Source organism: Cuculus canorus, chromosome 7 (genome assembly GCF_017976375.1).
Source record: "Cuculus canorus isolate bCucCan1 chromosome 7, bCucCan1.pri, whole genome shotgun sequence".
NCBI classification, from domain to species: domain Eukaryota; kingdom Metazoa; phylum Chordata; class Aves; order Cuculiformes; family Cuculidae; genus Cuculus; species Cuculus canorus.
In genome coordinates this window covers 6,637,147-6,709,235 of record NC_071407.1, presented here as the reverse complement: position 1 = coordinate 6,709,235, position 72,089 = coordinate 6,637,147, and the positions used below count along the sequence as shown (strand labels likewise).

Here is a 72,089-nt window from a genome sequence, read left to right as displayed (position 1 = left end):
CAGAAATATTTGAGGATCTTGGCTAGATGGAGGGTAAATGTTTCGATACTGCCTCTGCTCCTGGGAGCCCTGAGCTGGCCTTTGCATTTTTCTCATCATTGTGCATTGAGATAGATGTCTAAGTGTCACTGTCTTTCCTCCTGCCTCTCTTGTTTGGGATCTCAGCCTGAGCCTTAGTTTCCATTTACTCTGTAAGTCATCTGTGTTAAACTGCTCATCATAAACAGCAGCTTCCAGCATGACTTCTTTCATCTGTGGCTAGTATTTGTGTGCAAGAGGGAGAAAACGGGTCTAATTTCCATCAGAGCAGCTGGCTCCTCTGATCTGCCACCTGGAGACTTGGCTGACGGGGAATGTGTGTCTGCAAATGGTCAGACCTTTGCTTCTACAGCTGTGCCCGTCTCTGCACTTGTCACCCTGCTGGCAGGGAGTGAATGTACCCCTTGACCCAACTCTTTGGGACCTGCTGGACACACTTAGTGAATGTTACGGATTGCAAAGAAAATGCACAAGTCCTAGCAGTGCAGCACCTGCAGTGCAGAGATTCAAGTGTGTTCATAGAAGCAGACTAGGAAAAGGGCTCATGCATGGATAGGATGGGGTGGGTAGTGGGCAGAAAGGACTCAGGGTTGCTTTGGTCCCCTGCCCTACCCTGGGTGTGCTATTTAGTAACTGGGTTATGAACATCCAGCTGGAGATGTTTATATGTACGGTATTGCCCTTTGTCCATGGGAGAAGGGTGATAGTGAACAAACATTTTTACTGAATAACTGTTGTCCTTGGAGAAGCTGTTGCAGAAGAGGTGTTTAGGTCTTCCTATGGATATGTTGTATGCAGAGGAGACCAGATGGAGATGAAGGATTTTTGACAACCAGGCCTCAACCACACAATTTAGACTGGATATTAGGAAGAATTTCTTCACTATGAGAGTGGTGAGACACTGGCACAGGTTGCCCAGGGAGGTTGTGGCTGCCCCATCCCTGGAGATATTCAAGGCCAGGTTGGATGGGGTCTTGGGCAGCCTGATTTAGTGGGATATTCCTGCCCATGGCAGGGGGGTTGGAACTGAATGATCTTTAAGGTCCCTTCTAACTCTAACTATGCTATGCTATGCTAATTAGGAGAGTCCTTGGTAAGAGTTAGTGCCCTGCACTGAAATGCAGCTATGGACTATCTGCCCTTTGAGCAGATGCAGGTAAATGCTTTAAAGTTCTTCCCTTCAGCCTCCTGCTGCTCTTGTGTGTGTGAGATCTATTGCAGGTACACAGGTTACCCTGTCACTGACGTGGTGCAGATAAAATGCTGATGCTGGGGCCAGCCAGGAGTAATTCTCAAACTGTGACAGTTACTGTAATAGAACTCGCTGTACTTCAAGGAGATAATTCAGAGACTATTGGCTTCTATATGATTTTCTTTTTTTTTGGTGGCAAATTGAGGTTTTCTTTGGAGTTGGTTTCAAAAGAGCAAAGGAGAGAGTTTGGAATAAAATGCCATGTATGAATTCTGAAAATCACATTGTAATTGTGGTTGGCAAAGGCAAGATCAGTTAGCATGGCAAGAGCCATGGCTTTGCAGCAGAAGGATTTTCTGAGGGAAGTGTTCACAACAAGGTTGTTGGGTGTCTGTGACACTTTTTCAGGGACAAGAAGAAACCCATCAATGCCAGAGCTGTGATAGGGACAGCAGATACCTGGTGTTCCCGGGGCTGAGTTGCCTTCAGCAAATGTCAGAGCTTATCAGTAAGAAGGGGAGGTTGTTCTCACTGGAACAAATCCCACAAGCTTCTGAGACAAATTTTTCTCAAAAGGTCTCCTGAGAAATACTAAGTGAATTGGGGTCATGAAAGGGTGAAGACAAAGAATCGCCTCGTAGCTCAGGCTGTGGCTCCTGCAGTAAGAGCAGTGACCGCAGCACCTGCGAGAACCCCAGGACAGGGGATGGTGGTCACCAAGAGGGGCCTGATCCCCTGGTCACCCACTGCAGACACCAGCCACAGGGTTACCCTTACCCGCAGCTGAGGTTCTAAATGATCTCGGAAGAGAAAGAGCTAAAATGAAACCAAGAGCTTTGTCTGCTCTGAGCTTCTTTAGAAAGAGGTAAATATGACTCAAAAGAGAGGGCACACGCTCCTGGCACAGCCTGTCTGTAAAGCACAGCACCCCTCGGGGGGGTTTGCTGCCTGCTCTGCTGCCCCATCCCAGCTCTTTTCCTCAGGTAACGCTGTGGGAGGGCATCTCCGTCCTCCAGCCACGCTGAGTGAAGAGATGAGATGTACCAGAGACAGCAGCGGAAGGGAGATTTCATTCCACGCAGGGCCCAGGGAGAGGGTTGCAGCAGCCAGGGCCCGGCAGTGGTAGCAAGTTGGGAAGCACCACATGAGGGAAAATCCATGGCTGAATGGAGTGGTAGGTGGTGGGACTGCCTGTGTGCAGCCAGAGAGCCCTCTTGTGTTGTCTGCCGGGCTGCAGACCAGCCAAAGAGCAGCCTTTTCCTTTCCAAGACCAAGGAGGGGAAAAAATGAGAGGCTCAGAGTTTTTGTTTCCCCCTAGGAGTTTTCTGCTTGTGGATGTTTCTAGAAGGCAAGAATGGGAAGAATGAAATGATCCGAGACCCCCTTGTCTGTGGGAGAAAGATCTGTTCTGCTCAAATTCTAGAGAGCTGTTCCCATGGTGTCACCTATTGTTAATTGGTTGATTTTCCTGACAATATTATGGCTTCTTGCAGAAACCCAAGCCCCAAGAACTTATTGTTTCAGCCAAAAGAAATCTACAAAAAGTAGTTTTTCTTTAAAAATCCTGTTCTTTTTTTTGTTTGTTTGTTTGTTTGTTTGTTTTTGGTTTTTTTCTTTTCCCAAAAGCAAAGGAGAGAAAACACACCCTTTGGCTGAAATGTTAAATCTCTGAAGATTGAAATTTCAGCGTTCCTTCCTTCAGGCAATATGCGTTCCTTCCTTCAGGTGGCTTCAGAGCCACCATGGACTGTTCCACCCCATGTTTTTTAGTCTGACCTGTGTGATCATTGCTACCAAAGGAAAAATGGTTAAAGGAGAAGAAGAAGGGGAATGAAGTATTACCATCAACCTTTTTCTTTAATAAAATAGAGGTTATAGCAACCTTTTTCTTTAATAAAATAGGGGGTACGTGTTTACTCCCTTTTGTGGTGCTCTATGCTTTCCTCCTGCTCTTGCAAAACACTTAAGTCTACCTAAATTTAAGACTGCAAATAACACTCTTCACTGCAATGTCCCTTTTGGGGAAGCCACCTTAAGCACAAGGGCTTTGTGCAGTGGAGGCTGATGGAGTACCAGGGAGCCCTGCTCCGATGGAGTCCCTACGGAGACAATGTTGTCGTCCTCTGGCTGTCATTCACCATTGGACAGGATCCCAGAAACCACAAGCGAATTAAATATTACAGGATTTTTTTTTTTCCTTACAAAGCACAGGTATGCTTAAATTTCTTTTTAGTGGTTTCAAAAAGTGTAAAGGCAGAAAGGACTTTTAGACCATTTTAATTTGCTCGCTGATGGTTTTGTGTAAAGTCTTCTATTAATTAGGTATTAATCTCCAGCCATTGCCACCAGAAAGGAAAAAAGATGCCATCAAAGCTAAGAACGCTTTAAACTACTGTGGGAGATAAAATAGGGTGGAAAATGCTTATGAAAATGTCCCATGCTGGATAAAAAGTTAAATGTTGTCCTTCCTTCTGTCTGCACTAAATTACAATGAATCTCAACAGGGGTGAAATTATTTCCTGCATTCAGTTCCAATGGTCTCCAAGTTTCTGAGAATATACACAAGGGCTGTACAACTCAATTGTCCAAATACAGTGCGATCGTGTCCATAAACAGCAAACAAAGCTGTGTGTCAATCTGTTTTTCCCTATTTATAATCTGCTCAATAGATGCTTCTTGTTTATGTCTAATATGTTCATGAAGTTAGGAGAAGGTTGTGAGAGGTTACAAAGCTGATGAATGTTTTGGAATTTCTTATCCACTGAACTAGTTTTTCCTAATAATTCAAAATGTTGTCATATGAAATAAAATCATTTCCATGATGATGCTATGTATGTGTCAGCTTCTGCTTGAATAATGTATCCTGTATTTTGGCTGCTTAGGATTGCATTTTGATAACAATTTATTTTTCTCTACATTGCTGCCAGGATGATCCTATTTGATGTCAGTGTTGGCAACAGAAATGTAAGAATGAGGACCTGTTTTAGCAATCTCTTTAGTTTATATCAATGTCACTTTTAACCTGAGATGTTGCATAACCACCTTACCAAAATATTTGGATTTGAATGATTTTATTTTTTTTAAAGAGCTCTTCTTCCAATTTTAAGTAAGTTAGTTCGTGAAAATATTTTTACCCATCGCAGATTTGGGAAATACTACATTATTTCAGAGCAAAGCCCCTGGGTCTTGTTCTTCTCCACCTTCAGAAAAGACTGGAGGTATTTGGATTTGAAAAACAATCAAAACAACTTTATGTTACAGTGTGACATTTTGGTGTTGCACGGTTTTGCTAAGAAAAACAAAGTGCTGCCCATAGCATTTCCTGGTATAGCTCTGTTTTTTGGTAGGAAACAGAACCTTAACCTGGCCCATGGTAGGTACGGTTAATATATCATCTGTTTACTGTTCCCCTCTCTTATTGCCTTCTTGCAAAGCCACTCCTCCTACTGACTGTAATTAAATCGTCTGTCTGTACTAGGTTCTTAGATTCACCATATGCTCTCAGCTTAATATTTTTTATTTGAGATTAATGGTAACAACACCAAGAATGAGTGAATGCAAAGCCTATAGGAGCAGTCACAGAGCATCTTATTGTGCTGGATAGCGTTATAGCCATCCTGAAAGCTATCGTGTGTGTGTTACAGACACTTCATATTCTTCACTTTCTGAATTTGAAGAAAATTTAAGGAACTGCTATGACATGACCTCTAAAGCCTTCCTGTCCAGAGAAAGAGAGACCTGTCACTTAAATGGACAGCCAGGGAAAGAAGCTGAAGTACCTACACTATATTTCTCAGATGTAAGGTAAGTCTGTAAAAATGGTAAAGACTTTCAGAATTTATATCTGAACACGAATTATGCTTCTCTGATCCTACTAATCTCTGTCTTGGCAGTGTTTTCATGGATTACTTAAAAAATAGGGTGTTATTTGCAGGCTATCTCTGTCTGTTTCATGTTACCCTTGCCAGAAGGTGTCTCACTTGCATGGTCATTGGAAAATACTGCAGATTTGTTTACTCTCTGTGAGATATCTTTAGGTGCCCTGCATATTACTAGTTTGGTTTAAGACGGTTCATTGCAGGCAATCAGAAACATGATTAAGAGAATATATTAATCCAAACTGGGTAATGTGCGTGCAAGGCTTGAATAAGTACAGCACATCTTACAAATGCTAGTTAGCAGCGGAAATATTTTTTGAAGGTAGATTATGTCGAAATGAGAAAAAGGCAACAAGGAAAAAGGGAAAACAGAAAAGGAGGATGAAAGGAAAAACTGACTAGTAAAGGGGAGACTGTACCCAAGTACTGCAGTGATTGGCAGAGCTGAAGGGGATGGGAGTGTGTGTATCAGACAGAAATGAAGGAATGCAGTCTGGATGGGAGAGGAGATGGTGTAACCTGGAAAAGAGGAGCAAGTGTTTTGGGCTTCTGCTTACAGCTTTGCTTGTGGTCACACTCCTGGGTTTCGCTGGTCCCTTACCCAGATGGATCCTGTCTGTGAAGGTGTTCTCCCAGGACTGACCCTTGACCTGGCAGGACTCTCCCATCGCAAATTAATTAGCTCAATTGAGAAAAGGAGATATGATGGAATGAGGGGGAGAGAGAAAAGCATAGCTAAGAAGTTGCTTTAATGAATTTGGCTTTCCTCAGCGAAGGTTTGAAGACATGAAAGCTGTTTTCAAGGAAGCAGGAAAGCTTGCTTAAGGACTGGATTATTCAGAGCTTAAAAAGTGCTGATTACAAATTGCTCTGTGTATGCTTTAGGTTGTTAAGTGTAAAGAGCTCTTAATAACTAAGCTAATAAACTCCTCAGTGTTTCACCTTGATATTTTTATTTATGTCTTCGTAAGTATTCTAGTTTGCTGCATAAATAGCAAGGCATATTTCATCTTGGAGCAAATAACAAACAGACTCAAAGATTTCCTCATCATAGCAAGAAGGGAGGGTTTTTAAAATTTATTTATTGGCCTTTGGTATCTGTCATGTATCATGTTGTCCACCAGTAAAGTGGACACAAACTTTGCCTGCATGATCTTTGTCGAGTATTGAGCAGATTGAAGTGGCCCATGAAACCTGCAAACCCTGATGGGGGGTAGGCTTCTAAATGTGGATTAATTTTAAATGCTTAAGATTTAGAACTTTTTAGAAAAACCCTGCTTGGTCAAATTGATTCCAAGTGAAATCTCTTGCCATCTTCTGTTTCAAAACCAATTCAGATAGAATGGTAAACATGATAATTTCTTGAGAAGACGAGAATTTAATGTGAGTTCCCTTTCTTTGGTGGGCAGAAAGATCTCTTGAAAAAACTGTTATTCAGCTACTCTTCATGCCTCTGCCCTGAGGCAGGCAAGGCCTATTTTAACTGTACTTATTGATCTGTGTTATGGAAACAATTACAATAGCATTCATGAACCTTAGAAACGTATGCAAAGGTCATATGCGTACTGCACTTAATTCAGTAAGTTTGGTGAGGGGTGTGATATGCCACTTGAAGCATAGGTCAAGGAAATTATCTTGGTTTATGCTGCTTGAGGAGACCCTGATAATGTGTTTAATAATCGCAACAATAAAAATAAGCCTTAGCAAACTACCTGGATTACACAGTGTTGAAAAACCTCTGCTCTCCGCTGTCATGCACATAGGGTTCAGCTGGCCCTGAACCTCCTCTGGCCCTACATCATCAGGAAGAGAGGGAAGAGAGGGAGCAAGTGCCCCCCTGCCCTCCTCCTTCTGTTGAGATGGCAAATACGTCAGGCAGGAACCACCTCTGGCTGGCTCTGCACAGCACCTGCTAGAAAGTAAGGTCTCATTTCAGCTGGGGTTCTCAAACACTATGGAATACAAATAATTTTATGTAATGATTTCATTTTGTTTCCCGTCCTGGGCTTTGTCCAGAGTGTTGCAGTGGAACTATTAAGCATGTCTGGAATTGTTATGAACCGCTTACCCCCAAAATGATTTATCTGACTGAGGGTAATACAGTGTAGTTGTATGCCAGCTTCTGACTATTCGTCTAAGACAGCTCAACTCCTATTTCTCTGAAAACCTTCTCCAGATGAATATAAACTAGACTGCTCTGAAAAGCAGTCCACTACCCCTTCAGGGCATGTGGTTCTAAAATTCCCAAGACACCAGCAGTGGCAAAACTGAACGTATGTATGTTCACCTCCGCATGTTCTGTTTTCCCCAGCTTGAAAGTTTCTCCTGCACTTTGAAAAGGATTTTGAGCCAGAAGTGTGTGGAATCATTTGGGTTTGTATACAAATGTACTGCGCTGAGAGAATTGCATTGGGAAAGCATGGCCAGGTCTCACAGACCGGTGGTGGGTGATGAACAGTCTTTCCAAGACAGTTGACTACCAGGAGAGCTGGCTGTTTCCACTGAATTGCCTTTCTGAGTTGGGAAGGCAATCTCATCAGAGCAACCCCTGCAATGCTGATGGGTTCTGCAATGGATCGAGCTGGCCAAAGAGGTTGCTAGGAGCAGCTCTAGCATGCAGATAGCTCTAACAAGACAGAGAAATGTGATCCAGTAACTTCCAGGGAAAATCATTGTTCTGAACTATTCTGTGTATGAAAAGAGTGGAGGAGATTGGCTTTGCCTTATTGAAGGAAACACACAGGCCTGCAGGAGTCCCCATCCCTGGAGGTATTTAAAAGATGGGTAGATGAGGTGCTCTGGGACATGGTTTAGTGGCAGATAGGAATGATTGGACTCGATGATCTAAGAGGTCTTTCCCAACCTAGTGATTCTATGATTCTATAAATCATTTGAAAGGAGTGGGCTTTGAAAAATACTCTGTGAGCTGAGCTGTGGAAGAAGGTCCTTGGACTATCTTCTTTAAGCTTCTATCTCTGTGTTAAAATGCCATAGCTTTGTTCTGAAAATGGTCCTGTGGAAACACTAAACCTCTTTATCACTGCCCTAACTTGAACCACCAAACATAGCCTATTTTCTGCTATTCAAGTGGCCTACCCACAGGAGAGGATGGAGCCATCTCTGCTAGGACTTGGTCCAACTGCTCTTCTCACCTGGAGCTATCACCACTGTTGCACCAGTCTGCAGCCAAGCCCACACTGGGAATGGCCACTGAATGTCACATCGCTGGTTTATGTGGCAAAGTGCTGGATTTTGGGATGCATAGCTTTGTGTCCTGTCTCCTGGGCTTGCTGCCTGCCTGAACCTCAGAAGCGTAAAGCAGAAACATGTTGTCATCCTTGAGGCCTTGTAGGTTCCACATCCCAACTGCTGATAGAAAAAGTGAGGTAATTTTAGGCACTGAGAATGAGTAATTGCAAATTTTTAGTCTCTGTGTGTGTACTGCGAACACAAAACGGTTATTCAGGAGTACCTGTCTCCAGCCAGAAACAGTGAAGACAAGCATAAAAATGATCAGAAATGTATTTGCGGACATAAGCCCAGTCACCAGATGAACTCCCTCTGTAACTAGAGGTCTTGAAATGCTGTAGCATCAGTGAATTTTAAATCAGGCCTTTTCAGGGCATGCTCAAAATAACAGCCTTTGGTGTGAAAGGCTGTCATTTGCTGTAATACCCGGTGCTTGGCGTATGACAGCCTCAGCAATCCAGAAGTCTCTCTCCTTGATGTGCAGCAGAAGTACCTTTCTGCATTATGTGCCCATCAATGTAGCCTGATGGTGCAGTCAAGACCCATGTTTTTGTCCTGCCAGAACATATGAATACACACGATAAAAATGAACATTTGTGGGTGCCTCAAAAGTGCATGAAGAATAGTAATTTTTGCTGTCTCCACCATCACTGAGAGGTAGAGGCTGGTTGGTGCAGGAGCATGTGGATAAGGACAAGAAAGACACTGTGAAGAATGTCTCCAAAAGGACATTCATATTGCAAATGCAGCCGTACACTGAATTAATTTAATGCCTTGCAAAATACCCTAGTAGATGCTGAGTTTTATTTCACACAAGCAACGGACACTGAGTTGGTCTCACAGTTGTGCTGGCAATACCATGCTATCTCCTTTTTTTCCCCCCCTTCTCCTCATCCAACTTCCTGGCTTTTTGTTTGTTTTTTGTTTTTTTTGCGTGTTCCTCTCACCACCATTTTCTTGTCATAGGAGATTTATTATATTTAGGACATAGATTTCTGGGACCACAAAACACAGAAGAAAACTTTACAAATGTGATTGGAGGCTCAAAATTCAAAATCTTAAGCTTGGTCAAGGAAGGAAATCTGGGCAATTAGTGAGTGCCAGTGATCCACTCTTTTGAAATTGAGAACAAGCTTAGTGGAACAGCTCTGCTTTAAAGCAGGTAAAATGTACAGCTTCAGAAACACCTCACACTGACAGGCATGAGCTCCAAGCAGATTGGTAAAATCTGTCCATGTTTTCCCTGGTGTTTTTATTGAGTGGAGCATTTGTTCTGGTTTTTCTTTAATTAGTCCCTCCTAGTGCCACTCTGACAGACTAAATTAGGTGTCAGTAATAGTATACTTTGTAAATGCAAACATTTTTTTCTGTACAGAATTTCTCCATGCTCAGGCTGGGATTGTTTTCCATTTCTATTCCCTGCATGTAATTATATAATAATCTAGAAACTAGCATGCAATAGTGGCTAGATCTTAAACTGCCGTTTCTTAGTTGTTAGTCACAGGGTGAGACTGGCCAGCTCCTCGGTCAAGGGATGGAAATGTTTAATATGGGGGATGAGGAGTAGCAATCAGCAATACAGTCTGCTTAGAGCTGAGCTGTTTATTTAGCAGAGCTGATCATAAAGTGCAGGCACTGAGATTTTTGGCAAATGTTTTCCTTCCAGTTGGCTTCTTAAGCTATAATCTTCAACACAACACCTGAATCCTCTGTCCTGTCTGTGTACACCAGTTAGAGGGCAAATCCAGTTCAAGCTGACTCCTTTCATCTGTTTGTGTGAGCTTAGCGTGAGATACTTGGCATGTTTCAGATTAGAGTCGTCATGCAAATCAAAGGTTTAGGGCTTGAGCTTGAGCCTGAGTTCAAGGTGCAAGCCGGCACAGTGGGTAAGTGAGATTTTAAGTTCAAAATGAACCTTTAAGATCTTTATAACACTGACCACAAAATCTCTTCTGACTGCCCCTGTTTGGATTCCAGCAGACCATTTCTTCATCAATGCAGGGCTTCTAGATCTGTTACTTTCTCAATGAGAATACCATAGGAGACAGGGACCACATCCATTTCCTTTATTGATGGTTCTTTTTGCAGGTGACCTTACTGTTAAATAATTGTTTGTATTTTCCTGATGAGACATATTTGTAGCTTGTAAGAAGCCCCACCTTGCCTTTTTTACTGAGGAAAAGATATTGTTTCCTAATTCAGCAGATGTTTTGTAGGAAGATAAGGAAAAAAACCCCTTGTTTTTAATGAAAATCTACTTTCTGCTTAGATTTTTCTTGTAGCTGACAATGCAAAATGTGGAAGTGGCCGCCGTGTGCTGAGACTTCGCTGTCCCATTTCAGAGATGTACAATGGAAGAAGAAGAGGAACACATGCTTTTCATCAAGAAGTTTCATGGGAAAGCATTCTCTCTTTCTCTTCATACTTCATGCACTTTGAATTTAGAAAATTCTGGGTAGATATCAAGTCAAAACATAAGTTCTTATCTGATTTTGGTTTCTTTTTAATCCTTGTGAAAAGCAGAGCTAACTATTTTCTGTGTTTATGGTGATGATTTCTTGCTTTAAATCCAAATTGAACACTGCAGTGTAGTAGGACAAGAGTTACATTTTCTTCTCATATTTTGTAATGTCTTGTTCTAAAATTTGCTGCTTATGAAACCATTTGAAAATACACCATATGAATGGGAACTATGCAGAAATAACTGACTTCAATTTTTTAGTGGGCTGTTGCCTGAAGAGAGAGAAAGTCTTATTGTGGCTTCTCAGTGGTGCCTGCATTATCAATAATGAAACACGAAGAACAATTTTCTTACCTTGCATTTATACACACTCTAACAGCAGAAAAATGAGAAACTTAAGAAAACTTCCCAAACAAAACTGCTAACCATTCTTCAAGCCTCGCAGGCATCAAAAGGCTTTGCAGATCACTGCCATTATTATATGAATGAGAGGACTTTAGAAAGCCATCAGATATAGAGGGGGGTCCATGGAATCATATGGGAAATGAGCATCCCTTATCCCTGTGTGACTACCTATGCTTCTCAAAGGGGGTAGTACAAGAGTTGTTTGGGATTCAGCATTTATGATAGAATCTGTAACAAAACTCAGCATGGGAACTGTAAGAAGGTATTTAAGTAGTTTGAGGGAGAGTCAGAAACTGGTTTAAAAAGCATTTCCTGAAGGTACAATCACTTCTGGCACCAAAGTAGAAACACTTATGCATATTTCTGCACCCTGGGGCAGTTTTCAAGAATGTAGCTAATGTTAAATCTGAACTCAAAGGGCTTTAATTTTTCTGTTTGATGGGGTGCACTCATTATGCAAATAAGATAGCCTTTGGGCAGCTGTCTATTTTCCAAAGTTTTTTTGCTTTTTTTGGAAGTACACTAGTTTAAAATGGAAATTTCCACACTGAAGTTACCTATTTAGTCACAGCTTTTTAAGTGTGCCCAGAAAACGCCAAGTAAAGCACAATCAGATACAAGCATAATTGGTAGAGCCCCATCCCGGCACGAAAGGAGCCTTGTTTCAGTCCAGAACTGTTAGTGTTGTACCTCCTCTTAAACAGGGAAATTGCAGCAAGCTCCACTTGTCCTTGACACCATGACACAGGTAAAAACTCCATGATTATCTTCACAGCTGGATGCTGATGGCCAGCTAAATCCTGTCATTCTTCCTGACCTGCCTCCACGCTAGGTTTATAGGGCAGAGACAGTCTGGGTGAGAGCATCCTCGGTGTTAGTTGGGTAGCTAATCTCTATGCTCTGCTCTACTTTCACTGTCCTCATGGCATTTGATGTTTTACGAGGGACATTAATCCAGTCTTCTTGACCATCATTTCTTGTGTGGCTGTGCTACAGGGAGCGGCGGGAGAAATGGCCACGTGAGTGGTAAGTAGGCATTTTGGCCTTTGCTGTCCTATGGTTTTCCCATCTGGTTGATCCCATGGCTTTCCTGAATGTGGGCATGCATCCAGGCAGGGTTCATCTCTGTGATTATATTATGTAAGAGCGCAGTGTTTGATAAGCAAAGGCCTTATTCATCACCAGCAAAATCGAAGAAGTAATCACAAGAAAATCTAAGGGCATATCCTGTGTTTGTATAAAACTCACATGCCGTGACCAAAGCCAATGGAGTGAGAATATTTTATACCTTCACCTATTTTTTGCTTCTGCCGATACCTTTTTTCTTCCAGCACTTCAGCCCAAAAAATCTTAAGGAAGATTTAGGAGTTTTGACCCCCATTAGCATCTTGAGGTCTAGCGACATTTAAGAACCAGGCTTTAAGCTCTGGGGGGAAACACAAACCATAAGGACTACAAAAAAAATTGAAAAAAACCCAAGAAAAGTCCTTTTAGTAACTAAATTTAACTTATTTCCTATAGACTGTCTCAGAAGCACTTCACAAGAGATATACCACTTTGGGGCACGAGGTAGATCTCATGTGGCTACAAACACATGGAAGCAAGAACCTGGACACTCATCTCCAGGAGCTCAGTGAGGGTCTGGAGCAAGCTTTTCCTGGTAGAAATGGTGGAAAAGAACCAACCTCCCTTTCACAGTGCTTCTTGTTTGATGAAATAGTAAATGATCTGACTTGGTACTTATGTTACACAGAGATATTTCCTCCGCAGTCTGAGTTTCCTTACCGATAGCTCTCTTTTCTCGTGCTGGGCTGGTAGTAGAACATCTGCTTTCCAACATCCAAAAGGGATTTGTTGCACAGTGTTAAGGAGAGGTTTCCCTGCTGAGTTTGGCTTCTTTAATTAAGTAACAGCTTGTGAAATTATTTGGACCCATCTGGAGGGAAGATCCTCCTGAAATGGAGCTCATTATTCTAACAATGCAAACTGGCCTGGGTGAGCAAGGGCTGGGGGACCAAACCTTGTCTATAAGGAAGATGCATAACAGAGGATGGACAACTTGCTGAGAGGGAAGCAGGTGGCTTTTCTAGGTTGAGTGGGAGCTCTGCTCTCCTGGGGAGTGGAGCAACAGCAGTGTAAGTGCTGAGACTGACAGGAAAAGTTAGTGGAAGTGCTTTCCTATGCTGCTGGGCACAGCTGCAGCACAGTGCTTTGCCATGCTTGAAGACTTAGTGTTGCTGAGCTTGCAGCTGGAGAGCTGCACAGCCAGGCGGGGAAAGTAGTACACAGTGAACTTCGCTTTTCATCCATCTCTGTAAAACGACTAAGGAATGTGGTATCAAGACTCCAGACTTTCAGAAGTCGGGGTGAGATAAAACAACCCTAGGATGTTTTCAGATGAAGAGTGCACGATTAGTTGCTGAGCAGCCTGGTTCAGGGAGGTGGCATGATCTCCCTCGTTCCCAAGCACTCTGCTTGTCTCGTGCTGCTTGTGGCTGTGTGTAAAGGTGGTAAAACCATTAACTCCCACTTGCCTCTCTTCAGTCATGGTGCAGAGGAACATCAGAGCTCTCAGAAGTGTGCCAGGCAGCTCCCAGGGCAATGGTTCACAATGCACCCTTGTGGCTGCTTTCTGCTCCAGGTAAGCATTACTCTACTGTGTCCCTTTCTGATTAAAGGTTCCTGCTACCTGTTTTTAATGCCAGGAACAGCCTGAGCACAGTTGTCAGCTGTGTTGTCAAGCATATCTTGGGAGCAAAAAGCGCTGTTATCTTGTCAGCAAATCATTTCCCACAGGCATTTTAATCATCTGCTGCAGAGGACCAGGTGAGCTATGGGGAAAGCTGCTGAGGCTGCCGCTGAAGCTGAACGCTTCATACAGTGGATATTTTCTTCTCTCTGGCATCTGGATCATGTTTGGTGCAGTTGTAGGACCCTTTGAAGCCCAGTGTTTTATTTTTCTAACACTTGGAAAAACCAGACCCTGAAGGACAGACAACAAGCAAACTAAATCAAAACATGTTTTCCCCAAATACACATAAACTTCCCTTTCCAGTAAAAAAAAATGCCCTGAGGACATTGGATCTCAGCACTAAGTCCAAGCCTTTGGTAACAGCCTGCATAGAACAAACAAGGAACGAAAAAAAGAAAGAAAGACAAACAAACAAACAAGCAAACCCTGCTGTACTGCCAAGGTTAGCCACATGCTTCTGGTGCCTTTGTTCTTTGGAAGGAATGCTGGGGTCACCATAATGATCCATGTCCCTGTGATATTTCATGAGGAGAACAGGGATTCTTGCTCTTGATCTTTCTTGAGCGGACTGAGTGCTACCCAGCTTGCTGTCTTTACAGCTGAACAGGTACAAATCCTACACAAGCTGGGTCTTCTCTCTTTTTGTCTAAACAAGGGTGGAGGGTGCTTTCTGAGTTGGGGTTCATTATTATAGCAGCTAATATGAAAACAAAGCTGTGCTTTCCCTTTTTCAAAGCACACACTGCAGGCCTCTTTAACTCTCCCTGCTACTTTTATTCTAAGGAAATACTGGTATCCTCACAAAATCTGACCATGATGCTGTCAATTTACACATAAAAAGGGCAAGTACTGATCTTAGGTGCCCTATAAATAACGGTTACAGCTATGCTTTAGGCCTGGGTGGTATTTTCTCTTACTTTATTTTCATAAATGAGTTAACACAGTGCTGACAGTGGTGACCAGACAATGCACGAAGATGCCCTGAGTTTCACTGTGCATCCATAGCCTGCCCAGGGGAGCTCCCTTCTGTCTGAATGCAAAAAAAGCCCTGAAAAAGCACTCATAAAGACTACACTTGAAGAGGCAGAAGAGATGTCCAAGATCTGCTTTTATTTTGGAAAGATCCAGGTGCTTGGTTAAAGGCTCAGCATCTGGTATTTCAAAAGCCTCAGAAGAATCCTGACCTATCCACGATGTAGAGTGAAAGAGAGAAGAAGAAAGGTTTCCAGGAAGCGACTTCATTTTTCCTTTATGCCAGGAAGATATCTTGGTACAATAGCTTCTACAGGGTTATTGGAAAAGGTCCTCTGAAGAGGTGAGTTGGATGGCAGTGTCGTGGGAGGAGACACTGAGCTGGCGTCTTGTTCCTGGGACTTTACAGAATGTAGCAACAATTGCACAGAGATACTCAGTGGCATTTGACACGAGTTCTCATCACTCCTCAGAGACTCACAGATCTGCCTGGGATACCTGGGCTCACATATCTCTCTGGTGGATGAAATAAGTCTACTGTAGCTGGATAAGTATTGCACAGATTCAGTTTTCCAGTCAGGAACATTCATAGTGCTGAGACATTGTGGAGTGTTTCATATGTGATAACAACACACAGACCTTATAACAGCCCTTATGCAACAATGCCAGCCCTGCGAGCAAGAACTGTGGACAGTTAGCTGAAAATCAGAGCCATGATGCAAAGTGGGATAAAGATAGGAAAGCCCATTTCATAGAGGACAGGAATGAAAGCCTGTAAGTTGACTGTCAAAGGGAATCAAGCTCCTGCTCCAGTGTGGTATGATATGGAGTTGCGGTACAGCACGCGGCGTAGCTGGGCACTCTTGGAGCGCTGGCGGTCATAGCCACCTGGTAAGTATTTTCTCATCTTTGACTTTACTGCTCTTTGCGGTCTCCTCATACAACTTTGAAGTTACTGAATTGGCAAATTCTTCTTCCTTGAGTATTCCTTCCTGACTCACAGCCATAGATGTGAAAACACTGTAGCTGATACAGGCTGGGCGCATATGCTGTAGAGCAGATATCGCTCCCAGGCAGCTGGGTTGGGTTGCTTATAGGCTGTGAAGGTTTCTATCCTTTGCCAGGAAATGTCAATTTGTGCTTGATTAGAGAAACTAAAAATTCAGAAGAAAATTCAGCATAGGAAATAAAATACTATTTGATGAGTAATTTGAACACCAGCTATATTAAAATATACTACTTTTAAAATGAAAAATCAGCTTTTTTTCATCTATTTGCTATCAGTCTCGATTTCCCAAGTTTTCACAGCTGCTGATCTTAAAAAAAAAAACAAACCAAACCAAACTGCTTTTGTTTTTAATGTATTGGAAAGCCCAGAGAAAGGCTTTAAGCTGAAAATCTAAATAATTTTACTGAAAAAATTTTTTACTCCAGATTTATAGCTGAGTTCACAGTCCTACCTCAATTCCTATTTCCTTTTAAGTTGTATTTGCTATACACCATTCCAAGAGACTTTTAAAAAGATGTAAATCTTTTAATCTCCTTTTTTTCTCTTTCCAGGCAGAATTTAGTATGTATGCTAAATTGCCAGCAGTTTGGATAAGGTAGGTGTGAATTCAAATTGTTATTATCTTTCAAAATCCAGCCAAAAGTTGTGTAAACAACATCATTTGAACATAATATGCTCAAATCCCATTGCTATTCATAAGTTGCGCAATTAGTAGATGGGCCAAAACCTAAAGAAAATGTAATGACTTCACTGAAGTCAATTGAACTTGCGCTAATTTGCTCTGGATATGATCCGGCCTATTTTTCCCTTTAGCACTATATTGTCCTGCTTTCTTTTCCATAACATTTCTTATGCTGGCCTCCAAATTTCTTTGCAAAAAAAAAAAAGCCCAGAGTTTTCTCTGCATCCTCTTTGGTCTTAATTTCTACAGAAATTATTATTAGCATTACGATGAACTCATGATTTTTCTCATAATTATAAAAGCCATGAAAGCTGCACCTCCATCTCCTCTCTGCTTCTTTCATCCCCTTTCTTTTTTTCCTCCTGTTTTAAAAGGATGTAAATACAAGCTATAGCAGACCTAGAACTGGGCAAATATTAAACAATGCACAGCAGAAAAATACAGTGACCTGGGTGGTATTTGCAGTTTAGGAGCTGAAAAAAATGCATTCATGCTTTGTGTAAAAGATTAAATGCTTGATCCTGTTTTCATGGTGCCAGTGGGAGCTCTGCCAACATTCAACGAGGGATGGATCAGATTCTTCAGATATTTGATGAAATGGACTGGCCAAGACACAAAAGCACACATAAGCTGTGGCCAAAATAAACTCAAAATAAAAAAAAACACCCTGTCTCTAGTGGCTAAGTCGTGTGTAAGATCCTGCTTTGAAACTGGGGCTGTTGTGTGTGAATGATTGGCCAAGTTCAGGACAGAGGACGCAGAATGACATTTTCCCCAGGAATATTCGATGAAACATTCAAATTTTGCCACACAGAATAGGCTGATCTGTGAAGACACTGATAACACAGGAAGGGGACTGTCAAGGCCAAGGGCCTTAATGTGGATCTCAAGTTGTGTCCTAAAGACCAGGGCTCCATCTGCAGAGGAAAGACTGTCTGCCCCTGATCTGTGTCTCTGCTATATTGGCAGGAATATATGTTTCCTGAATTATTTTTTTGACAAATAGTGTTCCCAATGTGGTGCCCCATGTATTGACCTGAAAGGAGGTTGTAGCGAGGTGGGTATTGGTCTTTTTTTCCCAAGTAACAAGCAACAGGATGAGAGGAAATGGCATCAAGCTGCACCGTGGGATGTTTAGATTGGATCATAGGGAAAATTTCTTCACTGAAAAATTTGTCAAGCTTTGAAATAATCTGCCTATGATCTTAAGTGTCTCTTTCAATCTAAATGATTCTATGATTCTGCAGTTCTATGATTCTGTGAACAAGTATCTGTTCTGACTCAAGAGAAGGGGAGACACAAGGTAGGAAATGTTTTCAGGGACAGCTTAAACTCACTCAGCCTTCATTGGTCTCAAATACAAAACTATAGTGAGAACTGGACAACTGAAAGAGGTCTCTCAGTGTTTTCCTTGCCACCCATAGAGCAGGGTTAGTTGTACCAAAACCTTCTGGCAGATGGTTTCAGAAACACCCATGAATGGCTTCTTAAGGCTATCTCATCATAAGCAACACAAAATGGAATTTGAGCCCAGCAGCTCAGGGATAAGCATTTGCACAGAGAGGCCAAGAGCCTCTGGAGAGGACACCTCCAAGGCCAGTCAGGGAGAAAATCTTGTGCTTACCTTGCTGGCTGACTCTATTTGCTTAGATTTTCAAACCAATTGTTTGCAGTCCTGTGTGGTCTGTTTCCAAAGGGATGTTGAGAGATGACTGAAAAAAAGGTTAGCTCACATATTCACACATGCAGCAAACTTTCAAAATAAGAGTTTGAAAGCCCTTTCTCTAAGTGCTTGAACCTCAGCTATCACAGTGAGCTGAGGTACCCTAACCTGTGGTTTGCGATGGGACTTCCACATCAGTACGTCTAGATTATTACTCTTACTGCTGCTCATAATCTGCTCCTTACCTCTTCATGGCCCACAAAGACGATTGGGTTCGTACTCTGTCTGTCTAATCCATAAAAACAGAGCAGAAAATTTGGGGGAGGTGAAGAAGCAAAAAGTTGAAAATCAGTTTCTTCTACAGCTATTTTCTGGCTAGCAATCTGGGCAAACAGTTTTCAATGTACTTTCCCCAAACAATCAGAACATGCAAACAATGAAAAAACAATAGTTTTCTCCAGAAACCTTATCTTTCTCATATCTCCCTTCAATCACATGCTCTGCTTCCCCGCGATTCCATGATGCAAGCACTTGCTTAAAGTCATCTCTTTTTTGTGAAAGGTCTTAAATCAGTGACTGATCTGTACAGTCCTCTTTCTGCCTCTTAGATTCCAGCTGGATGAAATATGTCAATCCGATGAATAGACAAGGAAAGATTAAGACTGCTTCAGTCTCACCTGTCCCTTCCTATTGGCTCTCCTCATCTAAACCAGGGAAACTCAGATCCTTCCGGGAGATGACTGTTACCAAATGACAGCATTTGTAAGGTAATGTCTGCTATGTACTGTGACAGCTAATGCTTCTGCATTTCCTCAAGCTGTTTGTGTGCTGTAATGTCATTGCTCTAAGGAAGAACATGTTTACAGAGAGACCTTGACATGCCATTCGTGTTCTCTCTAACCTCCACATTTCTCATGGACACTGAACAGGAGAAGGAGCAGCTGCATTGTGTGGAGGAGGAACATTCCAGGAATCTTTCATATTGCTTTTAACAAGTGCCATCTATCTCAAAAGAGATGACTGTGTATTACCATCCCATATTCAAGCTCTGTGGGAGGTTACCTTGGGCCATGGAATGTCAGCCATAGTGGTAAGAGTTTATAACATACCACCTAATGTCTGGATTGCTTCTCGGCAGGTTTAGTTGTATGCCAGTTTTGCTCCCAAATTGATTTGCCATAAGGTCCAATGTGTACCAGCAGTGAGGGGATACCAAGAGCAGAGCTTCTGGCAGGCAGTATAAGCCTTCAGACCATCTTAGCTTTACCAGGATCCTGCTCCCTTAGGTAAGCCTACAGCAAAGGAAGCAACCACTAGGAATATCCCAGGTGCCTGGGAGACTAACTAGTGTTGCCTTTCCTACTCTGCGCCCTTACATTCTGTATGTATTTGTGCTAAAAGTTCAGATACAACAATATTTTATTACATGTGAGAGCATGTAGTAAACACTTTTAACAAAGCAAAAATACAACAGCAACCCATCATTTATAAGTGGAAAATTTGGGGGAGGGGGTCCCCATCTGTTATTAGATTTAAGTGAAAGAAATATCTTAAATGGAAATGTAGTTGCGCGGACTACTACAAAAGCTTACTACTACTACTGAAAGACAGTTCCTGCTTCTCCTTAACATATGAAAGAGTCACTGATTTCTGTGGGAAGACGCTGTCAGATTTTGTACAGTACAGCAGAAAACACTTCATGGATGTTATTAACGAAGACAATGAGGTAGAAAGTATAGAACTCATCTTGCTCAGAAAAAAGGATGCTAGAATCCTAGTCTGTGTAGATAAAAGGAGACAAATGATCTCATTCCAGTCAAAACTATAACTTCCATATGAGCTGGAGAAGTACTGGTTACAGTTTCTTGTTAAGTGCAAATACTGTTTTCTTCATTACTTTTTAAATTTCCTCCTTGAACTGGAAGCAGAACTGCTTTGTGGCCAAACCAGATTCACAGCAGGGCAATTAAGCACCATTGTGGCCTTATTGTTAAGCATCCTATGGGAAAGAACTGCCAAATATTTTGCGAGATCAAAGACATAGGACATGGTTTTCTCAAGAGTATAGAAACAAGTGATGAACTGTCCCAGTGCTTATTATGCGAATCCAATCCCAGTGCAGTCATGCAACAGTATGACTGAGTGCTCTGTCTCGAGGCTGCCTTTAACAGCAGAAATCTGCCTGAGCTCGATGTCTAGAAAGACTATACCTTTAGACATGATTGCCTATCTGATGAGTGGTTTGGAAGGAGGGAAGCGGTGTTGCTCTGGTTACTTGTAGAGAAAAGTCTGCCCAAATGACAGAAGGTCCGAGGCCAAGTGGAAAATATATTGTGTGTCCATCTCTTCAGGGAAGTCAGGAATGGAAAAGTTCCTGAGGTTCACCCAGATCTGGGGTGCTTAGGTCATTGTAGCTGGTGGCACATTGCTCATTGGTGCAAATATAGCTCATAACAGTGCTAACCTGGCTTTTTGGACAGTGTGTTTCATTTTCCACATGTGCCACTTGGATATGTTCCTTGAAAATTACATTTGCTTTAAAAGAGAATAAAGACTGGTAAAAATTTGCAACAGTGTAATAAAGTTATGTGGAAGAGAATGTAAAAAAATTCAGATAACTGGCTTTTGCAGATCTGAGCCTTTTTGCTTTCTTGCTCTTTCTTGTAGCTGTCAGCAACCTAGCATAGCGAGAGCGTCTACAGAAACAGAACTTAGGCTGCAAAGCTGTCACAGCAAAGACTTTGGGTGGGCAGAAATGATTCTTGTTTAACCCAAGGTGAGTGACAAATACAGAATTTAAAAGCAAAGCACAAATCCTGAAGAACGTAGAAAAGAAAATCTGCATTTTCCTCTTCACAAAGGAGAGCTATGAAGTTAGAAAGAATCCTAGAGAAGAGATCCTTTAAGAAAACTGTACTTGTGTCACCTGTAGTTCTTTCTTACTCCCACTGAGATGGGGACTTGGATGTTCCAGGGATTTTAGAAATACATTGGCAAACAAGGTCTTCATCAAGACCTTCTAGAATATGTTTCTCAATTAATTAGATATAATTATACACATCACTGAGCCCATGAGTAAATGTCCACACTATTACTTATACTTAAAGTAAAGCACATGCTTGAATACTTCTAAAACATGGATCTAAATCTCAAAATGGACCAAAGGAGGGATAGCTGGAGAGATATTGGAGAGAAGTTTACCACAATTTAAGCTGTTCCTCTCAATTCCAACTTGAAGCTAAATGATTTCTAGGAGACCAGTGCGTTTATGTGGCTCACTCCGAGGTACCAGTGTTTTTATTTATCTCGTCTCTGATCAGGACCAGGGAAGGATGCTTAGGAAGCCTAACAGCAGTGCCTGTCAGGACTAATGGAGCTCTAGGTATATTCTAATTTCTTTTCCAAGCTAGAGATTCTCTGGGTCATTCATCCTCTCTGCATGTAGAAATCATGCATCCTTCTCACCTTTTCTGTTCTTTTTCTATGACTGCTTCTCAGTCTGTGAGATGGGTGGCTTACAGTACTGAAAGCACTAGAGAGTCAATTAAAGTCAGTGAAAAAGAACTATGGAGTTCACTGAATTCTTGGATTCAGCTTGCTTTTATGTAATGAATTTGAAAGGTGCAGTTGATTTTCAGAAAAGTGATTAACTCCAATCAGGTGGATAAGCAAACCTATTAAATCAAGAACTATGGCATGTCCCCAGGTGCCCCTGTGAATCAAGACCTATAAGGATATAATTTAAAAGTTTTTAATTCTTACTTTTTAAATGTATGGTTTAGTTAAGGTCTAGGGAATACACAATGATTAATGACTAGCTAGTCAATTGCCCATAAAAATGTGCTAATCCCCCTGAGAGTGACAGAGCCTCTTTAAATGAATAGAGGCTGACGATCAAGGGTCACGTGTTCTCCAGACCTTTTGATAAATGTTCTTCCTACTAGTTCAAATAAACTTTGATATCTGAAACTGGTTAATTTATTCCCAGAAATTTATCTTTGTTATTGCTGGTATCAGCTCCTCCTCGCTTCCTCTATTTTCTTCCTGGAGAAATACAGTGGAGATTAGATTAGCATCAGTAACAACAGGCATAATACAAATCAATGGAAAGATATTATGTCAGTTCAAATTAATAGCATGGCAGCCGCTTGGTTAGATTAGAAAAAGAGTGGTAAAGAACCATACTTGTGTCTTCTGTATATCTCTTCTACAAATAATTCCATTTAATCTTTAATTTACACAGTGCTTCAGTAGTGTACAACACTGCTATGAGCAGGAATGGGTCATATTATATATGCTCTACACACCAAGAGCAGAAGAACAAGTTCTGGAAGAATGGATTTTATTTGGGATTTTTGCTGCATCAAAACCAGTTTAGAAAGCTATAGGAGCAGAGAGAATTTTGATTTGGTAGATTTTTCAGGAGTTCATAGCTTTTTGCATGATGTTATCCATCTGTCCATCCATCCACTTGTTAATTAAAAGAATATTTTTGGCTAGGATACTTAGAAAGTTTTAACTACTTCTCATCTGCAGATTATTTTGCTGTTTGTATAAAATTAATTGGGTCCGGTTCAGACCCAGTAAATAAGGAGGACAAAAATCCAGAACTGTAGCTTTTATTTTTTTAATTATTATTTTGCAAGTAATTAGGAATCTGCACCAGCTGTCTTATACATTATTCTCCTGCCATTCTTTTCCAGTAGTGGAACTTTCTCCTTCACAAAATATGGTATCTTATGAAAAAAAAAGCAGTGTACTGCTTCACTATAGGAAATAAAAGTCTAAGTGAGATAACAGGAGAAATCACTCCAATGCCAGGTATTGCAGACATGCTCATAAATAGAGCAATGAGGCATTTTTTTTCAAAGGAGACACCACCCTGAGTAGACAGAAGCAGGAAGGAAAAGGTGAGCTTCAAGGCTGTGTAGCTGGAACCCTGTGAGCTGCTCACTTCTAAGAGGAGTTTTGGGGGTGTATCTTGGAAGGCTGAGGCCAGTGAATGCTCTTTGGGGGTCACTGCTAAGGCAAGGGGATTCTTCTGAATAAAGAACTTTAAAATGCATGTTCGAGTGGGAGTGGAGCTTAAAGGACTTACCAGGATGAGAGAAATCCGCAGAGCCTGCTGCTCTCAGAAGGATGAATAGTGACTTCACTGTGAAACTGGAGGAGAGATATCAGAGTTGATTAATGTAAAAAGGATCTGTTTGTATTGGTAGGTCAAAAAACAAAGGATTTGAGGTGGAGAAGATGGATCAATCATCTATGTAAATCAAACCAAAGGTCAGTTCTTTTCTCAGCTTATGTGTCACTTCAGAGGGAAGAAGCTTGCAAAGTTACTGTGAACAGAGTGTACTGTGTACTGCACTGTACAGCTGGGAAAATGCCTCAATGATATTCAAACTGCAGAAACTAGTGTTTATGCCCAGTTTTCACTCAAGCTGTTTCAGCTAAATATACTGCAGGACTATAAGAAAGTCTATGATAAAATATAAACCACATTCCTTCTTTTTACAAAGTTAATGGAACTATTTTAATTTAATTTTCCTTCTAAGTAATACAGTTCTTTGGGGATTATAACTTTTTTTTTTTTGCGTAGGTAGAACATTTATTCCCCAGTGATGGACTACTTTGATCATTAGAATAAGCTGCCACTACAGCATTATCACGTTCTCTATCATTTATTCAAGGTTGTTGAAAGAAGACTAAATCTCTTATGAATATTAAGTATTCAGACATGCTTTTTCTACTACCTTCAAACTATTTCTGTTAACAAAAAGTGGGGAAACAATGACTTTACTCTAGTCAGTCATTCTATATGTAAAAAGCAGTTCTCACCATTGTTCTTTCAGCTCTGATACTGAGACCCTAGGGACTTGGAAATGGAAGATGTGGGGTCATTTGTAACAGGAGAGGTCTTTTGCTGTATCCCTTACAGGTGAATGTCAATAAATCACTCTATCCGCAAAGGGGGAGGGAAAGAAGAGAAGCACAGCCATCTGCAAAGCCAAGTGCAAGGATGGACCGAGGATGATTCACCCTGCTTTTATCCACAGCCTGTATTCACTCGGTAGAACAGATATTGTGTTCCACCCCAGTCAGAAGGAGACAACTTATGCAAGTAAGAATGATCCTTTTCAACCTTAATAGATCGATAATCTATTGTCAGCCGATGAGCTGTACCCAATGAATGCTGTACGGAAAAATCCATCTGCAAACTACTCTTACATCATGCACTTATGTTTATATGTATTTTCATATATAATACTCCATCTTCCTTTCACTGCATATCATGCAGTGATCTTTCCTCTGGCATCTGCCTTCTGCCTGAAAATTTCCAGTAAAGTGAGAAATACACAATATAAAGGAAAAGAGCTCCACTGGAGACCCTGAATGAGAAGCGTTGTGTGACTTAACTCATATGCCTTAAATCATAGTTTGTAGAGTAGCTACCCACAGAGCAATGGTTGGTTGTCATGTAGTGGGAGATGGGAATGGCTTGTCGAAGTATGTTCTCACCTGCTGTGGCACAACAGTGTATCAAGCTCCAGAGTGATAGTCCTCTGTAGGAAGGATTGCCTGGTAGATTTGCCAGTGCTTTAAACATTTTTTCAGGCATAATTATATCCGAACAGTGATGTAAAGCCACAGTGACTACCATGCAGATGCAGAAGGGGCATGGTTTGGCCCATGTCTGAGCCAATATTGGAGCACTTCCAGAGCGCATTGGAACCCTTTGAGACAGTGTGTGTCTATTATTATACAAGATAATTCTTTTCATATAATGTTGCCTTCACTATGAATAGGACTTGGGAGAATAAAACTATCTTTGACTGCTGTAATTTATTCTTTCTATAGTTAATAATCAATCCCTGAAAAAAGATGACTCCAGATTTTATTTTGTCATCTATCAAAGTAGCTCTGGCATCATTTCATTTCTCTTCAAAACTTTAGGAAAGCAGGATGTGGGGATGGGAGTGCATGTTTTTTCACATTGATAGTGCATTGCTGGGCTAGTTAGAGTAAATCTCTTGATGGAAGTTCATGGTTATTTTCTTCATAATACTATGTTCTTGGGGACACATTTGTTCTTTCAGAGGGTTAATTTTTAAAGCTGGATTATTTCTTCAGCAGTGAGCTGAAGTGTGGTGCTGTATGGCTTGTCCTAGTGGCTCTTGTAACTGGTCTTTCTGGAGTGCGTTAGCATTATGCAGCTGTGACTGTTAAACCGTGCTCTTTCCTACCCACCACTTCCCAGACTTTACAAAAGACAGTCTTTCACCCCTGGAGGAGGAGTTTGGATTAGTAGAATTCTATTCCCCTTCTCCTGCTGGCAGAAATGATGCCACTGCTGCCACATGGCTTCAGTTCATGGCTTGGGGTGTCAGAAGTGCCTTCTCCAGGGGTTCCCTGCAGAGCTCAAGTTACCAGTGACCAACAAACTGACCAAATCTGAGATTCTGGAATTAACTTGTAATGGTTTATCCCAAGTTCTGTTTCTAGCTCTGATTTGTTCCTACAAACTTTCACTTCTAGATCTCACCCTACATAAACGGATATAATGTCATTGCTTCAAAGCATGTCATTTGCTCGGTAACAGTCCCAATTACTCAGAGGTTACTGACTTTGGCCTTTTAAATGCACTAGCTGCAGGAAGTACCATGACCCCAATTACATTACAGATATGTTCATGGATCAAAGACCCTGCAGTCAGACTTCTGCTCTTTGACTAACTATTAACCAGAACGAACATTGTGGAGCTGCCACTGTTTTCTTTTGAGTTACCTTAATGGGATGACTGTAGGGTGTGTACCTTGCTCCTTTCATCCTTAGAGGACTTTGAGAATATTAGTCAGTTAAACCTGACAGGGCTACTAGAAGAGACTGGGATTGACCTCAGACCATGTCCCAAGTCTGAGAGTTCTTTCTGCACCTTTGACTGTCTCCTGAGGACACAAGCTCAAAGGGAACTTGAATTCCACCTGTCCCTAAGAGTTCAAGGTAAATGATGGTTACCTTAGAGTACAAGCACTTGGAGTGTTGCCTTGATATATGGACAGATTATCGTACATGACACTTAAGGCAACAGAACTTCAACTATTTTTTGGAAGAACAAGTATTTTCCGGTGCTGACAGAAATGTAAATGGGGATGGGGTATGTTCTTATGTGGTCACCTAACATTTTTCAGAGGAGTAGGTAGCCCTTTCTGTATTTGTAGTCAGATCCTGTTTTGTATCACCAGGAAATGCATTCCTTTACCCGTGCAGTGAATTAAAAAAACATACACACATCTACAGAGCCATTTATGTAAGCACTACAAAATTGTGATTGTCAGGAAGCCTTGCATTAAAGCCTTCATTTCTGATTAGAAGATGGCATGCTGAGTACTTCAACCCACTTTATGCTTCAAATCAAGCTATTATTAGGGCATCTGTCCATTCCTGCTTTCACTTATTGAGAGCTGTTATTTAGAGATGCAACAATGATGCACTCAATATAAACTTTTAGCAAGAAGTCTGATATTTTAGGCATCTCCTTGCAAAATAAAAATATTAAACCTGCTTTGGCAAGGCTTGAATAATACCGAATACATTGATGTGAATCTGAATATTGCCATTTTCCTTTCAGCATAACTTTATAACTCCCATATAAAACTTGGCCAATGTTGCATTCCCTGTTAGGTTAATGTAATGCCACAGTGCACATGGAAAGTATGCTCATTTAGACCAGAGGATCTGGAAGAATATCACAGAATCATAGAATAGTTTGGGCTGGAAGGGACCTTTAAAAGTCGTCTAGTCAACCCCCACTGCAATGAGCTGGGATTATTGTCTACTAGATCAGATTGTTCAGAGCCCTGACCAACCTGACCTTGAGTGTTTCCAGGAATGGGGCATCTACCACCTTTCCGAGTAGCCTGTTCCAGAGTTACACCACCATTATCATAAAGAATTTCTTCCTCGTTATGGCTCAGGCGAAAGGACCAGGAAATATGGAGTTCCACGGCTGGAAAGCCTGTAGGATTTGCTCACCTCCTTTCTTTGTTCTGGGAAAGCAAATTTAATGCTAACGAGCTTTGCTAGTATGACCAGGGAAGCTGGGTTTCAGGAGGGCAATGCAGTCAGCAGAGCCTGGAGACAGGACTGCTCCTGAGAGATGAGTTGGTGGAGGCAGCCAGGACTCACTGGAAACAGCTCACCTGTGGCTGCGTGGGAGCCACCAGCCAGGATGCATAGAGCTGTCTCTGCAGTAGCTCTGGGAATGATCAGGCCTTGATTTGATGTAGTGCTTGCTGATTTCAAGAGCTTTTTTGGTGAGCTTTCAAACCCTGTACTGATGCACTGGAGTTCACCTAGTACAAAAATCACCTTTTCCTAGTGCTCTCAGTACATTTTATCAGCATTCACTACAGCAAAGTCTGCTCCCACCCCCACCAAATCAGAGCCCCACAGCCATCTATGATGTTAGAATTTCTCCACAGAGCCTCTGCTCTGTTTGTTGATGGTAACATTCACTATCCGTGTATTATGCTTAGTTGAGCTTTTTGACTTACCTAAGCTTCCTTAGTGGAGCTATTGCTTATGTGATAGCTAGCAAAATGACAGGGATTATGGGAACAAGAAATGTTAGAAGAATAGTACTTTTGTTTCTTATATTCCTTATTTTGAAATTTAGGAAAATACGTGAACTGAATCTACAGCCTATCATGACTAATGTTTTACTGAAACTCAGATGGAGACAGATTGAAAAAATGCTGGGGAGTCAAACCTATGACTATTAGACAAATTTTCTTATATACTCTTGGAACTATCTTGAACATGATACAGTCGAGTGTAAAAGACACACTCTTCATTGCAGATCTAAACCACAACACTGTATATAAATAAATGAGAAATCCTTAAAGAAGACTATTTACTTTAAATATGTATCTACAGGTACGTATGCAGATAATGCTCATTAAAAAAATGAGCAGAGAATTCTTTTTAGTGCAGCTTGTTCTTCTGCCATGACTTATTCAATTTTGTGTCACTTGTATTTGAAGGGTGATTTATTCTGAGTCTTTTGCAACACCATTTGTTTTACATTTGAAATGTCAATGGCAACTGAGCTGTATTCCGTGAAATGTCAGCAAAACGAAATCCAGGGGAGCATCAAGATGACAAGAAAAGGCCTCTGATCCTGAACTGAGACTGGACTGTGCAGATTTGTATTGGGATGGCATGTTTTGCTCTAGTGCCCTGGTTGGGTAGGGGGTCACTTCATTATTGATAATGCCACTATTCATTAGTCCAGCCCCTTGCTTGGGATGTGACTTCAAGCACATGGTGCCTCAAGCAGAGCTAGTGTGGAGGACGCTGACCTCTGGCTGCCTCCTCCCTCTGGGTAAATCTGCTTTTACATGTTACAGACCTCAGTGGTCCAAAGATGCAAACTGTCAAAGTACAACATTTCTTTCACTTGCAAGGCAGTAAGACAGAGTCCCTCAGGCCAAATTGCAGATCTGCACATCATGGTGTAACGTAGACGTAAATAATAAAACAGTAGAAAAGGAGAACAGCACTGACAGTTCTCATTATTCCTTGCTGAGGCTCCTCCAAGTGCCCACCAAAATACCAAGCACCACGGCCTTGATCTTTGGAGAATGGGAATACTCCGGGTCCAGCTTCTTCAGACCTCCCTCTGTGCAGGAGAGGTACTAACTTTGTCACAACCACAGCGTGGAGGAAAAAAGCTGCCAATAGGAAGGAAGATTTTCACTTTCTAGGAGTATTGAGGGTTGCAATATAGTAACTGCTGCCTAGCCTAGTGCGCGTATCCTTCTGCTCTGCTGCTTCCAAGGGTAGGATTGTAGGAGCAGGAAGTGTACTGGTTTTATACTACTTCAAATGTACCACCCAATGATCTGACAATGTGGTTTTCTTAGTTTCATTTAAATATTAATGACTTCTTCTGTTATGGGAATTCTCTTTAAGAAAGAAAGAAAAATGCAAATAGTCTGTGGTTTGCAAGCTTTCTCAGTCTCACTCTGTCAAAGTTCTGTGGAAGTATAAGGATTTGAATGTCCGTGTACCAAAATCTGAGGGAAAAGTTCATATGTGCTCTGGAAAACAACACTCTAGGACCCACACTGCTTCACACCTTGCCAGCTTGTGTAATGTTTTCCACTCGGTGTGTAACAAATGGTAACGGAGCAAGTCATTGAGGTAACATAGCTTGCCAAAAGTGTGCAGACATAACCAAATTAAGACAGTGTGCACCCTTAAGTTTTCAGGCTACCTTGGCAACGCTAATTAACGTTTAATGGTTGATAAGTCTAGAACAGTTTAAGCTTTTCTTTTCTAAACAAACTTTGAATAACCTTTGCTCAAATTAAACACAACACTCTACCTCTTTTTATTTTTGCAAGGGCTTTTTTTTTTTCCCACAGTAATGAATTATTTCCTCTGATTCACGGGCAGAGAATACTTCTTCAAGCCTTTTTCAGTTTGATGCTGAAAATGAACCCACAGAGTGGAAATCCAGGCTGAATCAGCCTGCGCATTAGTTTCTGTGAAAGAATCACCGTTATTTCCAATTATCCTAAGCAGTGGCTGCTAAAGTATAGATGCTTCTAAGCTATAGATATCAGAAATTGGTTACTGAGGCAAATTGCCTTGCTGTGCTTCCATTTTCAAATGTAATTCCACTGAAGGGACACTTGATTTTCTCATTAAGTCTTTTTTTTTTTTTTTTTTAAAGGGCAGATGAACATGGAGAGCTTTCTTGGACATGCAGTTCTGTTGCACAGTGCAGTTTTATGGGAGAGGAATTAAAGAACTCAAAATATTGTGATTCTGTCTAAGGCCACTATTTGACCTCTCTCAGAACAGGTCTTCTGCAAGGACCAACTAACGGATCTTATCAAGCACAGAAATTTTGGCTCCAGTAACAAGTACAGGATCAATATGGAGAATTGCGCTGATTACAGGAAGGGTTTGTGGATGAACTGCAGAACTCCAGCCCTAAAACCAGCTGAAACAGACATTTTCTGGTGCTTCTAGAAAGTGGGAAACCGGTGAAGGATTTGCAGGTAAAGCCCTGTAAATTACTTTGTTTATTTTTATTCTTGTACTTCTAGCTTCCTGAATCAGTCACCCAATTGTCTGTAAAATATGCTTGGAAACAATGAGAATAAGGAATCAAAACCTTTACTGGGCAACTGCTGTATACTGGTAGAGGCACTGAGCAGACAGGTGTGGGGTCTGTGTTATCTGCCAGCAGTTCATGTTTTCATGTTCTTTATTTCAAATCAATTCTCTGTTTACTAAAGTTTGGCATAAAACTTTTGTGTAATATATGGCTTCAAAAGAACTGATCGTTTTCCATTGTTTGGCTCTGCTTCTTCAATAATAGTTTTGAAACATTTCAAGTTTTGAAATATTTTCACTTCATGCTTAAGAAAAAATTAATTTTTCTTGTAATTCAAGCGTACCTTCATTTTGTTTTAAAATATGTCTTGTCTTGAAAAAAAACAATGATATCACATGATGCTAAGGTAAAATCCTTGTATTTGGCAGATGAGGTTATGGCTTTCCAGAGAAAAGTTGGAAGTGGAAATCACAGAAATTTCAAATCATGGAATCATAGAAATTTCGAAACCTTGTGATACACCACTGATGAAACCTGAAATCTGTCATTGGTATCTCTGGTACCCAGGTTAGTTGTACATCTATATAGCGAATGTCATACACACAACCAGTGCTTCCTTCTGAATATGTGACTTGGGATATTCCCTACGTTGAAGAGCTCAAAGGGGAGAGAAGTTTGGCCTGTGCAAAACATGCAGGATAGGAGATGGGAGATTAGTGTCTATGAGCAAACTGCCTATAACACATATCTGAGACATCTCTAATAATACCTTATCAAAAAGAAGATGGTGCATGGTTCCTGGTATGAAAAAGTAGCTATGCCATGCATCTGAGAAAATCCCTCCAAGGATGTTGACTTTCATTCGGTTCTCTGAACCCCTTGGAGAATTTAAATTAATAAAGAGCTTTCCCCATGGATGGTTACAGAATAAAGCACAGATTCATGCATCTCTCTGATGTATATTCCTACAAACAGCTGCAACCCAAACTCTGGGGATGAGATGCCAGAGAGATAGTCGATGTATGTATATCTAGTTTCTTACACTCTTTCACCAAGTATCTGCTAGCGGTTACCTTCACACACAAAACAGTATGTAACAGGAAGCGTTTGTTTTCTAAAATGTGTTTGGTTTTAGGTTCTGCCTCCATGCAGAAACCTATTTTACCATACATTTCTAAAAACCCTTTCTATTTTAATCTTAACAAAACATATAAAAACAATGCACTTAAACATGCAAGAAGGATTACATATGGTAACTGTTAAATTCTGGAAGCTTTTTTCATACATCTAGTAGGAGAAGAAGGTGAAATCTGTTCCAAGGCATTTCAAAATCAAAGCTCTTTGAAAATGTTTATGAAATAGGATACAAAAGGACTGAAAAAAATCCTCTAAGCAACCATATTCTGGAGTTTCAAGACAATTTCTTTCATCAAGTATCCCAAAGTCCCACAGTAACAATGATCAGAATTAAAAACTAGTGCTATCCACTGAAATCAAAGGGAAAATTGCTGGGAGATTTAATCCTAAATCTATATTTTATTTTTTTTGTCATGTGGACTTGTATGTTGCAATATACTGGCACAGGTAATTAAATAAATTCCCTTGCATTTCTACTGTTAGGCCCTGCCTCCAACAGAGCAAACCATCCAGAACGGATACAGGGCTACTGGGACTCAGTGGACCTCTTGGTATGTGGCAAAAGAAGGGCCAATAATCAGATTCAGATAACAGAGAAAACATTTTAATTGACTCCAGATATGACCCCATCAAATTCACCATTCCTTCTGGGTCCGAAGAAAAAGGCCAATTGTGGCTGGTTTGCAGTTCCTTCTGGGAATATGCTCTATAGAGGTTCCCGATTCAGAGCTTTAGTTGGCTTCTTCTATGGGAAAAGTCTATTCATGTCACTGCTCTGAAGACTGCAGGAAGCTGGAAGCAAAACAATATTATTTTACTTTCATGTTTTCTGCTTCTGGCCAGCTCTGCGTTGTTCAGGCCATTTCCTATAGGTTCCATACAAGATTTGGGTGAGACCATTATTGCTAAATTAAAGTCTAGTTCTAAATTAAATCAGGTGCATTTCAGGTCTGTCCATCAGGTGGAGATGATCTAGGAACTAACAAGGAGATGCAGGCAGAGCCAGTTTTGAGAATAATCAAGTTCTTCAGGCACTATATCTCCTTCATCGGAAATGTGAGAACAGGAGTTTGTGCACGTCACTCCCCACAACCCTTCAGCATTGCGGCTGTGTTGAGCAGGAGAGGGCACATCAGCTGTCTGAGGGGGTTCCAGGATGTCTGGGCCGTTTGGCTTTGCAGTGGTCTGCAGTAAAAGTTTGGACTTCCCTGTAGGCACAGCAGGAACCTAGAGATAAAGATCTTGCAGGGGCAGAATAATAACTCCAGTTCCTTTCACTCTGTTTGGTCCTGGTGGAAAAGAAAGTCTGAGTTAGCAAGAAAAAAGTAATGACTAAAAAGTCATCCATTTATACAAACCCACTGTTACTGGAGTTTCTGTCATCTCTTAATCAGAGATTGCACCACTCTTGGAGAAGAATATTGGCTAGATTTTTCTTTAAAAACAGCATTGAAGACCTTCAGGGTCAAAAGCATTTGCAATTGCACATTTCTAATCTTTTTTTTTCCATTCTTGTTAGTTTAGGAGAACATAAAAAGATTTTTGTTTAAATGGAATTAACAAAGAAATCTAAGACACCTCAGCTTGGGATTTCAAAGCCTGGATTCAACTCAGATGAACTTTTAAAGATCCGTTCATAATGCCTTGAAGCATTTGTGTATGAGGAATGATTTTTTTTTCCCACAGCCCTTCCAAAAATGTAAGCATCTTTTTTTCTTTAAACTATTGTGGCCTGTTTTCTCCTTGATATATCTTTTAATTTAGAATTCTAAATCTGATGATTTTTTCTCATGCTGACAAAGAGAATAAAAGGCTCTATACTGCATTCTTTAATGTTTTTAAATCTCAAGCAAACCTGAAAACTGCAAGAAGCCACTTTAAAAGAATGATATTAAATAAATGCTGCAGCAGGATTAGGTCCTTCTCCCTAAAGGGAAGCAAAATAGGATGAAAAAAGACTCTTCAAATAACCATCACATTTCCCCAGCTGGAGATGAAATGCCAACAGTTATCTCCAAGGCTATTTATACTAGTCAAAGTGTTGGGCCCTAAGAACCTGAACATCTTAGTGTCTGGAGATCAACGTGAGGCCTTGATTTTACCTTGTGTCTAACCAACGGTATTATAAACTACCCAGCATGCTAACAGCTGCCTATTCAAGCAAGATGCACAACAAGGGAAAAACTCTCATGTCACTGACTCCAGTTACTCCTATTCCCAGGTAGCCTTGTAGCGTGCACACATCTGCTCCCCATATCCAGTCAAAATGTTTCCCTGTGCAGTCTAACCAACCTATGCTTGCTGCTACAGATATCCCAACCCACAAAAAAAGTGAATGACTTCCTTCTGACACTCCTCCTTCACATCTGTAAATATTCCCTTCAAATAGTTCCTTGACTTTTCTTTTGTCATTGCAACAGTTGCTAACAGAAATGCTAGACTGAAGGTTTATAGCAGCTTGCATTATCCCATCTTATATTTTTTTTCCACACAGTTGCAACTTTTCCATACTTCCCATAATGAAAAGAAATTTTCCCAGGCTTGGTTATATTCAAAACCAAAATTATGTGGAAAGCTTGAGTCTCATAAGTGATTTTTAAATGAAGTGAGAATGGGGAGCATAGGAAACTTGATAAGGTCACAGGATGTGATCCTGCTCACACAGACGTCAACCACTATGTTCCAAAAGTCCTCCCAGAGGATCTGGAACCAGGGACAGGGACTGCTGTGTAAAATACAAATCCGGCACCCAATAAGGCAACATGAGCCTCTACAAACCACTAGGTTGTGGATGAACCACTTAACTAAACATGTGACCCATTAGTCCGGCTTTTTTTCAGTTGGTTCTCACTCAGCAAAGCTCTGCCCAGAAAGCTTGCCTGATGATCATGGGTGGGAGAAAACAGAACATCTACCAAGCCCTTATTTTGCATCTCTCCATAACTTTGTTTTTTCCTCATACGCTTCCATTTAAAAAAGTACAGAAAAACCCAACTCAACACCTAAAACCCCAACAACTAAAAAAATCCCTTGTTCCTCATGCAGACGTCAGTACTCTCTCAGTCTTAGTGCTGGAACTAGACTCTGCTAGTGATCAAGGACGTAAGCTTACTTTTGTCTATATCTGCGTTGTGAAAAAAAGTATTGCCAAGTTAGCTTCATGTTCTATGCAAGAACCCTGGGGCATCAGTACTGTGCAAACGGTCAATGGCAGAATGATTTTGCAAGTTTAAAATGTCACTTTTGCTAATTCAGTTGTAACCTTTTCTATTTTTCTGCACTATTCTCTGCCTCCAGAAGAAAGAGTCGCTTCTGCCACATTATGTGTTGTATTTCACAACAGGCTCATCCAGCAGAATCAGGGAAGATCATCATTGGAACAAGACTGCAAAGATATCGATGTATACATGTGCAAGGTATGTAACTAAGAAACTGTTCAAGCGATCATGTATGCCTGATAAGGATTTTGAATGCTTAACTCTTTTCAGATCTGTGAAAATCCTTATTTAGAAAAATGAAAAGTGTGTTGCATCCAAAACTGACTATTAGTATCGGGACAATCAAATTATGTCCAAATCCAGAAGCATGGCAGGAGGCTAGAATGAGGACAATATCAGGCTCCTGTTTTAAGAGGAATTGCTCTAAGTTCCCTAAATGTATCTAATTCAGGAGCTATTGTTAAGACAGGGACAATGCAGGTAGAGAGTGAAAGGACTGCATGAAAATCTGTGCCTTTTGATCCACTTTGTTTGAAGGGATGCTGCAGTGTGTGATGCAACTAGTTATCTGCTACCCTAGATGATGGTAACTGCTCCCTCAACATCCAGCTTCCTCTTTGCTTGGATCAGAACATTGCAAAAGCAAACCCTTAAATCTCGTCACAGTGGCTTCATTGTATAAGGCAGGGTGAATCCAGGATGTCTTAGTCTTTAAAACATAATGTTTATGTCTGATGCATCTGCTTCGTCCTTTAGTTGAACCATTCAAACATCATAAGGAACCTCTTATTGCTTACAAAACATGTATAGTTTGTATTGTAAGCAAGGACATATTCCAGTATCTTATTCTCTATGAAAATATTTTGAGTGACTGTGATGTAAAGAGATGCTGGCAGGCCTCCAAGAAGAATTCAGGTTGTAAGTTAAACAGCCCGATTTGTTATGGTTCAGCAAAGAACATATTTTTGCCTGGTGGATCTTACAGTTTCTTAATAATTTCTGGACATAGAAGAGTAATGTCTCACAGCTGGGTGCCTTTGGCTTTCTACAAGAGCCATCAACTCAGGGAATGGAGTCCATGGACTCCAGCCTGGAAATCACATGCCCAGCCAGAGGGAGCTGAAACAGAAATTACATAACGTCTGATGATCATTGAACTATGTGATCTTCCTGGATCTTCCTGAGTTCTTGGGCTCAATAAAAGAAGACCAAGAAATCTGTCTTGAGTCTTGTAAGGTGACAAATTAAGTGATGAACCTTGGAAATGATAAGAAAAAAAGTTAGGGCTGAGATTTTCTGTGCTGTCATGTTGGTCTGGTAGACGAATCTGTGTAGGCTTAACAGAAGCGGGTGGAGAACAGCTTCCAAGAGACATACCTACTCCCATTGTTCCTTGGAGCATAAATGTTTCACTGGCTCATGTCAGTTAATGGTTGAAAACACTTATCAATCTTTTAATATTATATGATTCCCCTTGACAGCCTGGATTTTAACTCGGATAGGTCAGCTCAGTTCTTAAGGCTGCAGTTGCACATGACAGTACAACCTGTATTTCTCTGGTTTTCATCATGGCTAATAGTTTTCCTTGCTTTCAGTCCTGAAGCCTCATTTATAGTAGATGAATGCAATTAAACAGTTGCATTTGTTTGGCAGGTGAAAGGATCCTGGTGTACAGACTGTATTTCAAGTTGTAAGATATTAGCAGTCCTTCAAAATAAAAGGCCCTAATGAATCAAAACTAACCAGTATTCCTTCAGAATAATACAGCACTTTCAGTCTTGCTTTCCCCTTGCAGTTTCTTCCTCCAAGTGACTTAAAAAGCAGCTTCTAAGGGTGTTTTTATCCTGGCGAGTTGCTCAAAGGGAGTACTTTTCTGAAGAAGGAGTTAATGAGTTTCTCAGTTTGTCTGCCAGTCTCCTCCCCCACCCCAACTTCTCAAGAATAACATAGCTCAGATTAGTGTCATCTTTCATTATCCTCTCTGGGAGCTGGGACAGGTCATCCTTCCTCTAAGCAGAATGGGTGATGAAATATTTATTCAGTTAAATTATCTAAGCTGGACTCCAGCATGCGGATAGAAAGCACGGTATATTTGCATGTATAGGTGTGTGTGTCTATGCACACATGTGCAGACAGGTGAATTCTTTTCGGGTCACAGGGTTGCATTTAGGCAATCTTTGAGGACTGAAGTAGCCTTCCCTTACACCCGTCACTGAGGGCTGATGATCGAGCTCTGCTTGGATTTCCAGTATTCAGCTGTGTTGGCCATGAGGATGACAAGTGCTCTCTGCCATCGTGTAATTGCCACTAACCTGGTGGATGTTATGCAGCAGACTTGTTGTTACAGCACTACAAAGGGCAGCTCATGCTCCATCAGCCTGTTACACAGAACCACCAAACAGACAGACAGAGCGCTCTCTGTTGGATATGCTCAAAGCACGTGCACACTTCATGAATTTTTGCAGTCACCAGCAGTCATTGAGAGCATCTGAATGACATGGATACTGTCTTCATTTTACGAAAGCTTAACACATCTTCCTGGAGGTACATCTAGTTGATTCCAAATTTGATCATAGGACTTGAGAATGGGTAGGAATGATGAAATTTCTTATGCTGGCTCCTCTTCACCATCACATTAAAAATGCCTGTAAATAAATCAGACTTTTCTTTTCTCTCCTTGACATTTGAGAGGCTAAAAATGACAACTTTAATTTGTCAGTAAACATAGTGTCTATAGGAGTTGGCAATACTGCCACTGAAAGGAATTTAAATGATGCGTCTCTGCCCATGGCAGGGGGGTTGGAACTACATGATCTTTAAAGTCCCTTCCAAACAAACTATTCTATGATTCTATGAAAAAACAATCAAATCCTTTCCATCTCCAAGGCTCTGATATTAAGGGGGTAGATGCTCTCTGTAGGTAAGTCACATTGGTTTGGGAACTGTCCTACTAAGTTGTTCCTTGCTGTTGTGAAATCAAATATCTAGGGGAGGGAGATTCATGGTACTGCTTTCCTCTCATACCTCGTACAAGCAAAAGTATTTTCCAACTTTGTCTGATGTAGCACGTCACTCAGAAGCTGAACACCCTCCTTTCTGTGGCATCATGAGAACTTCCACGCTTTCTGTTTTCTACTCTGCCCTTGGTTCCATTTCAGATATCTTGAGAACTGAAAAAGTATCTCCTAACACTTCTTATTTCACTAAAGCAATTTCTTCTTTTAGTGGCAGTTTAGATTTCTTCTTTGGCTTCATTCAGCATGACCAGCCATATCGTGCTTTTGGGAACTAGATCTTATGAGAGATGTCTCTTCATAAGCAGAAAGGACTATGGCATTGCTTGCAAGCCTGTGAGATGCAAACAAGAAAACTCAGGTTTCATGAAATAAACACATATCAGAACTCACCTTTTAAAACAAATACTAAATTACCTTCTAAAATAAGGTCTGAACTGTGGTTTCTATGCAGGGAATGAAGGAACTCTTCTTTGTCATGATACGACTTCAAATGACCAATCATCTGGAGGGGCAGTTTCATCAAAGCCAATCTCTTCCTTTACTCTCATTTTACCCCAGCGTTGCTTTCAGTTTGCATGTAGAAAGGTGCAAGAATTTGTGTTACACGTGCTAACATAACCCTGCAGATCAGGTCCACAACACTCATATCCCAGACATTTCATTGGATTTAAGTGCATAAATAATTGTGAGTCTGGGTCTATACACCCAAGAAATATTCCAGCTATTGTCAACTTCAGCCTTCATGTTCTCTTTTGTTAATTCAAGTGAACAGTTTACAGAACTGTTTAATGCCCTGTTTCAGACCCAGTGAACGAGGGTGATGACAGCCTCTCGTAATGATTAACCACTGAATGGTGACTGAGTTATTGTTCTGTAAGCCTTTTTTTTTCCCCAGCACTCAGAAATGCAGTCCTGAAACCTGCAAGAACGGCATGTGCCTGAGATTCAGATGGGATTTGAGACCCAAATTTTGCTTGTGGGCAGGATACCTGAAGAAGTTCAATAAAACCAAAGGTAACCTGTGTGCCGCATGCAGGGAGGTTCAGGTCTACTCCAAAATTCACTGGTTTCACTGGCTGTGAGATACAGAGAACCTTACTGTTGGTACCCCAGCCCACTGACAGACAGTTCACATGCCAGCAGCTGATGGCACGTGCTTTCTGATGCTAGCATTGCTGCAGCCTGGAGTCCCTGCTGCTCTCCCTCCCTTCAAAAAGAAACTCCTGCTGTGACGGTGATGTTTGTTAGCTCACAAAAATCACAGAGATGATCCTTGGCTGCACAAGGCCTGCTGCTGAGGGGCTGCCTTCTGCTAGTGGAGTGCTACAGGGTATGTTGCAAGCTTTCCATATTAATGGCATAGCATGAGGCTAAGCAGCAGGGGCTGCTGTCTGAGAACCTTTCAAGACGCCAGCACTTTTACTTATTTATTCTTTACCTGCTTTGGTTACAAGATCATCAAGAATCTTTTCACTGGTTCTGAAAGCCTTAGCTTTGCCTTCTTTTGTGAAGGGGAGGTGATACCTCCTGCTACCTGCTCTGCCCCATACTGTGGTCACATCACAGGCAGAAAAGTCATCCCTTTCAGGCACCTTTTGCACTACCTGTGCAGGTAAACAACAAAATCTGTTTGCTCTTCTGTTCCGTGTGTGTACGTGTCTGCTTACGGCCAATGTGAATGCCTCCACTGAGTATCAAAAAGACATACCTGTGGAAAGGAATTGGACCTTATAAACCATCTCCTTGCTAGCATTTTTCTCTGGTTAAACATTGCCTGTAGCAGTGGGTAGTAATAGTTGCCTTCTAAGGAAACATGCATTTCTGTCAATAATAATGTGTTTGTAGAATTTGCTGCTTAACTGGCTTCAGGTCTGGGGTCAGACTGAACTGTTCTGTTCAGCCAAGCAAGAGAAGTTGATCATAATTTAATCGGAATATAAACTCTGTTGGCTGCTGCCTTGCAAGATGCCAAGAAGGTGCAAAACAAGGAGAATGATGGAAATTAGAAGCTGTTCCTCCATCCTGAGGCATGATTCCCTCTTCCACAGTTGTTGTGTTTAGCACAAATGTGACAGATAGGCACCTGGAATTGTCAGAAAGTTGAAAGGCTGATGCATTTCTAGACACTCTGAGTTTCAGCACTTCAACGCCATGAGACTGAATTGCCCTCCAAACTTCTGTCTTCTGATTTGAACCTGGGGTAAGACCTTGGTCTCTCTCAGCTTTTTGGAGAGACTGAATTCAAACCTAAGATCCATGAACTGCTCAAGCACTTGCCATTCAGAAGGAGGAAATTGTCACATTGATTTGGGATCAACAGTAATCTGGAGTGGAATCTATAGTTAAGGAGAGAATGAAGACTCAGAATATTTCATCAACGGAAAAGACAATATCCATTACAGGCAGCAGACTGGATCCTGTGGTGAAGCCCTTGCTTACATACAGGAAGTGTCAAGCAGAATTCTGCATTTGATTCTGCTCTCTTCATCTAATGATCAAATGGAAAATAGCTGCAGTAACTAGAAGGTACAGTTCCTGGGAAGTGTGCCCGTTCTGTTCTTACAGGATAACTTCCACAGCAAGTACCAGACCTCTGAAACAGCCTAGAGGAAAGGCCTCTTAGATCCAAGCAATTTAAATTCAATGAATGTGATTTGGCTTGCAGTTAGTTCCCTAGGAAGTAATGAAACAGGTAATTAAAGACTGGACAACTACCTTAAATAAAACATTATTCATTAGAGTAAAAGCATTTCAGATAATCTGTTTTCAGGCCATGAAAGCCAGCTCCATGCCTTTCTGTGCATTGCTATGTTTGCCCAGTTCCAGAGAGGAGGAGTGACGAATCTTTCTGAAGGTCCCACCACAACCTGCCTGTCCCAGATGCCTAACAGGGAGAAGACGTTCACTAGAACATGTGAAAAAATTTCAGAAAGTGGTAAGGTTTTCGTGCCCTCACTTGCCTCCAACAACATTATTCTCTGACTGCAAGCTGCATTCTTCTCAGCCTTGCTCACCTAGCCTCCTGCACCATCACCAAAGACCTGCCCTGAACTTTCATCTTGTAGAAAAGGTCCATCAGAAAGGAGAGATCTTTCTTGAAGAAGGTGGATAACCCTGGGTGAAAGAGCTGTCGGGTGTTGGGAGGATTTGGAGAGAGTAGGAAGGGGTCATACAGGGAGAGCACTTGACAATCGAGTTTGATTAGCACTTTGCTTTTGAGAAAGTAAAACATATTGCATATGTCAGTAAGTCCCAGACATGTAATGGACAGTGTTCCAATAGTAACAGCAGAGCAGGCAGAAAACTGCTTCTCTGAATTCAAGTGAAACATTTGCTATTCAGTCAAGGAACTGGACAATTTGTAACTTCCTAAAAGCAATTTCTCAGGAAAAAAAAACCTCCAACAATTAAAAATATCAAAAAAATACTTCAAGTAAATTTACTGAAGCAAAGGTAAAGAGCAGCATAACGGCATCTGTGCATACATTAGTGCTCCCACCCATCCACACTGTAGTATTATTAAAGACTGTGGGGATTGTCTCACTACATCCCTGTAGTGGGTTTGAGTACATCCTTGTTTTCCTGATGTTTGTCCCTGCACAATAAATTTCTAGTCTGCATTGAGGTGAATGGTACTGATGCTATCTCCATTCCTAGCATTCAGTTCTGAAACTTATGGCTAATTTCACACTGCAATGAAACCAGCACTACCATCTGCCTGTTTTACCATCCTATAGTGTGTGATATCTAGAACAGTGACTTGGCACTGCACTGTGTTCTTTTCTACCACCAAGAATTATTTCTATCCTTATTATGTGCCTTCTTGTAACTTGCACATGAAGCCTAAGGGACTCATGAAGCCTGACAAGAACGAAGCAACACCCTAGACCTTTGTTAACAAAGATATATGTTATATAGATACATAACTTTGTTATACACATGCACAACGACCAACTATATCAGTGCAATCAGCCTCCACATAATTTTTCTTCTTCAATCATTCATTTTTACCAGCTGACAGTATAAGTCACACTGTTTTAACTGGCAAATTATACCCTTAGTTAAGTTAAAATAATCTGACCATGGAAATATCACACCTAGGGTGCTCCAGTGAATCACATGAAAGAAAACGCTTTCTGAATTATCCTGTGGAATGAGAGCATGAGAGCAATGTTGTGGCACTGATTCTTTACCCCAATCAACGTGAATGGGACTGTCAGTGAGCAGAAGGAATACTGAGACAACAAAAGCTTTGCAGGGAGGAATTGTTCTCTGAGCGTGATGTTACTGTTGTAGGTTCTTATGGCTCACACCTTTGTGGGCGAGCATGGCCCTTTCTTCTCCCTGGACTTGAGGCTGATTGCAAGAGTGACTGTCTTCGGAAGGGGTGGCTTTTCAATCACCACGCTATGCTTTTAATATCACTGATAGGCATCAGGATTACTCAGTGACTAGACCATGTTTGCAGCATTGTAAGTATGAAACTGTTCCACAGTTTGCAATCAGTGCAATAAAAACACAATTACCCTCAGGCAATTCCCGAGGTCCATCTTTTCCATTAAGATTATAGGCAATAAAATGATTAATGTTTCAAAACAATTAAGCCATAATGAAAACCGGTAAACTTTCCCAGTCCTTTGCCATTACTACTGACTGAGTCCAACAATGGAGTTTTATTAAGAATATTTTTAAGTAGGAAAAACATTAGCAAAGAAAAAAAAAATCAGGTAGAGTTGATTTTGTCTTAAAGTAGAAGGAAGGACCAGATGACATCTTGAGATCCCTTCCAGACCAGTTGTTCTTCTAAAACATTCTGAACATCTGCTTTCTCACATTAGCAGTGATTTACATTCATTTTGCATGGGTGGAAATGAGCATACCAGCCTCTCGCAACTGGGAAGTCAGTCTCTATTGCATTCAGATCGGGTCCATTTTTGGCTTCTAGGGATCAATATAATCAAACACCTGAAGAATATCTAACTTTGTTGTAATGTATGCTGCTTTGCAGACTTTTAATGGGAAAAATTCCTCTTTGACTTATTCTAGCTACAAAAACCTAAATCATGAGTAAGCTTAAAATATACACTGAAATATTCTTCCTGTAGCTCAATGTTATTTTCATTCTGCCCATTCAGATACGTTCTTCCTTTATCTTTCTTAACATTTCAATTGGAATTAATCTTGGATGACTAAGGAGGAAATATTTTTGCAGAAGAGAAAAATCATCATTTCCTTGGTGTAAAACTATTTTTCTTTTCTTAAGCAAACACAAGCCTAGAAAAAAGCCAGGGAAGATCTTTGTTATTTTTTCCCATATTGTCTCTGGCAAGATGAGTTTTTGAATTTACTTTCATTAAGATTTCACATAAACGGAAGAGAAAAATATCAAATTGTATACAAATTCTTCATAATCTGTTAAACATTTACAACTGACCTTGAGTACTCTTTAAAACATTTCTATTTGTGAACAGTAGGAAAAATTAGTGAGCAGAACAGCACTAAACAGTAGTAATGACTCAGAACAAGCCAATTAGCGTTAGATTTTGTTTTTCTCTGCGTGGCATCTTCTTTCTGCATTTACAAGGTCTTGGTATTGCCATCTTGGGCCTTCACTTAGAAAAAAAGTCATAATCCAGCCAAGTCTGAGTAAATGGTATTGACCCCAGAGTTGCTGAAAACAGTCATGTAGAGTATGAATTGGTTTTTGGATTCATTAGTAAGTGTTTTTGTAAATAGAATCAGTGACGTGAAGACAAACTGTTAGACTTTCAGAAGGGAAATGGATAGCATGAGCAGGTTTCCTAAACATAGTTTAGCTGAGGGGTTTGGGGGGTCTGTGTGTGCTCACGGAACTGTGCTGTTGTGTACAGAGGCTGGTGCAGCTGCACAGGGGCATAGGGACTTACTCCCTCAGGTCCGAAGATGCAAGGTGTTTTAAAGCATAGGTGGCTGAAACCACTGTTTGGGTTATGATCCAAGGATAAATTAGGTAACTGTGCTCTAGACATGCATAATTCTCTCCCACCTATAGGTACCAGAATTTTGGAGAACTCATCATTTGCAGAGTGTAGCTGCCCTCAAGTGATCAGTATCTGCCTGTGTAAGGATGTTGTGCATTGCCAGGTAGCACTGCAGGACGAGTGGGAACACAGGTAGATTAAGGAACCACAAAGGGAGAAGAGTTGGAACCCTCAGGAGACTTCTGATTTGCCCCTAGAAATGTGAGCTAATATTCTCTCTCTCTCCCCTCTACACAGACATCTTTACCTTGCATGAAGCATAGAGGGATGGATGGATGGATAGATAGAGAGAAAGATAGATAGATAGAAAGAAAGAATACTTTTCACTATTTTTTTAAAGCCTAGAATCAATAAGGATCATAACCCCTAAAGTACATCAGGATCCTTTTGATATATTCTTAAATGAAGTGAATTGCAGTGGTGTTTTTGCAACCAACTATTTTACAGATCCACAGAAGATAGAATGGTCTGTATGGAACACGCAGGATTTCATCATGTACACCTCGGACGAACAGATACGTCTTTGCCCCATTGTCACGTTATCTTAGGAGGAATTAAAGGGCTGAATGATTGAGATTATTAACTACCCTTTTGTTTTCTTCATGGCCACTTTACTGAATGATTAACCTGATCAAAACCTGCCAAAGATAAGGAGAGACATACCTTTTCTTTTTAGACTTCCTCTGACCTTGCCCTTCCCTTACAAGGCCAGTTTGTAGAGTGATGGTATGTCTAACTAAACAAAAGAAAAGAGCTATGCTTTTGCAGATAGACACCCTCTTCAGACAATCAAAGAAATCTTTTATTTATATTGATGAAGAACTGGATTGCTGTGGAAAAAAAATCACTTGCCTTGAACATCTTGATTTATGATCAGATCCTTACTGAGCTTAGGAAATTCATCAAGTGAGACAAAATTTACTGGGGTGCACTGTATGTGAAAGAGATCTTGCACAGGGACCGACAGAGTTGACTGGATTTTATGAAAATGCACATACTGAGCTATCATCTAATCTGATTAATTAACACTTGTTTATGTTCTGTTTCTTGCAGCCTTTTTTCAACACCCCAGAACTGATTCTAATAAAATCCCTTTGCGAGTTCTTTTTCCACACACTTAACTCATGATTGCAAAAATCATTACCACTTTTGATTATAATCTTTAATTAGCGAGAAAATATATGTGTTGAATTATTTAACCAGTGTTCATTTGCATCATCATGTTTTGACAGCTTTTGCATTAATAAATCTTTTGTAGACTCAAAGACCCTCAATAGCCTTGGATGGAGCTCTTTCAGGACTTCCATTAAACACTTTGCTTTCTGAGGACCTTAAAGCACAATGCTCACCCAGGACTTTTCATCCAGGTATGGGTTTTCTGGTCACTAGCCTGTCCCTTCTGCTCATATTATAGCTTAACGAATCTTTAAGAGGTTTCCTTCTCAGTTGAAGGAGTTCAAAAGGAGAGGAGGAGATAACACCTATGCACAGCCTCTCATGGGAGAGTGGTTGGGTGCTTTGAGGACAAATTTATCACTTGTCTGCTGCATGACCTTCTGGATTTGTATTACAGCTGCTCAATTGTGCTTTTTTTTTAATGGAGGAAAACTTGGCGTATAGCTTATTCTTTCTGATGTTCTCAAAGGAGCCTTTACCTGCCTCATAGAAATGCCTCAGGTCTTCTATGCTTGATCTAGCTTTTCTTGTGTCTTATATCTACATTTTTGATGAGAAAGTAATATGGCTCAAAGTATTCTCAGAAACGACAACATTCCTGCAAGGCCAAGGCAGCAGAAGTTAAGGGTGTCTTGTAGGTTGATAAAGCAAAGCTTTTGCTTGTACAAAGCAAAACTGTACCCTGCAATGAGCTTCAGATGGGAGAATACCTGGATTCCTACACAAAACCACATTAGACCCAGTGCGGGTCTCTGCCTGTGGAATACGTTGTCAAGTTGTAATGTAAAAATGGGTCTCATTCTTGTTATTTAAGAAACAATGCTTATTCAGCTCCAAGGCTGTCGTAGGAGCTGGTATGTAAGGCTAAGTACAGCTGCTAGTGAACTGAGACGCCTGAAGTTCTCTGTCGTCGAGTCTATCAAGGTTTTAAGCTGTAGTTTAGATGCTGAGGTTTAGGTTTTGTCTGATTATTGTTTTGCTGTGATTTTCTGTTCAATTTGATGAAATTACAGTGTTTACAATTGCGAGCATTGTTGGTAGGTATTTCTGAGTGCATGTAATTTATCAGCTTTAATGAGTAAATAAGCACCTAACCAATATGGCAAGAGACGTTCTCCAAATCTTTAAATAATAATAAATAATACAATGACAATGGAGCTCTGAGACTGGAGCAATTGCCCCATGCACCATTATAATGGTACAATAAACCATTTAGAACTGTTTTAAATGCTTTCTGTCATCATTGGCGGTGGGAAAATAATTTTGCATGGTTCATTTGCTGCAGTACTTAATTTTCTTTAGTGCTTCTGGAAGAAGTGATTGTTATCAGAAAAATGACTAAAACAAGACCATGTTATTACACGTTCAGTTTCTGTCAGGAATTTCTCAATCCAAATCAAACCAGAATCAATGCAGCGGAGGAGAGTTTGTAGTGGAATAGCACAACTTGTTCAAAGCAGGGTGGTGCTGACTAGTCACCTGGAAACAGGGGAATTTCAAGAGTTGTATGAGTTACACAAAAATTTATTACTACTAATGGACTCCAGCCATGAACTTATTATGAAGAAACTACAGAATTATGAAACACAACTAGGGACCATGTATTTTGTTTAAAAAAATTTAGCAATGAGAAGTGGGAATTTCCTCTGGAAAGTTTCCTTTTGACATTTTCTGACCAACTATAAAACAAAAAAAAAATCCCCCAAAATAAAAACTTTTTACGTAAAGTAAGCTAAAACAAAAATCAGACACACTGCTTCTAAATAAAAGTCTTCACTTGGGGTTTTATTACAATTCAAGAACTTCAACTCACTCTATTTATTCAGATTGGTTTTCCTGACTGTCCCTATCTTGCAATGTCCTCAGCAGAAGGCAAAATTATGAGCACTGATAGAAAAATATAACATGTAGACAGATATTCTCAGAGTGTTATTGTCTTGTTTTAAACTGTATGGCTCTTTTCTGTACAATTTGAATAACATTTAATATTCCTAGAGCCCTATCACTTTCTGAGGCATCCTTGAATATAAGATGCTGCATCTCAAGGACTTATCTCTAAACTTGTGTCCTGGTAAACTAATCCCTTCAATTGCTTTTTCTTGCTTGTCAACTTTTTATGCTGGTCTTTTCACTAAATGAGCTGTTTATACATATCACCCTTCATTTAGCTTTGAGTAGATTTTTAAACTGTGGTATCCTTTTTTTAAGGCACTTTTAAGTCTGGCATCTCTATAAAGGTGGAAAGGATTAAAATGATTTTCCTGAGAGCAGAAATGATTAATGGAAGGCACTTGAGAGCACACTTGTGTGTTCACAGTGTGGGTATCATTATGTTTACTGAGATGACTGTTAACAAAACATCCGAAATCCAGAAACCATGAGCATCCTTACTGCCTCTAACAAATTTCAAGCGTCTGTTGCCCTCTGCAAACCCACAAATAACCAGCCAGGAGTGTAGAAAGTGAAGGAAACCTCTGATCAGAGCACAGATTTCATGGACAAGTGCAGTGCTTTTGAAAAAGCAAAAATAAGTGAGCATAACAAAGAACTGTTCCCAAACCTGAACTTGCCTTCTGAGCAGCAGTGAAGTACTTTGGCTGATGAGCAGATGAGCAGTAGGAAAGCAGTTAACACAGCATCAATCCTGAGATGCATAAGAAGCAGAGAACCTTCAGCTAGAGGATCTAGAAGAAAGCAAAGAAGTAAGAAAAGGTTTTGCTGTGGCTTCTTGGGCTCCGTGACTCCAGGCCTCGTACGCTCCGTATGAAAGAGGTCAGAGAGGGAGAATTAGCATTTCTGAGTACACTTCTGAATAGCATTTCCTCTACTGCTCTGAAGCTGAACCTGTCTAGCTATATACTACTCCAGACTGGGGTGTCATCATCGACCACCATCTCCCCACCTTGCAAGGTAAATGGGATCCTTGCGGCACTCTCTGTTTCGTTCCTCTCCTTGAACATAGCCCCACGCTGAAAAAAAAGACTCATTGCTGCTGCTGGGAGTTCTCCATGTGTGGCCTTTTTCTGTGGTCCTGTCATGTGGCCCCCCAAAGGAACCTTGTGCTGCTGCAGCAGGGAAGGTGATCACCCTCCAGCGATAGGGACAATTGGAATTGGGAAAGAGTCAGAGGGAGGGGACAGAGATCCCCCACTGGAGACAATCCCAGAAACTGGCGGATGCCTTGTCCCTGCTCTGTGCTCCTGGAGACCATGGAGAGCATTAACTCCCTGCCTCTGTTGTGCCTAGCGCATCGTGGGGTCACAGGAGGACTCTTCCACTGCTTGAAATATGATTCCCTTGGTCACTGTATGCATGGAAGAGGGGAAGGGTAAGAACTCGAGTTTAATGTCAAGTCAATGAAAAACAGGGCAGGAAAAATGAGATTGGAGAAGGGAGATAAGAAGGGATCTCCTGGGTCATGGAGTACTCCACCGAGACACGCAAGCAAAGTACAGATCAATTAATTAAAGAGGAAGTAATTAAAAACTAATTAATGAAAGATTAATTGGTTGACAATTATTTACATAACCTATAACCACTATAATTAGATTAATTGATTAATTAGAAATAACAGCTATTTATTAACATGCAATCACATTTTAAGTCTAGTTGGTGAGTTTGCTGTCACTGATTATTTTTTCCCGATAACGGCAAACTTTCCTAAATTTCAGGCTAAATTAATTCGTGGTCACATTTAGCCAGTTTGTTCTTGTTCCTCTTCAGAGAGGTGTGTATGTATACCTTGGCATGGCCTGATGGCTCTGTCAGCTGTACTTTTTGCACGCCAGATGCAGAGGTGTGAGAGGTTACCATGCCCATCTGCCTGCTCCTTCCCTCTCAGGGTGTCAGCAGTCAGAAGGAAGCCAGCAGGTCAGCACCGAGAAGGCTGGGCTGCCAACATGTTATCTTTTGTCAGGGAGTTCAGCACTGCCTTATATACCTCAACTTGTTTTGACAGTGACAAATTAATTGTGGACTCTTTTAAGTCGTGCATGGAAAGAGATTTTGTGTCCAATGGGAGAGACCATTTGCCAGCCCTACAAGCTGACTTTCCTAGTTCCTTGTGTGACATGCACAAATTGCAGCTGCTGGTTCTTCAGAGAGGTGGTAATCTATAGCAGAATCAGGAGGTGGCTGCTGTGGTTGTGGCCAATATCTTGGCAGGTATTTCTCAGCCATGAATGCCTGCCGTAAAACTCTTCGCAGCATTTGACTCTACATCCTGCGAGTAGCAAGATCTCATTTATTCAGCTGGCATGTGGGGCTCTGAGCCCATCCACTGGCATTTGCAAGATATTTCATGGTGACAGTAATTATTATAATCATTCCCTTCAGTAGCAGGCTTGAATCCTACTTTTTCCATTGGCATAGTGGATCTAGCTGCGGAATAAGTCACATGTTAACAGCTGGACTAAAAAAAACACCCACAGATGTTGCTTAATAGAAGCCTGAGTAAGTCCACCCACTGCGGGTACATTTAGTCCTCCTAGAGGAGGCAGGTGTATAATCTAGGAAATTTTCCAGTTCAGCCCTTAGAGACATGAATCATTAATGTTTAGTGCAAAGGAACAATGTCCTTTTTACCCATGGGGTGGAAAAGAAAAAGACGAAAAGCACAAAAAAGCACAAAAAAGGGGCTGGGACATCTGGGAGAGAGCTCACAAGAAGGAAGCAGTCAGTTTTTTCTTTGTGCCAAAGCTAGCTACCAGTTTTCACTGTAAGAAATAACACAATAGTTTCTCCCAATAATCTGAGATACTGTTTCATGTGTTATCTAGAACATTCATGCTGTCTGCAAGCCGGGGTCAGAGGTGTTGGGCTGTGAATCAACTGAAACAGGCACTTCTGCAGCTGGTGGCTCTGGGAAGAGTGCTGCTCTAATTCTGCTTGAGGGAAACAGGCTCCCGTAATCACTTGTGGTCTATCTGGCTCTGAGGAGGGGAAGCACCAGCGGACAGTCCCTGGTTGCCCTCTGCCTGCCTTCCTGTCACACCAGGGCCGTGGGGCAGCCGCAGCTTTGCCTGCAGTGAGGGTCACAGAAACACAGCTTTCCGGGTAGATGAACCTGCTTAGAAGTACATCCTTACTATGTAGTACAAAACAAAAAGAGGTCTATTGGCCCATTTACAGAAAAGAAGAGGCTTTTAGGTCAAAACCCCAGAAAGTCATTGACACACAGAGAGACCTGTGTATTCCATAACCCCGACGTAATGCTAGCCTAAGAAAAAAAGAAAAGCTACTTTTTTGTCCCTCTTCTGGATCTTTTCCACACTGTCTTTCTCGGTCTTCTTCCAAACTGGAATGGCTAAAACGTCAACCAAGCTGCCAACCCAGCTGCTGCAGACAGTGGATACATGGGAAAAGTCCCAGAATGGCCATACGTCTTTGGGTGAGGACTCTGAGCCAAAAGCCATATTTTTTTTGTGCTACTGTAACACCACCTGAATTGTGTGACCTTGGTGAACCAGAACCTTTTGCCTATGCAAACTGGCATTTTCTCCTCTATACGCAGCAGCTCTGTGCCTCTGTAAACCAGCTGGGTACGCGGTTCAAGGCCACTACTGCTTTACGTCAGTTCTCTCGCTTGGTATTTTGTTCTTTCTTCAAAAAACTTCCTTTAAAGAAAGAAACGGAAAGAAAAGGGCATTTCACTTTTGATTACTGTGATTTACCAGAGAGATGACAGGCTGTGGAGCCGCTGTCTGGTCCGTACCAGGTGTGTATAATGCAGTTAGTCACAGGGCAACATTAAATAGACACTTCTGAACTGAAAGAACTTCCATGACTACCAAACATGCTGCAGCCTCATATGGGGAAATGGCACTTTTCCCCGTGTTTACAATATAGCTGGCAACAATTCTAGAAAGTTTTCTGCATTTGCCCAGGGCTCTGAGTTATCGAGGCACGAGTTTCACTTGGCATTAATCAAGAGCTGAGCTAACCATACATTTTCATGTGATTGTTGACTTCTTAAGGATGTTAACTGCATCCTAGTTTCTTATCTATTTTTGTTGGAGTGAATAACCTTATCCTGGAAAAACTAAAAACAAACCCCTCTTGTTACATTTTTAAAGCCAAAATGAAAACCCTCCCGGGAAAAACATTTGACTCTGGGGATGAGGAATGAGTTGTTTTGAGTTCCCTCAGTTCGGCTAACTGTTTTGGAAGATTTGCTCAATGCTTGTTACTGCTCTTTGTTAAAAAAGGAAAATATTAACTCCAGCCCTGAACCATTTTGGGGTCTGGCATGGGATTACTGGGAAATATCCAAGGAAAATCAATGGGAGCTGATTGAATGCAGAGTCACATTATACTGCATTTGGGAAAAATCACCACAATTTTTTTATTATATCAACAAGCAAATTGTCTTCACAAAAGACATTCATGGTTTGGGGAAAGAATAAGAGTTCTCATTGACCAAATGTTCCTGCAGCAAAAGTTAGAATTTGAATCATGATAAAAAAGATGAAACTTTGGATAAGACTCACCACCATGGCGAGCTATAAACATCAGCCAAGGCAGACCTCGGTGGATTCATCTGCTGTTGACTTTCTTATTACATTCCTCCGTGGGTATTCCAAATGTGGCAGCTTTTATTCGGTGCCTTGAAGTCCTCAGGCTGAAGGTGCTCCATTCTAAAGAAGAGGAGATGAAGGGTGAAATTCACATAAGTTCTTTATAAAAGAAAGGCCTGTAGTGACAGATGGTGGCGTACCAGAAGAAATGACCAATTTGCTGTTGTTGAAGGCCCACTCCAACAATCTGAAATTACAGGGAGACAAGTTCCCTTTTCAAATATGCAAATTACCCTTAATTATGAGTTTATACAGTAATAAACTGTTCTCCTTTAACTGGCTTTGGCACAGATAAAATCAAACATATTTTATCAGAAGCGTCCCTCAGGATGACAGATTATAGAATCATCTTGCATGAAATTCTTACGATTTTTCGACTGGGAAACAGTTTAATCTGTAGTTTTTGGACACTGCCTTTTATACAGGTTTTCCCCAGCAAAACACATGAATTCTATGTGCCGTGTTTCATTGGCAAATTAAGAAGGACACAAAAAATCTGCATCAACATATTATAAAAAAAAATACAAAAGCATTGAAGAGTTAATTATAACTTGAGCTGTGCCAAAAGGCTCAGTAGCCGACACGGCTGAAGAGCCATAGTTTCTAGGACTGGCTGACTGTCTAAATCGCACCTAATTTTCTGCGATCTGTTGTTATCAGTAACCGAGAAACCCGAGGTAGATGAAATGAGCAATCCACTGTTGGCACTGATGTACAGGAGAGTGTCTGAATCAGAGCAGACTCGAATATCTTATCCGGCAGATGCAATTCATGAAGTCACGTACCTTGAGGTGTAGCATGAGTGAGTGTGAGGTTGGTCTCTTCTTGACATTAGAAAGAGATTTGCTCAAGGCAGCCAAGTCATTTGCAAAGCTGCTCAACAGGCTGTTCATAGGTTTGCACGGTCTGATGATTACTGCTTTAGCTTTGCTGTTTACCAAGACAGAACATAGCGCAAGCCTAGGACCACCTTCTCTTCACAATCTCCTTTGGGGTGCCTGCTCCACAGCAGTTTCCTTCAGGGACAGGACTGCTAGCGTGGAAATCATATGTTGTACCTCAGATGTGCTGAAAAGCATGTGCTGAATGGGAGGCACTATTTCCATGCATGAGGAGAAGATGCTGTGCAGAACTTGTTCCAGGTTGCAGATGGTGGGTTTTCTAGTGGGCCCTCATATGGACTGAAAAGATCAAATCCCACCACACTTCAGACTCAGACGCCACACGGAAGCTGTAGTTTAGTGAGTTACTGCCTTCTCAGATCTGTGGTAGGAAATTTCCACAGTAGCTACGAAGTAAAATATATAATTTTAAACATCTTTCCATGATACTGTAAATTACTCCTTACTTGTTATGTCCTTAGAAAGTAAAATCATTAAGTATTATGATTCATGTGTTGGCCAGTAATTTTTTAAACTGAGGAACCTTGAGTTTGGATCCCACAATGGCACTTACAGGCATTTTCCAGGAATGTTCCAACTTGTTTTCTCCTAAGATGGTAAAATGATTAATTATTATGACTCAGGTGTTGGGCTGTAATTTACTAAACTGAGGAACCTCAGTGCTGGATCCCACAGAGGCACCTGCAGGAATTTTCCAGGCATCTGCTGTACTCCAGGGAGTCACAATGGATGAAAAATCTCCTCTTGGGTCCCACTGGCGGGACCGTGTTGAAGGAACTCAGAGAAAAGTAGGAGTCTTTGCTTTCACCGTAAATAACCTCAGAGCAAAGTGAATTGTGTTTTCTGGGACACCTTGCCTCTCCCTAGCTCTGTGGCAGGAACTGATCCAAACCTGTTCCTTGGCTCCACATAAGTGACAGCCCTCCAGGAGACTGAGGACAGTGAGTAGGGGTTTCTAAAGGAGCCTCTCTTGTCTAGCCCTTCACCCTTTTGCTACATGAGCATTTTTTTCAGCACTTCCTCCATTACCTCAGAAGCTTTTGAGTCTTGAAACCAGTTTTGTCATTTTTCTAACTTTAAGAAGCTGGGTCTTGATTGCCTTATTTTATGGCTTCCTTGTGGTTCCTAAATGGTCTTCCTGCGGAAAAAAAACCAGTGAAGTTAGGTTTTGAGCTTGTAAAGAAGTGTTATGGAGTATTTTTATATAAGCCAGATTAATGGTTTTAGAAGACAATGCATTTGTCACAAGGCAGTATTTTGGCAGCAAACTGAGCTTTAGTGAGCAGTTGTTTTCAAGCTTGTCACGCGTCTTCGAAGAGCTAACCTGAATTTTCTCCGGAATTTGGAGTTTTACAAAATCATGACTCAATCCCATAACAAAAAAAAAAAAAAAAGAAAAAAAGAAAAAGGACGATCACCCCCCTACATTTTCGATGTATATATTCTGATAAAGAGAAAAAAAGATTTTTAAAAGTATTTCTCTGTACTTCTTTTGTCTGTGTCCTACGAAGCTGCAGTTTTGCTTGGTGAAGCTAAACTAATCACAGAGATTTATGCATTACAAATGAACATCCTGAAATTTGGAGTCAAACAGAAACTATAAAGCTAGAAGAGAAATCTTTATGAAGCATTTCTGAGGGTCTCGTACAGGAGTTTCTTTTTTCTTTAAATAAATCAAATTCCAATATCAGCACCCAATGACAGCTACATCAGGCTTTGGAAACAGTATTTCATCCTACATAAACTAGCAGCAGAGAAACCGTTCCAATGATAAAATATCATCAACAAATAACTGTAAATTCTTTATCACTGTCATTCTATTGCAGAGTAAAGTCTAATAAACCACCCAACCACTGTTGCTTGAAGCCTGTCCCTTGGTAGCTCATGAGGATGGCAATCTGCCGGCTCACATTTGTGCACAGGCTGAACAGAAATTCTCACCTTTAATAACAGTAGTTCTGTGAATTGCAGTATGTGAACTCAGTTGGACCTTGAGTGACAAACTTTCCTAAAAACGACGCCCGGGTAATGTGGCCAATTTAGATAATTCAAGGTTGTCCTCTTTGGTATATTCCCCATTTTTGTGTGTCTCTAGATTGAAGACCAACAGTAGTCTATTATGCTTCATTTTTCAACCTAAAGGAGGAGAAAACCTGAGAGCAGAAAGACCAAGTCTGGGGCAGGTAACAGTGGCATTCTTACAGGTGACAATTAAAACTCAATGCACGGGGCTATCGTTCTTTAGGAGAGGGGAAAATAAAAGGACTATAAAACAGACCAGGAGATCTATCAGGGAAAATTTCTGTTTCAAGAGCCATCTCTGGGACTGTGCTAGTGGTCACATACACCAGAAAGGTGATGTACTTCATGCTGAGCTTCCAGGTATTTGCTTTTATAATGCAACATACTGAAAGATGAGCAGGCTAGAACAGAGTAAGAGGGATTGGAGACAGAATGAAAGGGCTCACATTCTGGCTTCCTCCTTTGTTCAGCATGTTTTGTGTGTCTGGATCAAGTATCTCTAATGTGTTGGTGCCGTTGGCTGCGTGGTTCCCTGGCACCTCGCACAGGAAGGCTTGGAAGTCCGTGGCTTTGCTGGAGTGGAAGCAGCAGGGCTGTATGGAGCTGTAGTTGGGACCCTTCTGGAGAAGGTGCTTTTCTGGCTCCCAGGAGCCTCTGGGTTTACCTAAGTGCTGCAGAGACATGCCATTATTATCACTTTGTGACAGAGCTTAGTTAGCAGTGAGGGAGATGGTATCTTAGCGGTGAGCTTGGACTGTGGAAGCCCCTCCTGAGCGCCACAGTAGAGCCAAGGGCTGAGGCAGGGAGAATATGATAACCTCCTTTAGATTGCCTTGAGGAACTGAGAGGGAAAGCTAAAGATTTCTATTTCAGCTGCCACAACAGGCTTTGAAAGACAGGGAGGGTAAAAAGCTGCCTCATTTTCTCCACTTAGAAAGTCCCCAGTGAGCCAGAGTATGTCAGGAGGGTGTTCCTAGAAAACAGAAGGGACAGAAAGGTCTTTCTCATCCCACTCTGCCTGAGATGCCCAGTAGCAAGAGCTGAGAGTTTCTGTTCTCTCCTCATTACTGTCCATACTTGCCTGCTTCCCTTCCCTTGTGCCATGAGGTGAGACTTGTCAGAGCACCACGCCACATGTGATCTTCTGAAGCTCAGGACAACAGCAGCAGCCAGGCCAGTAGAACCTCTACTGAGAAAAAAAATGACTATTATCACTTTGAGGAAGAACATAGTTAGCTGTGAGGAAAGATTTAGACGAGGCTTTAGGAAGAGGGTGCTGAGGGTGGGGAGACCCTGGCACAGACTGCCCAGGGAAGCTGTGGATGCCCCATCCCTGGAGGTGTTCAAGGCCAAGCTGGATGGGGCTTTGAGCAGCCTGGTCCAGTGGGAGGCCCATGACACAGGGGCTGGAATTAGATGGTCTTTAAGGTCCCTTCCAACCCAAACCATTCTATGATTCTGCAAACAATTCCTTTCCCCCCACCCCGAGCATCCAGAGCCACACAAACTGCAACAAGTTGATATATGACAGGGTACGTTGCCTATTAGAAATGTTGTTCTTTGTTCCCTTTCAGCCAAATTCAGGGTTTATCCTAAAACATGCAGATTTCTCCAAAATCCCTTTGAAATAAAGTGAATATTTGAAGACACGTTTTAGGTGTGAAAGTAGATGACTGCATTTTGTTGAACAGATGTGTGTTTCTTTTTCTGTAGGCACTCTGAAATCTGTGGGCTCACACAGTGACTGTATATTAACTAAGGCTTTTGAGGGCTGCTGAGATCAAACTCTCAGCAGTGTTATTCAGTGTGGTGGTCAACGTGCTGATCAGCATGTGTTCAGATTTGTTTTGTACTACCTGTCAAATGAGAAACCAGGATTTTGCAATAATTATGACTGTTATTCAGGGAATCGGTTAGAAATTAAAGGTCATCTAGAAAACCAAAACAACAAAAAAAAATCCAGCTTCAAAAAGAGAAGATAGTGATGAAAACATCTAGCGCTAGGAATCTGAAAAAAACCAAAGCAAAACCTTTATATTCTCCACAGAAACTTGACACAGAGGTTACAATGTATTTTGTGACTTTACTGGATCTTACTGTCTGTTCCCGGCACTGAAAACAAATGCAAATCACTCTGGGAGCAAGTAACCATCAGAGCCTCCATTCCTTTCATTCCCTTTCTTGTCATTTCTCTTTCAAACCCTGATACTTGCTTTGCACATTTTATTATTAGCAGCTGTGCCTGAGAGTGAGGAGAGAGTTGCGGGAGAGCTACAGATATCTTTTTCTTTAGATAAAACAGCGTCTCTTTCTTGGCATTGGGTGTCTTGGAGCCACTTTATTGTGGTGCAGCAGGGTGTGAGGGTGAAATGGAACCAGTAGTCTTTGAGAAATCACCTTGGACTTTTTTAACTTCATTTAACTTCCAGGCTGCTTTGTATTTATCTCTGGGCCTGTACAGCATCCCTCAAAGTTCTGCAGCCAGTCTGTGGAAGATAAAATGGTCAATATAGATGTTTGCAGTATCCACTGTGGACAGTTCGCATTCAATTAAGAGAAGGGCAAACCTGCTTATTTCCATTTGACACCAAATGTACAGAAGACAGAGCACGGCAGGAACCAACTCCATTTTGTATGTTATTTTACCAGGAATTTACCAGGCTTGGTAACTCTCATCCATAGTATTCCTAATAATTCCCTGCTGAGTCAGCCCCAACTTTTTCCCTGGGAAGACAGTCACTGAAGAAGTGCAGAGCAGCTGCTGCATTGCTTCAGGGTGCATTTGTTGAGGCCAACAGAGAGAGTAAGGGCAGATGCTCATCCCCCTACACTAAGCAGTGCTTTGGGTGGAGTAAGGGAAGGCTCTATGTCAAATCAGAACTGCATACAATATAGGTTATATGGCTTGAGAAAAACACTGCTCTGTCCGGCTTAGGCAGACAAGTGTCTTTTTTGCAGAGCCCAAAGGGAGAAGAGAGAGTGCAGGTCTCCTCTTATTGCTGGGTCAGGATGCAAATGTCTGAAATTTCTAAATGCAGGTTCAGTAATGTTCCTGTGCCACTACTTTTAGGAATCACATAAGCTTCATCTCTTAGAGAGCAGTAGAGCAAAGATAATATTGAGATGGTTAGAATGCCTTGGCTTCTTTCATTTAATATGCCAGGTGGAATAGTCTCCATTAAGTCCCTGTAAATTATTAACTCTTTTTTCCTAGCTAGAAAAGAAATGTAGCTTTTTCTTTGGAACTTTTTGCTAGATATTAAAACATGATAAAATGAAAATGGCTTCACACCATAATTCACTGGGACTTCTCTCCTGAGAGCGGAATGGAGCAATGCAGGATTAATGTTGATTTTATCACTGTTGCCTTCTCTAAGGAAAAAAAAGTCCTCGAAGATTTGGGAGAACATTTTTTCTGTGTTGCATTCTCTGGGGAGTGGTGCTGCCTGTATTTAAGGCCTCTAGAGGTCCAAGTCCCTCAAGACTTCATGGAAGACAGACTTAGATGAGGGTCAGGGTAATTCAATGCCATAGAAAATTAGGCTTTAAGAAGAGGAACCACTGTAACAATGATTTGGTGAATGTGTGTATGACAAGATTCTGAAAATTAAATTTATTAATAACTCTTGGTAAAATTGACAAAGAAACCTCTCTCTGCCATTCAGTTTCGTCAGAATTTACCCAGGTGAAAGTCAAATATAGGAATAAGAAAGAAAGAGAAAGAAACAACTGCACTTTTTTTTTTCTTAAGGGCTCCATTCCTAATGTATTTTATATCCTCATATAAGAAATTCCCACAGCTTTAGACAACGGGGACAGCTACTAGAAACTGTGAAAACTTACAGGACTGTAGAAATTGGAACATTGTATTGTGATGTCCTTGAAATGTCAAATTTTCCAGATACTGGAAACTGTTTAGAAACAGTCTTTAACAGGAAAGTAAACAGAGATTTGATTCCTTTTGCTTAACTCTATGCTCTGACCAAGTGGTCAAGCAGAGCATGATCATCTCGCACAACTAGAGCAAAAGTCCGAAGCCATGCTAACATGGACTTGTTGCACAATGCTACATGAGACATCCTTTCACCTTGCACTGTACTTTGTCCTGTGCCTTGCAGGCGCTGAGGGTATGCAGTGTCACTGTCCTTTAGGCATGGCGTGGGGCTGAGGCAATTATTTTATTCTCATTATTTGTCTTGTAATGTAGAGAAGAATAAAACTGGTTTAGGTGAAGACAAGGTGAAATTCAATACTGCTTTGCTTCAGAATGACTTTTGTTTCCTGTCTCTCTCTTTCACCTCTCTCTGTTGCCATTTTTCCCTCAGCCACAGCCTGAATATCTCATTTTGACTGTTCATTCCCTAAAGCTAAAATGCAAACCTTACCCTCCTGTCTCTGTTCACCTCTTTATTTCTTTATTTTTCCTCAAATCTATACAAACAATAGATGCTCCATCCACGTATTTCTTCAGCTCTACCTCAGTGCCTCTCAGTCTCTCTACCGGTAAGTGCCACAAATGGCTTAATTTCTTTTGCTGCCTTTCTGCTGCTTCTAACCCTCAAGGACTCTCTGGTCACTATGCCTTTCTTACCCACTCTTGTAGTTGTTTTTCTAGTCTGTCAGTTATGCCAGTTTCAATGAATCGTGTGTTTGCTACACCAACAAACACTACCTGCTTTCTTCCCTGTGCCTTTTATAAAAGATAAAAAACAATAGAACTGACACTCAGCAGTTCCTGAAAACCCCACAAACCATAATGTAGGAAGCTTTAAATAGAAAATAATAGCTGGAGTTTAAAAGTATTTATTGAATTATTCAGTATGATGATGAAGTCATGGGGGCTGTGGGTGGCAAAAGCCAAAGAGTTCAGGATAAAGACTAATTTATCAGGCTGTGAATGAGGTAATGAATGCCACATTTGACCTTCTTTCTCTACCCGTTGTACTGTCAGATGCCAGCTCTATATAACCTACCCAACGCTGGTCTGCACTCTGCTCATACCTATCTCCATATTCCCTGCAGCTCATGCAGGATGCAGATCTTGGTGAGCCACACACTCAAAACCAGGTCTGGAGCTCCATGGAAAACTTTTCCTCTTGCTAGAAGTTGCATTTGAAACTTCCTAGTGCAAACATATATTGTTTAGGATGGATCATGGTGGCCAAAATCCAACTAAACTCTAGCCTGTAAGCTTAATTTTTGAGCTGCTGGGAAGAGAGAAACACAAACACTTGCACAATAATTTCATCTGCTATTGTAATCCTGAGAAAGGAAGTCTGGATGGAGACTGGTCCAAAGCTCATTCTGTCTGATAGGCTCTGGAGAAAGCCTTTAAATGATTTGTATGGTAATAAAGGTTTAATAGTTTGATATTAAAACGTTTTCAAACTTGTTACTTTTACTTTTTCATTTTATTTTCTTAGACAATTTGGAAAAAAACAGTATAAATTAAAAAGAAAGTGTTTTAAATTGCTGGAAAAAATAATCCAGAACTACTTTTATTCTGGAAAGCTGTAAACCAGCATTTGCAGCTTGTAGCACGGAAATTGGATGAAATTATTAAAAAGAATAAAATTATACAGATATGGGTAAATTAGGTATAGGAGGAACAGTTGAAACATCTTTTTTTTTGTCAGGAAACCAAGCCTCAAAGAGGAATTAATGAGCATACAAATAATGGTAGCCCAGTTAATGTGGTGTACTTCAGTTATCAAATTTTTTTGATGAGGCATGACTCCAAAGGCTTTCAGAGGAACTGAGCTGTTGTGGAATGAAAGTGGATGTCCTCTCTTGAACTGTCAAAAGAAAGAAAAACAAATGAAGGAGTAAATGGACTGCTTTCTCATGGAGAGACCACTAGGGGAGTCTTACTGTACCTGTGTGAGTCAACAGATTTCGAAATGGTCTGGAAAAGAAGCCAAAATTTGATACTAATGAGTGAGAGCTAATACTTATGGAAAAAACAACTCCCTAAAACTACGATGGGCTCTTGTTTAGAAAATGCCATTCAAGAAGGACACCACAGTGGTATTACAGATGGTCAGTTTAAATCGTATTAAGTTAAAGACAAATTAAGTGATACAAAGCATAAGGAAAAGAACAACCAATAAAAGAGACAAACGTCATTATTTCATATTGAGTCTGAACCTTCATTGTGATATTAACAGACACACACGCACACCCCCCCCCATCTCAAAGAAGGTACAAGAGTTCTAGGAAAGGAAAAGAGAACAATGATCACAGATATCAAATGGTTCCTTTATACATTGATATTAAATAGGCTTGATCTCTTCAATCTGGAGCAAAACCTGGTTTTTTCTCCAGGCTGAAGGCAAGACAAAAGGAAAGATGGACTCAAAAAGAAATTGAACAGGCTCAGTGAAAGAATGGTCTAACTACAGCTATTGAACACGACCAAAAATGCATCTTCCAAAACAGAACATCTCCAAGTCTCCGAACATATATACCAGGGCAAAGATGTCCCTACAGATATCTTCTCTGCTCTCTCCTTAAGTTTCTGCTACCACGCCTGCAGGATGCTGACTAGACTGACTCTTGTTCTGACAATGTACAGATGCTGCTACAGTCCTTATCCTCTCATCTCATTAACTTTCCGCCTCCACTCAACTCCCTCTTCTGGAAGTTAGAACAAAATCAATGGAGTTAACGCAGATTACATGAGTGAAAAAGATGGGAAAACACTTCTTAGTGCTTTTTTTTCTGGGACAAGCAGATGCTGTGACAGGCAGCCTTAGTTAGGAAACATCAAAAGTGTAATCGTATTAATAGAATCACTTTCTTAGGCATATGGAAATGGAGATGATGTATCATTTACAAATGAATGAAGACTAAGCGCTGGTAACTGCTGGACTGCGTAATATGGCCACAAAATGCTTCCATAATAATGAGTCCAGGAAATTATTGCACAGCTGTAACACAAGTGTGGAGAAGATTAGTAGAGATTTTCAATGGATTTTTAGGTTCATCCTTTTTAAAAATACCTCCCATCCTCAATGCAGCCTGATTGCATACAGTGGCTGTCATGAAGGCAAGAAGCAACTACAGCGAAGCCTTGCAGAGAAAATGCTAGCGTAGTTGGATGTGCTGACAATGTAGCTCCAAGATGCAAAGAACTTGCAGTATCCAAATCACAGGAGGGACAAGATCATGGTTCTGCAACCTTAGCCAGAGGAGAGAGTCTTCTGAAGAAAAAACTCCTGCCCCTCATCCCCCAAGAATTTATTACAATCTTGTTCAGATTCAGTCCAAGAATCTCCTGGTTGTATCAATTAGTGTTTGATTACAAATAGACAGAAAGAGCCTGTGGACTCATTTGTCCAGCTGCAATGCTGGGGCTGTTTCTCTTGGCCTCAGGTGGAGAGGCAGAAGACAGTAAATGTCCTGGGATGCTATTTCCAGATGATTAGGACAAGGACATTGGGAGTGGGTATGGTGGTTAGATCTACCCTCATCTATAAAATTACACAAGACAGGAAAGTTATTATTCATCCCCTTCCCCCAGGTCTCCTTCCTTCCCCTTCCAATTATGGTCAAGGCTGAAGCAGTAGGTTCTCCCAGCCCTGGAAATGATTCTTAGATGTGTCTTCAAGAGCAGGAGACATTACAACAGGAGACACAAAAGCTCTCATTTGATGGTCACAGGGAGGAAGAAAGAGGTTGTAGTTATAAAGAGGTCCTAGTTTCACTATGCATTATGACCAGCTCTTCTAAGTTACAAATGCATATGAATAAAATCCATATAAATTCCACTATACAAATTCAGTAGTACAAGCTAGAATAATTTGATCATATCCTCAGCTGACATAAATTACAACTGAATAAAGTATTTACCCTGGCTAGGCAAGTTTACTCTGATGGAAAATTGAGGTCCATGGTTTTTTTTTGTTTGGGATTATGACATGTTAGATTTATTGGCTCATTTGCTACAGTGAATGAGAGTCTCTAGACTGAGCCCCAGTCAATAGCAAAGTGGTGAATGGACTGACTGAGGAGCGGAACAGGAATAAAGAGAGAACATATGTTCTGAAAGACAGAACAGACAGAACCCTGTCCTCATTCCTGTCCTAGTCCATCATGATTGCTTTCCACATCTGGTGAAGATGATCTGCTTTGAGACTTGAAATGAGCAAACAAGTATTTTTCTTAAATGAAAAGTGTTGCAATAAAAAGGATTTGACAGACCATAGAAAATACTCCAGACCTTTGTTGAAGAGAACTAGCTTCATATTCCCTGGAATGAAAAGGGGGTTTCTGGTGCTAAATTCTATGCCAAGAACTGAAGTATAAAGAATGCAATACTTATACAGGGTATGATGGTGTTTGGTTTTGTGATTACCTGTTGCCTAATGTTGAGGTCTCCAGATATGAGCTGAGCATCACGAAGCTTTGCAGAACTCGTGCCAGATAGCGTAGGTTCCTGAAATTATGGATTAAAAAAAAAATCATACTTATGATCCTAATGATAAATGAGTAAATACAGACATATGAGACATGATGAATTTGTGTGTGAAAATAATACAAAGCTAGAGAATATGATGATCATGTGTAACAAATGAGAAAAATATTTTTCTCTGATTTAGTTTCTGACTCAGAATTTAAATTTTTCTTAGAAGATCAGTAACAAGCGAGCACTTTAGTAACGAGGAATTCTTCTAACCTACCCAAATTCAGAAAATAAGTTTCACAGAAGATTTTAGTGCATCCACAGATTGGCAGCTGAGAATGAATACAGGCTCAGTGCTAGGGGTATGATTTTTCCAAAATGCGTTCCCTGTTTTATGACCTTACCATTAACATAATATTGCCTTAATCTTACTGTAGCTGGTGATGATCATTATTACCAATGAATTTATAGCAGACTATTTCTAGTTTGCCATTCAAAAAATTGAGCTCCCAGAAAAGCCTTATGTGTAGGACGTGACCCTTGTGATGCAGCTGTAGGGGGACAACTCCCTCACAGGGTTCAGAGCAGGTCTTTGCCCAAAGTCCTGCTCCTTTCCTGTTTTGACAGCTGGACCACAAATCGTTCATACAACGGCTTTCCCTGAGGCAGCACCTTTCATTGCACAGACTTATGTCCCCAGTGTGTTTTAATGGATTAATGTCACTTTGCTGTGTGTGTGCATTGCCATTGATCAGGTCCATTCACATATCACCTGCGGAGAAGTGTTTTCTGCAGTGCTAGACCCAAAGACAGACAGCATCGGACATGAGAAACCTTTCAAGTATAAAGAAACTGATGCCATAAAATGATTTATACAGTGCCCTGGCATTTACAGTTGCTAAGATGAACTGCTTTGTCGTATATGATAAGGCCCTTTATCAAATCCGGCTTTACATGGCTGCTTACAGTCATAAATAGAAATGTGTGAGAACAGGGCTTCCTCCGTTCTCTCCAGAAGGCACAAAAGAACAGCTTTTTCAGTAGAATACTTCATGTTAGAGGTGAGATTTGTTTCCGGATTATCAGCTGGTAATTAAGGGAATTATTAATGCCGAGAAGGAATTTTGTCCTCAGCCCATAGTCCATTATCAATTGTAATGGAACACAACGCACTCAATGGAAAAGAGAATATGAGCTGTTATTATACCAGTTACTCCACTGGTGTGAAAAGGTGTAGCTCAAGCCTGTGGACAGCACTGATTTGAGGGACTGGAGGCCTGGCATGGTGCTGTTAGACTCCTTGGGACAGCAAGGAATTCTTTTGGTTTTCTTCCACTATGAATCCTCTCAGCATTTTCTAGAAATGGCTAATGGAAAACGTTTTTGTCAGCACATAGAGTTCACCACTTTCCCCAGGTTCCTTGCAATAGCAAAGCACTTGCTCATGAGTTAATTTTTATGCATGAATCTGCCCACTTCAGTGGTTTTTTTGCCTAAATTTTGCATCTTTAGAAATCTAAATACCTCCAAAACACTATTTCCCTGTGAGCTTTAAACAATGGTCAGAGAATCAGTCTCCAGTTGACTCCAGAGCTTTACATCAAAGCCAGTGCTTGCATTTTTTGGGTGAATGTGGAAGTTTAGTGCACTCTTCTGAACTATCCAGCTCTGGCACGGCTTCCTATAACCAGGGACATCAGCCTAAGTATCCAAGCAGCTCTGTGGGACCTGCGAGGGGAGAAAATCTCACTAATCACCACTACCACTTCTGCTAGCACCTTGTTTACTGACTTTGGACAACAAAGTGCTACCAGATAATTGGTGCTGGGTGCGTGACGGAGCCCAAGAAGGCTCAGCAGCAAACTGGATTGGGAGGAAGCATAACATGGTGACTGTTGATAATCAGCAACCCATGGGAAAAAATCCCAGAGAAAGTCAGGTAGGCATCATTTTCCTCACACTAAGGAAGCCTAATCAATTGTCCAGAAGGATCACTTGTTTGAGACTGCAATTGCTTGAATAAATGCCAAGCAGGGTGGCTTTCCTGACAACTGGGATATTACAGCACAGAGCCCATCCATCTTGGAAGCAGTAAATTAACTTTACTGCCTGCCCCTTCATATTCAAGGTGGAAATGAGATAGCAAGTCTTGTCCTGTCTTCATAACATTTACCGTTATTTATATTGTCATCACTTTGGCAGTGATTCAATTGTCACTATTCACTTGGCTTGTTGCATAATCACCTCTTGGAGATGGACACTAACTATTCCTTGGTGGTATGGAATTCAAACACCTTGTTTGCCTCTGTTATAGTCTCAGGAACTAAAACTCATCTTTTCCCACAGATGGTGTGCAGAAGGAAAACTGCCTTGGCAAATGCTGATGTTCAATGACAACATGCATTAATTTGTCTTAGCAAAGCAGATGCTGTGGACATAAATTTTCATCTTCCAATGGAAGAACCGCTCAGCTTGTTCAAATATTACAAAAAAACCCCACATGCTTTTAGATGACCAGGAAATTGAGTAAATTGGTTTTTTTCTATTGTCCCGCTCTTCTCCCTCTTTGTGTTTTCTACTCCTTCTGTTGCTGTGTACACTTGCAAAGCCTTTGTACTTTTTCAAATATCAGAACCACCAAGATACACCGTAAGTCTTGCTTTTTAAAGCTAGTTAAAATGACAAATGGTGCAAAGAAACAGTAATTCCCTTTCAGCCATGCATTCTGCTCTTTTTTAGTAGTTGTGGAAACTGACAAGAAAAGTAAAAAGGCAAAGTACTAAAATGTCCAGTTGCAACTCAAACTGGATTATAAATAACTTTTAAAGAAAACAATTGTTAACTCATTTCTAAAAAGCCAGCTCTAACTTTCATTTTCCTCTAATCTTCATTAAACCAAATAGCTCTCATTGTTTTTCCCTTGGGGGAATGAAGCAGTCAGTATAACATTAAAGAAATGGTAAAAAAATACTGCTGCCATTGGGTGTCAAGGTACAAGACCGATGGTACAAGTCCAGCAGAAGAAGAAAACCAGAGAAGGCAGAAGCTCAAGCCAATCTCATGGCTCATTTCAGGCATTCTTGTTAACAATGGCTCTTGCCAACAGGTTTTCTGGTGCAAGTCTCCTAGAGAAGTTGTACAGTCCCTGTCTTTGGAGATGTTCAGGGTATGACTGAACATCATCTCGAGCAACGTGCTGTGGCTGATCCTGCTCTAAGAAGAAACCTGCCAGCTTCAGCCGTTCAGTGAGCCCATTGCAGATTCGAGGCAGAGTCTGCGTAGGAGGAGCATCACAGATGTAAAGGCAGTCAGACCTCACTACCCACGATCTCAGCAAGCCCCACACTCTCTCAGCTGCTGTCCTCCAGGAATGTAAGGATGCAAAGTGTGGAGAGCTGCATGATTTCCCCAAGCAAGGAGCAAGAAACATTATGTAGAAAAAGCAGGGAGCAGCTGGATTTGCATTTCTGGAAGACCAGACCACCAAGGCTCCCACCTCCTGGCTGTCCCTGGATGTCTTGCATGGATCACTGTCATCCTCTCAGAACTGGAGCATAATGATTTACAGACCATTTTTGCTGCCAAGCTTCCACTGCCTGAAAGGCTGTTTGTCCCCAGCGGTAGTGAAGAGAAATCGCTCTACTACAAGTACATTAAGCACATGAACAGCTCTGACGAGAGGCAGAGTAATAATTTGTTTGGTAAGCTCACTTATGCTTTATTGAATTCATTTATTGGCTGTCCAACAGCTCCATCAGGCGCTTTTGCAGTAGCCAGACACAGAGAGATGACCTCAAGTCTGGAGTTCAGTCAAAAGTCCTCTCTGCTTCTCTACTACAGTGGCAAAATGAAAACACATTCAAGCCATCAGAGGTGTCCTGTCATACTGACTTACACTATGTACAGACTGAGCATTAGCATTATTTCAGCAGTAACAGCTAAACATGACCATGACAAACATTGGCAGGTTACTGTGCTATAGGCACGTCTAAAATGCTTAATACTTTGACGTGGAAATGGCAAGAAATAGAAATTTAATCAAATTTGAGCACCGCTTTCTCTCCAGATGTAGAAGCTCTATGGATGCAACGTGTAACCTCTCACATTCATTTTTTCATGCAGGTTGAATGCAAATTATAGTGTCTTTATCACACTGATGTGGTAACAAAGTGTGACAGATTGCAAATTTACCGGTGAAATACTGAAGAGTACATTTCGTGAGAGAAATGGTTGATCAGAAGGTTACTTTTCTATAGGGGAGCATAAGACAAGCACTTTACTGTTGGCTACGTGTGCACAAAGCAATTACAGTAAATAAGCCGTAATAGAGAGAAATGACAATCTACTTTTTGAGAGATCAGGCAAAATTGACTGGCTTCTACTGGCTCAGCATTGCATTGCATTGCAACCTACACATTAAAAATGTATTGGACAGAATAAATGGAATGTGAATAGCTGATGAATATCACAAAACGGAGAGGCTGAGAGCTTTGCTGCACTGTTGGATAATGTTTAGGTATTTGCTAGTGACAGATGGAAGGCCCTCTCATTCACATCTGTATGCTCTGGATGGAGGATGGCTTGATGACACAGTCACAGTTACTGCCACTGTCATCTTTGTCATTTTGTAGCTGAGGGGCTCTGTGTGTTTAATCATTTATGCAGAGGTTTTATGAGGCAGGTGCTTAGAAGTGTGGCAGGAGGGAAGATAAAACAAATAAATTAAAGGAAATTCCAGTTAATCCCAGCAAAGCTACAGTCTGTGATCACTTAGCAGTTCCTCAGTGGTCTGGGTCTTGTATTGCCTTTTAGCATCCTGGCTGAAGACACACCTGGTGTTAACTGGTAACAAACAGACCAAAGGAATACACCAACACAAACCCACATGCTGCCTAATTCTCTCCACTGTGCATCCCAGTGGGAAGGCACAATGTGTGTTTAATACCGGAAAACTACTTTTGAGCTGAAATACCTTTCAGATCAGCTTGCATTTTTCTGTAAAGTTGTATGATCCTGTAGGAGACTGAAAGTTTCTCTTTGCAAAGACTGAGCACCAGAGCTGTGCACCCTGCTGAGACTGCTCTGGCTGCAGGGCACCCGTATCAGTCTCAGCCCTGTCCCCCCTCCCCGAAGGCTCCAGCCTGCTACTGAAAACTCCCCTGAGAATGTCTTCAGCCACATTTTAAGGGAGAGAGAGCAAAAGAAGGAGAATAAACACACACACACACAAAAAAAAAGCACTACGGCAGGGTTTTCTCTTCTTGGGAGAAACTCAGGGCTTTCACAACAGACCGGATTAAGGTGCATGTAGGTATGTTAATAATGAGCGTGGCCCTCAACACTTTCTTTTCTCTATGTACAGACAGGTGATAACAGGCCCTTCAGTGTCCTGGCTCTTTAAGATTCCTTTCTGTAGCGTGACTATATCTATATATACTATGGGCCACGGAAACAAGACCCAAGTCCTTACTATTGCATGGCAGTACCATTTCTCCACATGGCAAGTGCACCCTGTCTCTGTGCAGGTGGTGTATCGTAACCATCTACCTCTGAAGACAAATCCATAGGCCAGGAGAACCGCTCTGTTGCTCGTCTTTTGGATGTTTCATGCGCCAAAATGCACATGATAGTCCTGCCTGCAAAAATCCGAGAGATAACACTTCCCGCTTTTATCACATGAGTCTAGAGCCTCAGTTTAAAACAAACATTTCTTTTAGACCTATGATTTTTGCTTCCCTGCTTCTCAGTGCGTCTTCCTCTGCCCCAACAGGAATTTGGTCATATTTGTTGAAATATCTTCTATCTGGATTGCCTCCAAACATCAGCTGTAAGCCTGCTTAATTATCAGGGAGATCATCACAATTCATAATAAGTTGTGTGCTAATTACATATACCCTATGAGTATTTTCCTCTCATTTATTTTGTGAGTGCTCATTTTGCAGATTAATAATGAACATGACAACTGCAAGTGAAACCAGTACTGTGGACTGTCAAATAAAGGCATGGGGGAATTTGGCTCTTAATTAAAACTGCTATTTGCTTGGAATTACAAATGCTACTACCCATCTTGCTTCCAGGAAAGGCTACTTATTAAAAACATATTATTCCCAAGAGACAGATAAAAGACACTAAGGCGCTCTGGTAACACCAAAAGAATCACTTAGTGCTAAACACTGTTTCATATCCACACTGAATTAAAGATTCTATGAAGAATACCGGCTTGTTAGACCTGCAGAGCAATACTTTCTTACATAGGCAAGTATGGATAAGATTTTCCTCCTCTGTCTGAGCCATAATGCAAACAACTCAAGCCTGTGGTTTTCTTTTCCCAATCAGGCTTGGCCTAGATTCTCTCACTAACTGCCTGCTTGCCTCACAAATAATTTTTGCAGTCAAGAAGTACAATAAGGTTGTCTGTGAGTGGCCATCAGTTAGTTTTGGTCACTGTCAGCTTCAGAGGCTACATGAGAATCTGCAACTTGGAAGTGAAAATTGTTTTACCTGTATTTTGAAAACAGCACCTCATTCCTCCTCACAATCTAAAAAACAGTACCTGTAGATTTACAAGAAGGTAAAATGTGGGCAGAAATTCATGCTATGACATCCCTGGATTTTAAGTGACAAGCCAGCATTGCAGCAGCCAATGATTCAGAGAAAATAAGTGTTCTCTTTTGGGCATAAAAATCCCCCTGCCTGTTTATAGTTTGATTTGGGTTGGAGTTCTTTTGGTTGGACATAGGCATTTCAGGACAACTAGCTTTGGGAGAGAGAACTATGTCAGAAAAAACAGTCCTGTTAATCTCAGTTCTGTTCAATATCTTACCACCACCTGCTTCATTCCTTGAAGTAGCTTAGCTAAGTTTCTAATGACTCTGTTGGTTTCAGTGAGATTTCTCTTGTTCCTCTAAAAAGCCCCATATTAAATTACTACAGAGTTTTTTTCCTTCCTCCCTGCCCATAACTTAACCTTAGGGCTGAAATTCAAAGTAATTTCTAACCAGAAACAATTTCTCTTACTCAACAACCCTGGCATTTCAAAAATAACGAGGATGAAGATGACCTCTGCGGGGTGGCCCAAAAAAGCCAATATTTTAGACCTTTTCATACCCTCAAAGAGCTAATTACAGCCCATGTAATTTCTTGTCATTAGTTCCTGCCTCCATGACTCAGGTGCCATGTCCTATTAGTCAGAATGACCTCACATGATTTACATCACCATAGGATGACATTGTAATTACAAATAATTTAAAAGTCAAAGAGGTTGTCTCTTGAAACAGTTTTGCCCATCAAAGTGATTTACTTTCTGTTAGTCCAAACATACTGCAGTATAATAAACCGGCTGATTGCAAGGCACCTTACTGCATGAATACCAACACACACATCTTCTACTATAAAAGGTAGACCGTACATATATCTTACCACCCTAGATGCAATCTAAGACTTGTCCATGAGGCCACTGCCTTTCTAAGCAGAGATTCTTCTTAAATGAATACAAATACAATTGCCGATATTAAAACCTTTCTGTAGAATGCAACATTTTGATTCTCTTTATTGGCTGTGCATCCATCAGAGAAACAAAACCAAACTGACCTTTCTCTACTGGATCTTCCAGTACTCAAAGCTCCTACAAGCATCTTACTGTCTTCCAGACTTGCCCTTGCCACAATGCCTTTCTTTACCACTGTTTTCCCACTCTCATTCTGCCAAGCAGAACTGCAATCGGCTAACACCGTGGTCAAACATCTTTCTTTTCCTATTGGTACCAATTTGAATAAAAACAAGGCCTTGAGTTTGCTAACATTTGTACTTAAATCAGACAAAAATTTCTTATGCAGTATGTTTGTTTTAATAACCTTGATGACATTTATAGATGTAAGTTTTTCGGAGGGAGAGACTGGTTTGTGTTTGCTCATGTAACAGCTGTGCTTTGTCTGTTAAAAAGACAGTATAGTCCCTACCCCTGTCTATTTTTAAACTATGTAGGTCGCACCGGCCATCTAAAAAAAAGTTTCTAATCTTCACATGTAGGATACGTAGAACCATCATTTGACCAAATACGGTAGCATAAAGAGGTCCTTATCAGGCCATTGGCTTCTTCTATAGTAGCAATAATGACTTTAAAATACACAACTAAACTTAAACAGACGCTGTACTTCCTGTGTGCAAAACACCATGAGCAGAAATTAATGCTGTTCAAATACAGACGTTCTTATCCTCCGTTTGGACTGAGGATATACTCAGACTTCTCCCAGCAGTGATCGAACAATAATGTTTTTTACTTCCCTGAAAGGGTCTTGTTAATCATAAGCCCCATACAACAAGGAAGCCAAATATTTTGCATGAAAAAATAATGTTGGAATTTAAACCCGAAAAGTTCTGATCTTCAGAAATATTCATAGACTCATAGAATAGTTTGGGTTGGAAGTGACCTTAAAGATCATCTAGTTCAAACCCCCCTGCTATGGGCAGGGACATCCCACTAAACCAGGCTGCCCAAGGCCCCATCCAACCTGGCCTTGCAAAGTCTTTCTTTAAAATGAGTATAGTCAAGACATACAAGGTCTGACACAAAATCCCCAATACTAACCCTATAGCTCAGGAGTCAAGAGTGGGAGGGGACATGCAAAGAAATGATTATAGAACGCATCCTGTCCTGTTGAGAGGAGGCTCAGCTTGATTGCTTCACTCAGTACAAGTGGATGCATGTTCAAATACAGAAGTTCTTATCCTCAGCTGAAAAATATTGCTGTGTGTGAGCCCACAACATTTTTTTTTCTGTGATGGAGTTTTTAGCTAATAACAGCATCCCTGTGCTTGAGCACCCATCCTGTTCACCAGACCCAGCTCCATCTTCACAAAGATCAAGTCAGCGCTCAACGGAACCCATTTTTTGTTGGTAGAAGATGTGAAAGCAAAAACAACAAGAGATCCTCAACACCCATTCAGAAAATGATCTGTGGAATTGATTTGAACACTGGCATCCTCATATGCAGCTGTGTGTCAGCTCAGAAGGGAACTATTTTGAAGGTGACTGTAGTTGATTTTCTTAATCTGTGAAACAGTTAAATAAAAAGAATTGCAAGCAAAGACTTTTTTCTTTTTTTTTTTTTTGGTGTTGGGCCTCATATTGTTTTCAAGCTTTCATATCTGAATTTTTTTGAAAGATAGACCCAAAACCATCTGATT

At 41.0% G+C, this 72,089-nt stretch overlaps 2 long non-coding RNA genes across 5 annotated transcripts; one reads left to right on the top strand and one right to left on the bottom strand.

The window, feature by feature from the left end:
- Window positions 1–12,170: 12,170 nt before the first annotated feature.
- On the top strand, window positions 12,171–65,382 carry LOC128852758 (uncharacterized). 4 transcript variants are annotated; one of them, XR_008450808.1, is made up of 15 exons: window positions 12,171–12,250; window positions 13,769–13,865; window positions 14,021–15,839; window positions 16,509–16,552; window positions 18,911–19,069; window positions 19,232–19,392; window positions 20,970–21,078; window positions 23,522–23,585; window positions 24,241–24,423; window positions 30,169–30,373; window positions 30,861–30,999; window positions 33,089–33,268; window positions 34,867–34,985; window positions 44,272–45,191; window positions 65,250–65,382. It is a non-coding gene; the product is annotated as an uncharacterized LOC128852758 (long non-coding RNA). The 4 variants fall into 4 exon arrangements; XR_008450809.1 differs by lacking the exon at window positions 65,250–65,382 and having other exon boundaries at window positions 33,094–33,268; window positions 44,272–45,795; XR_008450810.1 differs by lacking the exon at window positions 65,250–65,382 and having other exon boundaries at window positions 45,083–45,795.
- Window positions 47,233–53,689, bottom strand: LOC128852760 (uncharacterized). Its single transcript, XR_008450811.1, has 4 exons — window positions 53,507–53,689; window positions 52,361–52,863; window positions 51,489–51,635; window positions 47,233–47,684 (listed from the first exon to the last, which is right to left on the bottom strand). It is a non-coding gene; the product is annotated as an uncharacterized LOC128852760 (long non-coding RNA).
- Window positions 65,383–72,089: the final 6,707 nt, after the last annotated feature.